The sequence below is a fragment of the Primulina tabacum genome, chromosome 5 (assembly GCF_025594145.1).
Source record: "Primulina tabacum isolate GXHZ01 chromosome 5, ASM2559414v2, whole genome shotgun sequence".
NCBI classification, from domain to species: domain Eukaryota; kingdom Viridiplantae; phylum Streptophyta; class Magnoliopsida; order Lamiales; family Gesneriaceae; genus Primulina; species Primulina tabacum.
In genome coordinates this window covers 19171862-19243134 of record NC_134554.1, presented here as the reverse complement: position 1 = coordinate 19243134, position 71273 = coordinate 19171862, and the positions used below count along the sequence as shown (strand labels likewise).

General features: G+C 37.5%; 7 protein-coding genes, 2 non-coding genes and 1 pseudogene across 12 annotated transcripts; 4 read left to right on the top strand and 6 right to left on the bottom strand.

Annotated features, from left to right (window-relative positions):
* Positions 1–3198: 3198 nt before the first annotated feature.
* On the top strand, positions 3199–4021 carry LOC142544914 (cysteine proteinase-like). The gene is made up of 2 exons (XM_075651935.1): positions 3199–3506; positions 3751–4021. Exons 1-2 carry the CDS (start codon positions 3236–3238, stop codon positions 4017–4019), a joined length of 540 nt encoding a protein of 179 aa, XP_075508050.1. The 5' UTR covers positions 3199–3235; the 3' UTR covers positions 4020–4021.
* A 15901-nt stretch (positions 4022–19922) lies between these two features.
* On the top strand, positions 19923–26495 carry LOC142547229 (BEL1-like homeodomain protein 4). 3 transcript variants are annotated; one of them, XM_075655403.1, is made up of 6 exons: positions 19923–20106; positions 20339–20788; positions 20885–21520; positions 22634–23019; positions 24803–24863; positions 25952–26495. In XM_075655403.1, the coding sequence occupies exons 2-6, from the start codon at positions 20621–20623 to the stop codon at positions 26321–26323; spliced, it is 1623 nt and encodes a 540-aa protein (XP_075511518.1). In that variant the 5' UTR covers positions 19923–20106; positions 20339–20620; the 3' UTR covers positions 26324–26495. The 3 variants fall into 3 exon arrangements, with proteins under 3 accessions (XP_075511518.1, XP_075511517.1, XP_075511516.1); XM_075655402.1 differs by having other exon boundaries at positions 19923–20171; XM_075655401.1 differs by lacking the exon at positions 19923–20106 and having other exon boundaries at positions 20181–20788.
* Positions 26496–31613: 5118 nt separating this feature from the next.
* Positions 31614–34332, top strand: LOC142547227 (F-box/FBD/LRR-repeat protein At1g13570-like). The gene is made up of 4 exons (XM_075655400.1): positions 31614–31755; positions 32450–33295; positions 33571–33726; positions 33871–34332. Exons 1-4 carry the CDS (start codon positions 31744–31746, stop codon positions 34150–34152), a joined length of 1296 nt encoding a protein of 431 aa, XP_075511515.1. The 5' UTR covers positions 31614–31743; the 3' UTR covers positions 34153–34332.
* A 1475-nt stretch (positions 34333–35807) lies between these two features.
* Positions 35808–36443, bottom strand: LOC142544228 (uncharacterized). Its single transcript, XM_075651286.1, has one exon. The coding sequence runs from the start codon at positions 36441–36443 to the stop codon at positions 35808–35810; it is 636 nt and encodes a 211-aa protein (XP_075507401.1).
* Positions 36444–39515: 3072 nt separating this feature from the next.
* Positions 39516–39635, bottom strand: LOC142547856 (5S ribosomal RNA). Its single transcript, XR_012820747.1, has one exon. It is a non-coding gene; the product is annotated as a 5S ribosomal RNA (ribosomal RNA).
* Positions 39636–40289: 654 nt separating this feature from the next.
* On the bottom strand, positions 40290–40406 carry LOC142547922 (5S ribosomal RNA). The gene has a single exon (XR_012820817.1). It is a non-coding gene; the product is annotated as a 5S ribosomal RNA (ribosomal RNA).
* A 1456-nt stretch (positions 40407–41862) lies between these two features.
* LOC142544227 (uncharacterized) lies at positions 41863–42498 on the bottom strand. Its single transcript, XM_075651285.1, has one exon. The coding sequence runs from the start codon at positions 42496–42498 to the stop codon at positions 41863–41865; it is 636 nt and encodes a 211-aa protein (XP_075507400.1).
* A 6277-nt stretch (positions 42499–48775) lies between these two features.
* Positions 48776–50626, bottom strand: LOC142544226 (uncharacterized). Its single transcript, XM_075651284.1, has one exon. It carries the CDS (start codon positions 50624–50626, stop codon positions 48776–48778), a length of 1851 nt encoding a protein of 616 aa, XP_075507399.1.
* Positions 50627–62589: 11963 nt separating this feature from the next.
* Positions 62590–66789, top strand: LOC142547226 (protein DETOXIFICATION 33-like). Of its 2 annotated transcripts, none has more exons than XM_075655398.1 (10): positions 62590–62689; positions 62810–63087; positions 64220–64415; positions 64497–64842; positions 64935–65021; positions 65146–65202; positions 65301–65539; positions 66093–66211; positions 66365–66451; positions 66601–66789. In XM_075655398.1, the coding sequence occupies exons 2-10, from the start codon at positions 62833–62835 to the stop codon at positions 66655–66657; spliced, it is 1443 nt and encodes a 480-aa protein (XP_075511513.1). In that variant the 5' UTR covers positions 62590–62689; positions 62810–62832; the 3' UTR covers positions 66658–66789. The 2 variants fall into 2 exon arrangements, with proteins under 2 accessions (XP_075511513.1, XP_075511514.1); XM_075655399.1 differs by having other exon boundaries at positions 62604–62717.
* Positions 66790–66931: 142 nt separating this feature from the next.
* Positions 66932–68508, bottom strand: LOC142544225 (chaperone protein dnaJ C76, chloroplastic-like; annotated as a pseudogene).
* Positions 68509–71273: the final 2765 nt, after the last annotated feature.

The window sequence follows — 71273 nt, the reverse complement described above, 5'->3', positions numbered from 1 at the left end:
AAATGATGCAAGTGTCCGGGATGCCAAGGGCTTCCATGTCTGTATCATTCAACCCTATCTTGTCCGACCAAATATAGAGCTCGGGCTTGTATTAGTCCATAGTGATCTGATATGCTTCCCATGTTACTACATGCCCATAGTTGTTTAAACATGTTACTCTTTCTTTACCCGGGATGGCTTCCACCCTATCTTCTCTTAGCTTCTCGGGACCAACTGTGGACTGGTACTGCTTTGATCCTCCCTTTCTGCCTGAATCCAAGTAATAATTTCATTGGGTCTGATATATGATTTTTTGTTCCAGTGTTGGAGTTGAGAAATTTAGCTGCAATTTGGGCGAATCAAGTTATGTGCTGAAATTAGTTCTTATTCAACTTGTGGGATGAGAAACGTTTTTGCCGACGAGCTTATTCTATTTGATTTATCTTACATCAGTTTGAATGATTTGATGTGCGACCGGGAAACTTGTGAGTCCCAGTGAGCAACAGGTTGTGGACTGTAACCACGAGGTTCGGCTTTTTGACTTGTCCCTCTTATTTCAGCCTCTTAAACGTCTGGTTTTAGTGAAACCTAGAGCAATCATGAAATTGAACCATCCGAGGATTTTTACAAGATGTGTGCTATCCTTGGAAACTATGTTATTTTCTGAGGTTTGTCCTCAATCTCATTTAAAGAGATGATACAGTTATGCGTCCAGTGCGGACAGCAGTGGAAGGTGGAAATTATAGTCGAGAGAAGTACAAAACTAGAAATAATGAATGTGAAACACAATGAGCCCATAGATGGTGTAGGACAAAACTAGAAATAATGAATGTGAAACACAATGAGCCCATAGATGGTGTAGGGTGTTGAGTTCGAGTCTCATCAGATGCAATTGTTAGAGTAGATGTCCTGCAAGTCAACGGTTGACTAGGGAATTTATTGATTCAACTGTAATAAACAATCTTTATTTTAATATAATTTACTTTTTAATGGCTTCGTTATACTTTATCTGTATACCCATGCAATCAGCATAGATAAAGCCCTTGATTATGCTTTAATACAAATGAATCGTAATTCGATGTTGAAACTCATTTGTAAACACTGCATATTCTAAATTCGTTCCTAGTCGATTCAGCCGCCTAAAACTTGGATAAAGGTCGCTTGAGCTCGAGACTAGCATCTGTGATGTTTTGTACTGCGTTTCTTGGTAAGGGCATAGAGATGTCCAAACATGCAGATGGGTAGTCATATGATGATTATACCGAACAATCCTCCCTCGGACTTTCCAAGTGGTTATCATTCATCGAGAGGATAAGTCCGTGGTTATGATTGGACACCATTAGTCCTTACGACCCGGGACAACACTGAGGCTCTATATGCTAGGGCTGTGCTTTGACTCGTTTACCGGCTCCAGGAGAGTCATCAGGTGGCGAGGTTGGGTATAGTTGCGACACATATAGGAGCCAGTGCATTGTAGTCGGGGATTCACCGCTCACCTACGGGTGTGGATATCCTATGTGATCTGATGTAATAATAGTGCATGGAATCTCTGGCCAGAGTATGAGATGTACGTTGGAGAAGGAGTTCTCCAATAGTACACGCGATGCCACTATTATAGTTATCACATAGTTATCGAATTAATATGCAACCCTCGATGAACCAATGGTTGCAGATTCGATCGGGATATATGAGATGAAGGGACCGTACTGTACGTTAATCATAATCGACTGGTTCTTGCAGGCACTATCAGTGATACCTAGGGGATCATGGGGCGATGCTACTAGACGCTCTTACCATGATCCGATGAGTGCAATCAGAAATGAGTTCTGACATTCTTGATCAAGATGTTGATGAAAAGAATGGGGCTAACTAGGGTAAGCCCGAATAAAGGATTATGTCCTGAATCACAAAGAGTTGTGAACCCACGGCTAGCTGTATCCCTGAACCATTGAGGGTCACACAAGTACTAGATTGTTTGTTCCCGTTGAGAGAATAAATTCAAGAAGTTGAATTTATTTTATATAGTAAATTCAAGGAGTTGAATTTATGATAATTAAATTTTGAGAGAATAAATTTAAGGAGTTGAATTTATAAAATTTGATAATTTAATTTATTAAACTCAACAGTTGGGTTTATTAAATATTAAATTTTGGAGGTGATAAAATTCAAGGAGTTGAATTTATAATTTAAATATTAAATTCAAATGTTGAATTTATAATGTATTTAATTTATTAAAGCTCAAAGGTTGAGTTTATTAAATATTAAATTAAATATAATGGGAAGTATGTTTAATGGGCTTGTAGGAGTACAAGTCCAACATACTAAATAATTAAAGTTTAATGAACTTTGATTAATTAATTAAACTAGTTGGACTAGTCCAATTAATTAATCAAGCTCATTAATGTTAATTAAATGGGTCCAATTATTATATTATGGTAATTAGGCCATAGATGTTTTATTTAAATGAGAGACCTAAAAACCTAGCCTCCATAATATATGCATCGAGATTCACCATGGGAGGGGATGCAATTTTGGAATCTTTAATTGACTTAATTAAGTAATTAATTAAGTAAATAAAAGATTAGAAAATATAAAAGAATTTTGATTCTTAATTGAAAAGATCTCATCCGAAAGTTAAGGGGCAACAGAGATCATTATTTGGGATCCTCCCAATTTTATGGTGCTCTCTCGAAATTTCTTTCTTGGTGACAAAAAGAAACTTTTGGCTCTTTGAATGAATTTTCGGTTCTTCCAAAAGAATTAAAAAGCTGCTCTTGAAATTTCTTTCATTTTGCAAGAAAAAATTCGGCTTATTGTATTGAGTCGATTTCTTCTGTGTGTTCATCTCTACGCAAAAGTTCTTCTAAATTTCTAGTGCAATTTAGAAGAGGAACAAATATTTCAGTCGTGGACCGGATTAGGAGATCGAAGAATGTTCGTAGGGATTTATAACAAGAGCTACGTCCGCTAATACCGGAGTAGTTGGAGTCAAGTGATTTATTCACCAAAGGTATAAATTTTCTAACGCCCTATGAATATTTATGAAAAAATCATACGAGCGTCCAAACATATTTTGATTGTCAAAATAAATAAAAATTTTAAAACTTCCGCTGCGTTTGGGCGTGTAGAAAACCGGGATCCAACAGCAATTCTGAGATAAAATGCTTTTTCTAATCAGCCGTTAATTCTACTGTTCAGATTTTTTTAACTGGTGAGAACAACGTCTCTGCTATCGCATTACTTGCTCTCCTCTTAAATGTGTCAATCTGACCACTGTCTGCAGTGCGATTCAGGAGAAACAGACTGTGACTCGGGTTGTGATGGTGGTTTGATGAATAGTGCCTTCGAATATACTTTAAAATCCGGTGGACTTATGCGAGAAGAGGACTATCCATACACCGGTACAGACCGTGGAGGCTGCAAGTTTGACAAGACCAAAATCGCTGCAAAGGTCGCCAACTTCAGCGTTGTGCCCCTTGATGAAGAACAGATTGCTTCCAATCTAGTCAAGAATGGACCTCTTGTTGGTATTTTTCTACGCATTTATCAATCTCATTAGGTTCATCATACGGATTAAATTGGAATTATTTTAACAACAATTGCACATCATTCACCAACTTCATAATTTCCCATGGTTTGTGAGATCTATTCTTATCTAAATTCTCTCAAAATTCAAAAATTTCATCGTTTAAGTCAAGCACCAGATGCTATCTAGTCAAAAGATGTTTACCACGGGACAGCTCTGACTATAATTTTACTCTCAGAGTGTAGCGACTATCAATGCGGTCTTCATGCAGACTTACGTTGGAGGAGTATCGTGTCCGTTCATATGCTCCAAGAGGTTGGATCATGGTGTGTTGTTGGTTGGCTACGGTGCGGGTGCATATTCTCATATTCGCTTGAAGGACAAGCCATACTGGATTATCAAGAATTCATGGGGTGAAAACTGGGTAGAGAAGGGCTACTATAAAATATGTCGTGGCACCAACATCTGTGATGTGGACTCCATGGTTTCTACTGTTGCAGCTGTAAGCACTTAACCAAATGTCGAAGCAGTTAATCACAACTGGTCGATTTACAGTATAACTTTAGAATCCCAAAAATTTACATCGGCTCTCAAAGGCGAATAACATCACGAGGAAATAAATATCAACAGTAAAGGGATAAACACACCATTAACTTTAAACGTCATCCAATGCAGGCCTCACGAGACTTGCTTATTAATCTCAGTGACACAAATGAATACAAGACCAAGAGAAAGCTCAACGTGAAAAGATTCACGCATAATCCCAGGCAACAATTTAAAGAATCATTACTTCAATAGACTCCTGTCCATGCACATACAACGCATTGAATATTATTTGAACAGTAATTTGTCTTGAAGTATCATTCCTCTTCGTAATCGATTAAGGCAAATGAGAATGGATAAAACTTGTATCCATCTCCTTCATAGAACTTATTTGGTATTGCAAATAACTTTGATGTAAGATAAATCAAAGAGATATTGCAATTGATATTAGATAATTCATTCATACGTTTCACTTGGGAAAGAGAGTGAATATTTGAGAATTCTTATGTAGTAAACGGGTTGAATTTATGGATAGAAGTCGATGATAATTTAATATAGTAAAGACCAAGTAAAATTGCACATCTAAATTCATATTCTCATTTATTCTTAATTGTCCGTGTGCTTGATTTAATTTCAATTTATAGTTGATAATCAAAAAATTTCTTAAATAATTATGGTAATTTGTCACGCCCCGAGACCGGGGTTAGTTGACACCGGCGTTGTTTTACAACCACACAATTGAAAACAACAAGCTTCGTAGTATAGTATAAACCACAAACCAGTTTTTATTACTCATAATCAATCAAAAGATTGTTTTTACAATGTAGATTCTTAAAATGATAAAAATAATATGCGGAAGCTTTTACAACTTACTAAGCTAAAACTAAAATAAATTTCTTGAATCATCTTATTATCAGCCCCAAAACTGGTCTTGCTCATCCTCTTCGATTTTTTTTTCTGATTTATCTGGGGAGAGTAGAGTAAGGGGTGAGTATTTTGGGAAATACTCAGCAAGTGGGGGCCGTTCGAGCACAATATAACAGCATGCATAATTTCGAAAATCACATGACTTGCACTTACATAACATCATTCATATCACATGCATAACATTTACCAGCACTGAGATTCATCCATTTTTTCTGGTTTACTGATATCAGTCCCTAATTTTTACTCCTCTAAGGGGGCGAGGCCGTATAGCGGTTATGTCCCCCACCGCGTAAGGGTACGTCATGGTTGGGATTCCCACCCATATACAGTCGAATCCTCACAGTGCCCAAAAGCGTATGACAACCAACACAAGAACGGAGTAGAAGAAGAATTGTACTCGATCGCATTTTCGAAAACGAAATAAATATATTCATAAACAAAATTTTATCTTTAAAACACGACCACTTACCTTAGACTGGAAGAAAACGTGAAGAACTCTGAAACTATAGAAGAATCATGCATGCAACCAATCCCTCGAAAACGCAGCAGCACATCTACCGAAAAATCAACCGTCTTGAAAAATTCACTGCGCCTTATTTCACCGTTGGATCGGACTCAAAATTTTACAGTACGTTCACAATTACGTTAAATATATTATGAACGATGGAGATCGGGTTTGGAAGTCGTTTAGGCCTGTTCATACAGAAAAACCGTAGGTATGCTGAATTCCCGCCTAAAATCTGAGCAGTTTTCTTTCAAAGGCTATAAACGAAAAAATTACCGTTGGATTTTTCTGAAATTTGGATATGTTATGCGAAACATACCGAAGCATATTATGAACGGTGGAGATCGGATTCCGATTAATCGAGCAAGAGAAACGAATTTCTGAACTTCGAAAGAATTTTGACGACTCGTGCAGAATTTTTGGGAGGAATTTCGAAAATTGAAGAGCAAAATTTCGAAATTTGCTTGCTAGAATGAGGGGTGAATTTTGAATGAGAGTGTCTTCTTATTTATAGGGGTGAGATGAAATCTTACCATAATTCGATTGATACTCTTTCCAAAATTTGGAGATGCTCCTTTCATAAATATTGATATGCTCCCTTGTTGAGAAAAGATGTCTTGTACGTAATATTTCCTTCCAATTTCATTGATGTCCAGCCTTATTTGGAAATTAATACATGATTTGCATTGGAATTTGAATTTCATGTATTTATTGGCTTGGAATCTCCAATACCATGTATTATTTAATATTTTCGAATTTATTATAAATCGAAAATAAAGTCTTATACATGTCTATATTTAATTAATTGCATGTTCAAAAATTTGGGTTCTCACATCCCTCCCTCCTTATTAAAAGTTTCGTTCTCGAAACTTGAGTCGGCTTGACTTTCTAAATGGTAGGGATATTGCTTGCACATTTTCTCTTCAAACTCCGAAGTAGTTTTCTCATTCTGTGTGTTTGACCATTGCACCTTGACATAGGGAATGATACATTATCTCGGTACTTGGTCTTTTTGTCCACAATATAATAGAGACATCTTCATATTTCAGCTCTTTCCCGATGTTACCTTTGATCATGAGCGGTTCAATTTTCATAACATGGCCTGGGCTCGAGGTGTATTTCTTTAGTTTGGACTTCTGAAATACATTATGGATTCTAGACATATCTGATGGCAATGCTATTCTGTAAGCCAACGTGTCAATCTATCCAGAATTTTGAATGGTCCTACGTATCGAGGATTCACTTTTACAGCTTTACTAAATCTAAGGATTCCTTGCATTGATGAGACCTTTATATAAGTCTTTTCACTCACTGTGAATTCCACTTGTCTTCTTTTAAGATCAGACTAACTCTTTTGCTGGTCCTATGCAGCCTTGAGTATGTCTTTGATAATGGCCAATTTTTCCATTGTCGCTTGGAATAGTTCTGGCCTGTTATGGATGTCTCCCTTATTTTGTCCCAGTACAGTGGTGATCGACGCTTCCGTCCGTAAAGGCTTCAACTGGAGTCATTCCAATATTGACGTGACAACTGTTATTGTAGGCGAATTCTATCAGGGGTATATGTTCACTTTAATTACTACTGAAGTCTATGACACATGCCCTTATCAAACCCTCTAGGATTTGAATCATTCTCTCTGTTTGACCATCATTTTAAGGGCGATAAGCCGCATTAAGAGTGACTTTTGTTCTCATGGCTTCTTGAAAGCTCTACCACAAATGTGACACAAATCTTGGATATCTATCCGACATTATGATTGTTGGCACTCCATGTAGCCGCATAATGTTATCCAAGTATAGAGTAGTCAACTTGTCAATATTATAATTCCTTCGAACAAGTGGAAAATACGTAGATTTTGTGAGTCTATCTACGATTATCCATATCACGTATTGACTATGTATTGACTTTGGAAATTCTACTACGAAATCCATGGAAATATGTTCTCATTTCCATTATGGAATTCTCACTGTTGCAGTAATTCTCCATGTCGCTGATGATCGACTTTCACTTGTTGGCATACTTGTCACTTAAATATAAACTCAGCGACATCTATTTTTATTCTGTTTTGCCAGAAACTTTTTTTTTAAATCTCTATACATCTTTGTACTGATGGTATAGATCTGGAATGTTGACTTATGCGCCTCTAACATCACTTCTTATCGAAGATTGTCGATGTCTGGCTCACACAATCGTCCTCTCATCCCCAAGATTATGTCTGGGCCCACTTGAAAATCTGACGACTTTATTTCCTTGGCATGTTCTTTGAACTTCTCTAGTGTCATGTCTCGATTCTGATTTAGCTTGACTGCTTCTAGAAGACATGATTGCACAGAGAGTGATGCTAGGGTTATCTTACCCATGTTTGACTCAAAGTATTGGCTACCTTATTTGCCTTGCTGGCGTGGTAGCTTATTGTTAAGTCACATTCTTTTAGTAACTCTATCCACTGTCTTTGTCCCATTTTTAATTCTTTTTGAATGAACAAATATTCGAGACTTTGTGGCCAATGAGTGAATACTTCACACTTGGCATCGTAGAGATAGTGTCTCCAAATTTTCAAAGCAAAATCACTGCTGCCAACTAGAGATCGTGAGTATGGTAGTTTTGCTCATGCGGCTTTAGTTGACTAGCCTGTCTTTCATGAGTACGCCTCTGAGATCTTCCTTTGATACTTCGCTGTAGATGGTAAAATCCTTGTCCTCGGTAGATAATACCAACATTGGTGTAGATGCTAGCTTCTTCTTTAATGTTTGAAAGCTCTTTCACATCTTTATCTTCAGTTGAATTCATAGTTCTTTTGTGCGAGTCTCATTGGTGATACGACTACTGAAGAGAAGCCCTCGACAAATTTCAGCTAATAGCCTAGTAATCCAAAGAAGCTTCTAATTTTGGTTGCATTCTTATGTTTCGGATAATCTAGAATTGCCTCTACTTTCTTAGTTCCACTGATGACCTTATTTTGAATGCTGACATTGGGGTGTCTTCTGCTCTGACCTTTAGCTGATTATAGCTTGACCTCAGGTCGAGTTTGGAGAAGACTGTAGCTCATTTAAGTTGATCGAAAAGAGCGTCTATTATTGAAATAATATATTTATCTTGATTGTGATCTTATAGAGTTCTCTATAATCTATACACAATCTCATACTTTAATAATGCTTCTTTACAAATAGGACCGGGGCTCCCCAAAGAGATGCATTTGGCCTAATCCATTTTTTTTTGTCTAACAACTATTGGAGTTATTATTTTAGCTCCTTGAGTTCATCTGGAGCCATTCGGTACATTTTATTGGAGATTAATGCATCACTGGTACCAAATTTATCTCGAACTCTACTTCTTAGTCCGAGAACATTCCAAAAAGCCTTTCTGGAAAAACGTCTGAAAATTTTCGTATTACTTGAATATCTTCCAATTTCAGCTTATCTCCTTCTTGCACTTTGTTCATCACTGCTAGGTAAATTCTTCTCCCGATATTATGGCTTTCCAATTCTGGGTAACAGAAAAAATGCATTTCTGTTCCTTGGCCTTGCCATGGTATCTGATTTCTTCTTGGTTTGGGGTTCAGAGTTTGACATTTTTACTCTGGCCATCTACTATCGCACGGCTCTTAGCTAATCAGTTCATCCTTAGGATGGCGTCGAAATCTACCGAAGTGAGTTGAATTAAGTCGGCACTGAATATATGCGAATTGATACTAATTTTATCTTATCTTGAAATTACCCCAATTATTATCTCAAAACTTAAAACCCATATAGAATATTGAAACTTATCATCCTCGAGTCAATTTTTTTTCCTTAAATCAGAAGCTTAAGTCAACTTATTTCTGATAGATATATTCCCAAAATAAATACAAATACTAATTGTCCTCATAATAAAATTTCAAAAAAATCGACAAGTAGTTCAAGAAACACGTTGAACGAGATTTTCGAGAAAGTTTCCAAAAGTAGAAAGTTTGGACATTGACCTATGGATAGAAAGAATACGTCGAGAGGATTCTAGAATAGTCGACGTAATTAAATTCTGAGTTTCCTATGAAAAGTTAGGAATTCTACGAAACTTTCCTAAAATAACAAAACGCGATTTCGGAGGTCTAAACGAAAGATTTTCTTGTTTTCGGACCACGCCTCACATCAATGTTGTGAATAATACTTGTTGGGAGTTCCGAAAGGGACTGCATCAGCCTTTTGCCATAGCCTGACAAATTTTTCTTCCCAACTGGATTATGAACCTGGCGGCTCTGATACCACTTAAATGTCACGCCCCGAGACCGGGGTTAGTTGACACCGGCGTTGTTTTACAACCACACAATTGAAAACAACAAGCCTCGTAGTACAGTATAAACCAAAAACCAGTTTATTACTCATAATCAATCAAAAGATTGTTTTTACAACGTAGATTCTTAAAATGATAAAAATAATATCCGGAAGCTTTTACAACTTACTAAGCCAAAACTAAAATAAACTTCTTGAACCATCTTATTATAAGCCCCAAAACTGGTCTTGCTCATCCTCTTCGATTTTTTTTTCTGATTTATCTGGGAATAGTAGAGTAAGGGGTGAGTATTTTGGGAAATACTCAGCAAGTGGGGGCCGTTCGAGCACAATATAACAGCATGCATAATTTTGAAAATCACATGACTTGCACTTACATAACATCATTCATATCACATGCATAACATTTACCAGCACTGAGATTCATCCACTTTTTATGGTTTACTGATATCAGTCCCTAATTTTTACTCCTCTAAGGGGGCGAGGCCGTATAGCGGTTATGTCCCCCACCGCGTAAGGGTACGTCATGGTTGAGATTCCCACCCATATACAGTCGAATCCTCACAGTGCCCAAAACCGTATGACAACCAACACAAGAACGGAGTAGAAGAAGAATTGTACTCGATCGTATTTTCGAAAACGAAATAAATATTCAAAAACAGAATTTTATCTTTAAAACACGCCCACTTACCTTAGACTGGAAGAAAACGTGAAGAACTCTAAACCTATAGAAGAATCATGCATGCAACCAATCCCTCGAAAACGCAGCAGCACATCTATCGAAAAATCAACCGCCTTGAAAAATTCACTGCGCCTTATTTCACCGTTGGATCGGACTCAAAATTTTACAGTACGTTCAGAATTACGTTAAATATATTATGAACGGTGGAGATCGGGTTTGGAAGTCGTTTAGACCTGTTCATACAGAAAAACCGTAGGTATGCTGAATTCCCGCCTAAAATCTGAGCAGTTTTCTTTCAAAGACTATAAACAAAAAAACTAACCGTTGGATTTTTCTGAAATTTGATATGTTATGCGAAACATACCGAATCATATTCTGAACGGTGGAGATCGGATTCCGATTACTCAAGCAAGAGAAACGAATTTCTGAACTTCGAAAGAATTTTGACGACTCGTGCAGAATTTTTGGGAGGAATTTCGAAAATTGAAGAGCAAAATTTCGAAATTTGCTTGCTAGAATGAGGGGTGAATTTTGAATGAGAGTATCTTCTTATTTATAGGGGTGAGATGAAAATCTTACCATAATTCGATTGATACTCTTTCCAAAATTTGGAGATGCTCCTTCCATAAATATTGATATGCTCCCTTGTTGAGAAAAGCTGTCTTGTACGTAATATTTCCTTCCAATTTGATTGATGTCCAGCCTTATTTCGAAATTAATACATGATTTGCACTGTAATTTGAATTTCATGTATTTATTGGCTTGGAATCTCCAATACCATGTATTATTTAATATTTTCGAATTTATTATAAATCGAAAATAAAGTCTTATACATGTCTATATTTAATTAATTGCATGTCCAAAAATTTGGGTTCTCACATAATTAATATATTATTAAATTATACTCCCTGTTGTTTGGTAATTATTTCTTATATGATTTTAATTATCTCGAAGTGTAGGCAATTACTCTCCTCTCTGGCATGAGAACACGTCTCAATCTTCATTTTGACGCATCACTACAAATGGCGAATCTTTTCCTTCTTCAGGGAGTATTAATATTGATATAGAAGCGAGTTTCTTTTTGAAGATCTCAAAATTTTTCTTGCTCGGACTCCAATTGAATTTGGAGTTCTTCTATTTGAGCTTGATAAGAAGAATAACTATGGAAGAAAATCTTTCAATAAATTTTCTATAATAGCCAGCAAATCCTAGAAAGATGCGAACTTCTGTTACATTTTTCGATTAGGGCCAGTCATTTATTGCGTCTTGTTTCTCGAGGTCCATTGATACGCCCATCTAAGATATTATATGCCCCAAAAAGGTGATAGTCTTTAGCCAGAATTCACACTTTTTTTATTTGACGTGTAGTTCTTTTTTTCCGAGCATCTGTAGAGTGAGGTAAAGATGTTTTTTGGTCTTCCTCACTCGTGATTACACATGAATGTCATCTATAAATACTACCAGAAACTTGTCGACGAATGTTATGAATACCCTATTAATGAGATCCATAAATGCCGCTAGAGCATTGGTCATGCAAAACAGTATTACCGTGAACTCATAATGTCTATATCTTGTCTTGAAAGTTTTTTAGGAATATCCTTTGCCTTGAGTTTCAGTTGATGATAGTCTGTCCTTGGCTCTTTTACGTTAATCGAAAAGGTCATATATTCTTGAGAGATGATATTTGTTCTTGACTCTTTCTTATTCCACAACCTGTAGTCGATAGAAAATCTCATATTATCGTCTTTCTTTTCACAAATAATATTGGGACTCCGCACGGAGATTCCCTAGTTCGGATTTGTTTTTTTCTAACAATTCTTGAATTTGATTTTTAACTTTTTTAGCTCTGTTGGATCCTTTCGATATGGTGTCTTTGAGATTTGTGCAACACCAGATACCAAATTAATTTTTAAACTCCACTTGTCGGGCAGTTCTTCGAGGAAAACATTTAGGAATTATTGAATTACGGGAATATCTTCTAATCTTGGTGCATTTCCTTATTTTACCTCGCTTATCATTATCAGATAAATTTCTTCATGACGTTCCAGGTCTGAGATACGAATAGAAGATATTTTTGTTCCTTGGGTTTGCCACAATAAATTATCTATTCTTGTTTTGGAGCCCGACCTTTGACACTATTTCTTTGACAGACCACCAAGGAATGGTTCTTGGCTAACCAATTCATATGTCTGATAGCATTGAACTCCATCATATTTAGCTAAATCAGTTCTTCCTTGAAGATCGTTTAATGATTCAAAGTTTGTAGCTTCGGTGCATCTTATGTGTTTCAATTATCTTGCTAGCAGGTGTTGCTACTCTTAAAGGTTCACTAAGAGTTTCACAATAAAGTTTTAATTTCTTAGTTAATCTTTTAGATACAAAAGATTGAGTAGCGCCGCAGTCAAACAACACATAGACATGCATTTTATTGATTAGAATAGTACATGTGACAACATCATTATTATTGTCCCTCATTTTGGGTCATTACAAACACTCGAGCTTTGGGCTTGTCCTCATTTGGCTTTCCCACACTTGAAACAAGAATCTTACTTCTTAGGACATTCTTCAAGGTGTCGCAGGTTGCAAGGAGGACACGGCTTTGCCTCTTTGTAAGTCATGGCGGAGAGAGTTCCTCTTGCTAGGCCACTTGAGTGGTTTGGCTGCTTTAATTTTTCCACACTTTGGGAAGACTAACCAACGGAGAGCCGTTTGTGTTATTTTCTTCCTCACGACATTGGATGTCAGTTTCAAGTCTAATGACCTCTCCCATTAGATAAGAAAAAATGGCAGCCTTATATACTGGTAAGGCGTTTGGATTCTACTTGTCAAGCCTTTCTTAAAGTGGTGCTTCTTCATGGTTTCGTCCACCATAATGGTTTGAACATAGGTTCCGAGATCATTGAATTTTGATGTATACTCCATCACCGTCATGTTTGGAGTTTGAGTAAAACTTTTGAATTCACTTAACTTTTGCAAATGGAATTTTGCTAGATAATATTGCTTCAAAAAATCTCTTCGGAACAATTGCCATTTGATTTTTCCGGAATCAACCATGGCTGGTGAGACTGTTTCCTACCATTTACATGCTCTTTCATTCTAAAAACGACGTTACCACATCTACTCTAAGTTCTTCTTGAACCTCTAGCAGATGGATTTGAATTTCCACGTTCTTGAGACAGTTATGGCCAACTTTACGGGTCAAGGTTCCCATAAAAAATTAGGACTCGGTTTCTTCACAAGGACTCTTAGTGGTACTTAATACCACGTGGTTGGGGTTCGGGTTGTGGCAGATTATCGTTCACATTTGGGTTTATAAACCCTTGTAGTGTTGCGTCCATAATGGCCGCGATAGCCATATGTCTTCCTGACTAAAGTTAACCCTTTGTGGTTCTTCATCTGGTAAGTGTGTGTCTATAATATGAGTTATGCATAACAGTTTGACGAGTATACTAATATAGTTGTTAGCAACTTATCTTACATGATCATAGACTCAACGGTGCACAATATATACAGCCAGATGCAATCTCAATCTATGAACTTTAAATTTTGTCCTCAACTAAAGTTATCAGGGACAACGCTTAAATAATCAAGATATCACGCAAGTTTGTACCAAATGTTATTATTTATTGCTGATAGTGTATGCCTTGACTCGACAATTATTTTGGCATTAATTGTAGGCCCAGGCAAAAATGTGGACAGTTCAATTTGCATAGAAGGGGTCTCGATAGACTTGAGTGTCATTTCATTCGAAAAAATTGACCTAAAATCTTGTCAATATGCACATGTCTATCAATCATAAGTAGGTTGCTCCACCAATAAACAGCAAGACGTTCCCTTTGTTAGTCTTCTTGGTTGCCCGTTTTAGAGAATTAACATCTATATTCAATTTTTTTATGACCAGATATTGTATTTGATGATTTTTTGTATTGAATTTAACGAAATTTCTTCATTTAAAATGAACACAAACTACCTCTAGTACGAGTTTTTTTATAAAAAAAAATTCTTGATGTTGTAAATACACTGATGTCAAGTCAATTTCAAAAGGCCCAGCTGAATCAATGCCAAAATTAATAAAATTATTTTATTAAAAAGTAAGATTATTTTAAAAATTAAAATAATGATTTAAATAATGTAAAATATATTTAAAACATATTTATTTTATATGAAGAAAATTCAAGATGATCGAGTGGACTGTGAGACCCACAAATAATGAGTTTTAATATTAAAAAGAACGTGGGTAAAAGATATATGTGGTTATAACGAGTATGTGATAGTGGACCACACGAATTTTGATGAGTTGGTGAGTGTTATAACATCCACCCATTGCGTATGCTCTAAGTAGCATTTATAAGATCAAGCTTTGCAATTCTTGAGCTAAGAGTTCCAATTTGAGCTTGCATATATACCTTTCAAAAATAAGTATTCATATTTATTTAATTTTTCCTATTAAGCCGCTAAACGATCTTATCATCATATAAAATGGAACGTGATATATATTAAAAAGGGGATAATAAAATTTTATATATTGTAATTTGCACTTTTTAAATGTTTGGTCATGTTATCATCCAATTCATAATCTTAGTACATTAACTTGCTTTTTTCACATGAAACCAGGAATTGCTGACACTGAAAAATACTAAACATATGATATTACTAAGTGACACTTCAATGAAAAATTAAAATTGAAAAGAAAAGAAAAGTGTAAATTTGTGAAATGAACTCGTGAGTTGACTGATAAAATAAACAAAAATTAAAAAATGTGCAAAGTTACGAGATCAAAAACTTTATTCTCGACCAAAAAAGAGTGAAAAAAGAATAAAATGGGCTGATAAATTTACAACTCGATAGCTACAAAATGGTGGAACATTTTTTCGAGAAAATTTTAAAAAATGAATATAGTTTGACTAATATTTTGAAATATAAGAAAAATAATAATTCTGGAGCTTCATCAAATATTAAATTTTTTGTATAATCTATACTCTTAAAATTCCTTTTTTAAGGGTATAATTAATTTATTTGGTGATTAACAAACAAAAGAAGACCTCCCTGTGAATAAAAGCGACGTCACATTTTCGAGAAAGTGAGAGGTCGTGCTCTAATCTAATCCAGCACTCGTAGCTTGTCATATTCATTGTTTTAAAAAAATACCCACCAAAATAAACTACTTGAATGCATCGAAATAATTGCAAGGAGCTTAGTCTCCCCACTGGCACATTATTATTTGAACATATCAAACCCGCACAAATTTTAGGAAAAAAATAGTTTCTTTTTATCATATATATACCTAAATAAATAAATGAGATAAAAATACTCACACTGTAAAACTGGAGTATTTATATGCTGACATTTTCGTCAATTTTTAATGGTTATTTATTGCTGTTGACTGAAGTCTATATATGTATATTTTTACATAGATAAATAGAGATAAAATAGTCCACCGTCGAGGACACCAACATGTTGTTCCTAATTTGTCCTTACATCAAGAATATTTACCAAAATTCTTATTGTAATTTATTTTCAAGATTACTTCTCTCCAATTGAATTATGATTCATCACGAATTTATACAACTATGATATGATTTGTTAGGATCAACCGATTACGACTAGATCGAAAGCTATAGCTGCTAGTCAAGGTGAAATTTTATTTTCTTATACTTGTGACAGCGCATAATGTATTTATTTGGGGGCTAATGGATCGTGTTGTTAGGCTCATGAGTCCGGGGAGGTGCATGTTTATCTCTTGTTGATGTTTCATGTTCCTTAGACATCAGTCTTATCTTTTTTCTTACTGTCAATCATGTCCCCGTCAGAGACAGTATTATACATTAAGATTTAGCATCACTCTTTTACTGCCCACTAGCCAACTAGATCAAACGGAGCACGTCAGCAACTTGACACACGAGAACTTCCTACAAGGAAATATATCACATTATTACTCTTATTCATACACGTTTAACATAACATTCCTTCCAATAAGTATATAAATATGCTTTTTGGGAGTCTTGAACCCATGATTTCTCTATGATACCAATTGTCAGGATCAAGCACTTACCACTAGGCCAAAATCTATAGCTATTACCTAAGACGCAATTTAATTCCTTATATTTTGTGACAGCACAGTATTCACCTACTTGGGTGCTAATGGTCATGCCGTTAGGCCCTTGAGTCCATGGAGATGCATGTTTATCTGCTGGTACTGTCTCATATCCTTTAGATATCAGTCTTATCATTTATTTACCTCGGTCAAGTCCAGAGTAGAGACAATATTACTCGTTAAAATCTAGCGTCACTCTTTTACGACCCACCTAGCCAACTAGATCACGCGGCGTAACGTCAGCAGATTGACGCACGAAAACCTCCCAGGAGGTCACCCATCTCAGTATTATTCTCCATCATACATGCTTAACCCAACATTCTCCTTCCCCCAAGAAATATATAAATTTTCTTCTTGGGAGATTTGAACTTGTGACCTCTTTGTGATATCAATTATTAGACTTAAACTATTATCATTAGGCTAAAAACTATAGATATTAGCCAATGAGCAATTTTGTTTCTGTATACTTGTCACAACGCAGTGTGTACTTACTTGGGTGCTAATGGGTCGGGCTGTTAGGAACATGAGTCCGGGGAAGTCTGTGCTTATCTGTTAATGTTGTCTCATATCCTTTAGAGATCAGAGTTACCCTTTCCGTACCGTTGGTCCTATGCTCAGCATACACAGTATAATCCGTTAAGATCTAATGTCACTCTTTTACAGAGTTTATCACTAGGTCAAAAATTATAGCTGTTAGTCAAGACGTAACTTTATTTCTTTATACTTGTCGCAGCGCAAAATACACCTACTTGGGTGCTAATGGCTCGGGATGTTAGGCCCAAGAGTTTGGAGAGTTGTGTTTATCTGCTGGTATTGTCCCATCTCCCTTAAAGATTAGTCTTACTCTTTCCTTATCGTTGGTTAGGTCCCCAACAGTGATAGAATTATCTGTTAAGATCTAACGTCACTCTTTTACAGTCACCTAGCCAACCAGATCAAGCGGCGCAATGTCAGCAACTTGATGCATGAGAACTTCTCAAGACGTCACTCATCTCAGTATTACTTTCAATCGTGCACGCTTAACCCAACATGATTTTTATTTTAACATAAATCAAATAAATTAGAAAAAAATTGTACATGCAGACATTACGTGTGCAAATACACTAGTATATGTAAACTATGCTTCTCGACATTCTATTTTTCATGTATCATTTATTGATTAATTATTTTCAATTTATAAACTTAATTTTTAACAACTGCTGTTTTCTTTTGGTAGTCCCCTAGCAGCAATAGGTAAACCTTTTTGCGCGATTCTTCTAAATAAGAGAATTAAATTAAAATTTATCAAAAAAGAACCTAAATTATAGTCTTTCTAATCTATATGTAAATATAAAAATCAAAGTTCCTTGCAACATTATTAGCTATGGGAATAATTCCAAACACTGTTCAGATATATTACATCGATATCGATGTAATAGTTTTTTATACATTTATATTTTTAATGTTAACATGATACTGAATATGTTTATATATCTGACTGAAATTGATAATTTCAGCTAAAATAAGATAAAATATGGAAAAAAATCGAATTTATCAACTTATACTAAATTTTAACTAATTAGAAAACCAAAATTTTGTAAAAATAAATTTTCGGAATAAATTGTAAACATTTTCCTCCTATGTTAGGCACATATATCAACAAATTTTTAATGCCCGACAGCAAAAACTTGGTCCCTTAAATTCTCTTCATTGCGTCATGTTACTAAATTTACTGTGAAACAGCTTGTTTGACTCGTTTGAGGGGAAAAAAATACGGATCCTTGTTTTATTTTTCCCTTTCAAGAAATTTAGTAATACAGAAAGTTAACTTAAAATACTTGGTGATCATCAATCATCAACCCTAAAAGTTTGGCTTTAAGAGCTTTAGTGGGAAAAGGGTTTTTTGTTGAATTGATTTCTAAAACTCTGGATTCGAAATCCTTCAATATTTATATTTGATTATTATTTATTATTTTTCACCACAACGATGAATTTCAAAATCTTTATTTAACTGAGTCCTTTTAAATCAAATCTTCCTATCCAAATCGAGTGTAATTAAAGTTAAAATTTGTCATATCAAAAAACTCATTTAATCAATAAAAAATTGTAATACTAACTTGGAATTTAGATAGATCTATCATTTCAATAGATAAGGTATGATTATATTGGGTCACTCTGGCATGAAAATGAAGATCCGTGGCTTGAATTTAACTTTTTACCGCATTAAGATATCTAAGGTTGGAAAGGGGGAAAAAACAAGAAGAAAGCATTATGATATCTATTAATTAATTCCTTCAGACAAAGTCCTTGTCATCAGTGAAATTGTCAGTGTGTAGTGAATCTATGTATATTCTGTCTTAAAGGACACAGATAATCTTGAGCAATTCTACACTCTGGGTATTATTATTACAGGGGCTTATCTTATCATATTAATATTTCGTTGGTTTCCAATCCAATATGCATTTGTTTCACTCTATTAAAAAAAAATTAATTTAATTAGTAAAAATGAAAGAATTGTTTATTTACAAACCCTCTATATGTTCATGAATCTAGTGCATTGTAACTTAGTCGCGGAAGGGGGGGGGGGGGGGGGGGGGGGGTGGTTGGTTTTAAAATACCATACATTTGAAAAATGACAAGTTAAATATGTAATGTTTGGAGTGAGATACATGGTCTCATCAAAATAAATTTATATATGTTCGTATGTTTTGCATATTAAACATATGGGAAGAGAATATATTACATTTTGGTCTTGTTGTTGGTTGTTTCACAATTTTAGTTTACTAATTTGAATTTTTTTCAAGTTTAGTCATTTTTCAACGGAACGTGGACATGACATTGAACATGTTAATAAATTTCAGTATTATGTCATTATTTTCCGGTGTCACATCATGATGTTCGACAATATGACAAAAAATAAAAAAATGTACAAGCTAAGTTAAATGACAAATAATGTAATTTATATCGATGTTTGTAGCCTCAAATTCTTCATTATCTTTACTTGATTGGTAAAAATAAGAAGAATGTGTAGGTGATGTAAACTCAAAAATCCGAAGTTATACATAATTAATTTCTTGATAATTTATTTTATTTTATATTATTTAGTGTTTATTCGCTTATATTATTTATTGATATGCTAATTATTTATTTTACATCAATCAAATCATTGAATTTAAATTATAATATTATCTTTAATAAATAATATTAAAATATTTTATTAATTATTAAAAAGATACATTTATCATTTTATCTCAAATTTAATCCATCAAATCAAATAATTTATTATTTATCAATCAAATTATATTATATTATTACCTTCAGCCGGTTTCTAATTGTGTCGAATTTCACGAATTCTCATGATCTTTCCTGTTCAGCATAAATAAAAGCTATCACAGGTCAGAAATGGTAAACTTGTATTTATAATACGTGGAAAGTTTGGTGAAAGTGAAGTGAGGGAGTGAGACCTTCTTTTTCTCCTCTCCTTTCATTATCCCTTCTCTCTGGCTTTTCTATAGTACAATACGAGCAACTGTTTCCTCAAGATTTGTAAACCAACATCGATCCATTAAGGATCAAACACATCCCAGTTAACTTCTCTATCACGTTTATCAAGGAAAAAGATGCCTCCTCCATTCGATTCGATTCGATTCGTTCATAGTCATACATAGGTTACTCCTATATCTTACAGATTCATAAGTAGTTTTCGATAAATTAAGCAGAAATATTTGACTGAAGGAGAGAAAAGAATCGACCCACTTGACTTAGTTTTCAAGAAAATTAGTTTCTTTTAACTTTGTGAAAATACTGATCTTTGATTTCTTTTGTAACTGATCAGGTTGAAGACTAGATTTATAAGCGGCCCCACATAGGCAGGTTATGCTGTTGAATCAGAAGCTTATGTTCAATTACCTACATTAATACTTGCCTTCAAATCTGAAAAGAAAAGAAATCCCCCCAAAAGTTATAAGAAAATTAGGTTTTAAGCCTCGAATTTTTTTTTTTTCAAGGACTTCATGAGTAACTTCTCGAATGCATTGAAAGATCTATTTATAGCAGCTAAGCAGCAAGGAGATTGATTGGATTATACAAGCGCAGAGAATTCGAGCCTTCATCCCAAATGGATAATTTAAGCGGCCGACTGCAGCCACCGGCCATTTACGGCGGCACTGGAGGGTTGATGCAGTGGCAAATAACTACCTCCGACTTGTTGGATGATCAGATCCAGGCTAGTTTCTATTGTCCTCAAAAACAGGAACTTGCGGCAATAAATGCGGCTGCAGATGTGGTAATTTTCATAAAAGAAGCCACCAATTATTGTTGTAACCTTGCATATGCAATCATCAAAATTCAGACCACTAGAATCAATAATTTCTTTGTGCAGTTGTCTCTTCAAAAGTTTATTCCCAGTTCATCAGACGACTTTCAACTTCAAGGGTTTCCATTCACTAGTTCTGCTACAGCATCCGAAACTCCTCCGTCTCAGTTTACTTGGATCCCGAGCAGCAATAGGGCCGAAACCGGAACCTTGAGATCGGGAAGAATCTTAGAAGGGCATGGACTTTCTTTGTCTTTATCTTCATCTTTAAAAAACATGGACGATACCGAATTCAAGAAATTAAGAATAGGACATGGGGAGCTCTACTGCCATAATCGTGGAATTTTAGGACCTTCAAGTCATACATATGGATTCCACAATCTTGGGACCAACCAAATTCTCTTCCATTCTCCCAGAATGTTACTATCAGATCTTCATCATGATCAGAATCAAATATATTTCGGCTACAAAGAATCTGCTAGAATTACTACCGGCCTAAGGAATTCGAGATACTTGAGGGCTGCACAAGAGTTGCTGGAAGAATTCTGCTGTGTTGGAAGAGAGCAGTTCAAGAAAGTAGGGAGAAACCCTAATTCGATCTTGGATCAACCATCCTCGTCCAAGGATCGACATCCTTTATCCCCTGCTGAGAGGACTGGACACCATAGAAAGAAAATTAAGCTACTTTCAATGCTTGATGAGGTATCTATCTATCTATCTATCTATCTATCTATCTAATCTATACATATGTGTGTGTCTATATATATATATATATATATATATATATATATATACACACATGGTACATGCTAATATCTCACCAAAAGTAACACTTACTATAAAACTCAAATAAAATTATTAGGGACGCTCTCATTATATACAAATGAAATCATTTTAATGCTGAATAATCTTTTGATGAAGTATCAATTCGATCTAGTATTTTTGGCATGACAGACTACAGTTTGGAGTACATGTTGAGCAAATAGTCGGCATGCCTCCATTATAGTAGCTGGGAATCCAATCAAGATTATAGAATTGTTTACATATATTTCTGGTCAAGCAAAATATAATGTCTGTGCTTCATTGGGGACCATATTTTCACTTGATTCTTTCTGAATAATGATTGAATCAGAGGTTTTAAATAATGTATGGTGGTGAATTGTTGTCAGGCTTTGATTAAAAAGAGAAAAAAAAAGGTCATTAAACAATTAGAACTTCATCATTTAACAGCTAACTCATCAGTCAATTTTCTTTAAGATCAAAAAATTGAACTATATTCAAGAATCGCGTGATAAAACCAACTCTCCTACATCCCATCTTGCTAGATTCTGTGGATTGTCTATACGATACGATACGAATATTGAAAGTTATGTTAAACTTAGTGTTGAGTGATGTATAGCAAAAAAAAAACTTATAGCTTTTGATGCAATCGCTGTAGCTTGATCAAATAAACATAATATGTATTATCTAAATATAGATGTTGATATGATAGGAGATAGAGCACAATAGCGTAGGAAGATCCATATAGCCGAGCACACTTAGTGAGATAATGGCTTGTGTGTTGTCATTGTAGAGAGCTAGACTTATGTATTTGATTGTCATAATAAATTGCAAGTTGGAATAATTGTTGACAAGGGGAATTGTTAAAAAGTAACCATTGATCTTGCTTCTTTTTATATATGTGTGTGTGCGTGTGTGCCGCTGCATAAATTTTGAAAAATATAACTGCATTATTTTTACCAATTATAGTTTTTTGGTGCAAGAACAAATAGTCCAGGATTGTAAAACTCGATATTGCATTATAATATATGTCAGGTGGATGCCAGATACACTGAATACTTTGAACAAATGCAAGCAATCGTGAACTCATTCGACAATATAATCGGGCAAGGGGCGGCATATGCATACACGGGGCTCGCTCAGAAGGCGATGTCGCGGCATTTCCGATGCTTAAAGGATGCCATAATAGGGGAACTGAGGCTGATTTGTGAAGCTTTAGGGGAGAAACATGTAAAAGGAGGGAGTGGGTTCACTAAAGGGGAAACACCAAGACTGAAAATTCTTGAACAAAAACATAGGCAACAAAAGGCAATTGAGCATATGGGAATGCTGGATCCTGAATCTTGGAGACCCCAAAGAGGATTGCCTGAGAGATCTGTCAACATTCTGAGATCATGGCTTTTTGAGCATTTCCTACATCCGTATATACTCTTCATCTCTCTCTCTGTCTTTTTTCCTTTCCGTTTCTATTTGATTTGATCGCATATACATACAAACAAACAAACAAACAAATGCCAGCAGACATTTTATATAAGTTGGGAATGGTGTCTGTCTGATAGGATGTTTTCCACAAATTAAAGATCTCTCTGTTAGGAACCTTGATTTGTTTGCTATATGATAAACAACACTTTGTTTATCCATATACAAGACAAGGGGTGCTATTTATGACATATCCAACCTGAAAATTTAGGTGAGAAGTGTACAAATTCATTTTCAAAACATAGTTTCCAATTTTTATTATGTTTTTAATTATGATTTTAGTTTCCTAATATGATCAAATTAGTTACTAAGATATATTTAATGACACATACTTCTTAAATTTTAATGTTTTTATTATATATTATTGATGTTTCATTATATTAGCGATCATCATACACACATTGCGTGTTTATATAATTTTTTTTTATGTTAAACATTTTTTAGTTGTGGAATTTGGGAATTTGACATTATATTTTTTTCTTTTGTATTTTATTTTTATTGTTCCTTGTTTTACAGGGTCTCCCGACTTCTTTATTTTTTTCTTAATTTTTTTTATCATGTTATTGGGATAGTTAGCCAAAAATATTTATTTAATTAATTAAAAAAATGTTGTCTACTTTTGTGAGTAATTTTCATTTTTGTTAGATAAGTTATCAAATAAATAATTAGTAAATAATTAAAAATAAAAGTTGTAATTGTAATTTTGAAGTGATCATATCAAAGTAATTATTCTATTTAGGTATTTTCTTCTTATAATATAGTATAGACACACACACATGCACATATGCCTTGATTGTTTTTGTAAAAATATTATTTAGAAATTGATTTCGCGATCGTTTCTGTTTCTATATATCTGTTATCTGTCCTGTTAGAGCTTGTGACCTGAATTCTTTTTAATTTTCTTAGTTTTGTACTCATTTTAATTTTGATATAACGAATTCTCTTCTTTGCTCTTGGGTATTTTTCTTTTCACCCATCAAGAGTTTTCCAAATAAAGCAGTGTGTTTTCTTACCTTGTGTAATGGTTGCATGTTGTTGTTTTTATCTAACGTTACATGTCCAGTTAGCTCCTATCTAGATCATGGATATTCTGAAAGCTGCATTTCTTTTAAAATTTTTGGTCTTATCAATTCATGATCTTAATCTACTAATTTATTTTATTTCAGTTTTAGTTTTTTCATTGGAATGTTGATGTGGAACCAGAAACATAAGAGCAATATTCGACGACAAATCAGCAATTTTGGATGACATATCATCATTTTCCCGTACCACATCAGCGCTTTGGTGAAAAAGGCTGAAACTGAAAAAAAAAATCAGATTAGTGGATTAAGATCGTAAATTGACTGACAATAACATCAAAAATGAAAAACGTGCAAATTATTGACAAAAAAATTAAAATTTTCCAGCTTAAAAAGGTATAAAATATTTCATAAAAAAAAAAGATATCGTTAGGGGGTGAGTTAGAAACTAGCAATCAGTGAAGTGATACGATGCTAACTTAAAATTTGAAGACTTCTGTAAAGAATTAAGTAAAAATTTTCTAACCGAGAAGTATTTATCCACTCTGAAGTGAACATAAGTCCGATACTGAATACATTTATTAGAAATAACTTTGAAGATTTTCCCATTAGATCCCTTCAATTATTATATATATATATATATATATATATATATATATATATACCTGCATAACATCCATGAAACATTATATTTTTGTCTGATCAGGTACCCAAGTGAAGCAGACAAACATTTGTTGTCCCGACAGACCGGTTTATCTAAAAATCAGGTACTCATTACGTATTTTGGTGTCAAAATCGATGTGCCGTATATCTGCGAAAGCGATGTTTCATTTTCACATTGGTTTTTGAATCCATACTCTGCCTACATAGAATGATACCACATTTGTTTATTAGTATATGTATGTATGCCTTTGTATGTAGTGTGCATCCAAAAAAGCATTTTGGAGAATGGAGTTAAAAGCTATACTTAACAGAGAAACCATGGATATAAGCCTAATCTCGTGGCCCTTTATTTTGAGCTTGCATGGGCTCGCACTGTTGAAATTTCACGATCAATTCTGATTTACTTCCATATATATAGTTCTGGGCTTCAACTGAGTTTAAAAAGTTCTAAGGAGAAATTAGATTTTTTGTCCAGTAACTTGTATGTTTCATTTTCGGCTCATGTTATCAGTGGTTAGATTCATGATTTTAGTCAACTAATCTGCAATTTTTTTCATTTTTCATCAGAGTGATGATTCAGCAATTAAAAATAAATTAGAAAACATAAAATCATTTAAGTTTGTCATTGAGTTAATTAATGAAAATAATTTTTTTTATAAATATTTAATTTATATTAGATTTTCATTTATATTAATTTTAAAAAATTATTTTAAAATTTTTAATAAAATAATGTTTCAACAATATTGATGATTTTTTTTTAATTGAAAATGACAATTAATATTAATGCTTTGCTAAGTTCATATTCAAAAATTGTAAAATAGTGAGAGAAAAATGGTGGAGGTATGTATATAAGGGTATATGAGGAAATTGTTGGAAGAAGATGAACTCTCACATCAACGAGGCAAGATAAATAATCAGACAAGTGGAATAATCATGGATCTTAAAAATCAAACAAAACAAGGATGAGTTAAGATAATTTTAGTGTATTAAATTGGACTAGAAAATATTGGCAGGCAGAAAAATTAAATTCCTTCACTGTAAATTTAAGATTCAACATTCTTACATATAGAGACAAAGTGCCTGTAATTATCTGTATGGTGCACTAATTACTGAATGAAGTGAATCCAATATATATATACTGCAACAAAATAATTTATTACAAATCACAGAACTGAATTTATGCATTTTCCAGGTTTCCAACTGGTTCATAAATGCGAGGGTTCGTCTATGGAAGCCCATGGTTGAAGATATGTACAAAAAAGAGTTTGAGGAAGAGGTACAAGACACAGCACAGACTCCAATATCCTCATCGGGGAGCACAAGATTGGAAATCAATGCAGCAGAAAAGGACCCTTCGAGAAAAACCATTAATCTGCATGGGCATGGTTCAAATTCGACTGGAAAACACGTGGTGGCGCCAGGCGACTGCGTGGTGGGAATGGGTGAGTTCGGCGGCCGCGGAGGGAATTCGTCGCGGGATGTGTCGCTTACGTTGGGGCTTAGGCATGGAGAAAATGTTCCAAGAATGAGCCAACTTTCAATCAGAGACTTCGAAGCCTACTAGAATATTGAGCCACACATTAACCACTTTAAGCAAAGTGTGAAGTTATTGGTTTTCGTTATATTTTGAGTGCATATTGTGAATAGATCAGGAGAGAATATAATGAGTTAACTGTGGTGATGGTCTGATGGAATGATGAAGGATTTTTCAAGTGTAAATTTATGGTTTGTGAACATTATATATAAATTTGTGAACATTATATTGTCAATTGTAGAAATGTTTATTCATATTTATCAAGGCAAAAACTTATGTGAGACGGTCTCACAGGTCGTATTTTGTGAGATGGATTTCTTATTTGGGTCATCCATGAAAAACATTACTTTTTATTGTGAATATCGGTAGGGTTGACACGTCTCACATATAAAGATTCGTGAGACCGTCTCACAAGAGACATACTCTCTGTATAAACCTGGTTTATTGGGGCTGTCATTCAATGCAATGTGCACACGACGATAAGAAAGGATATTTTTCTTGTTTTTTTTAATCAAATCTTTTGTGTGTTTATTGATAAAACAAAGGAAACAATGTACTTATTTGAGAAATTAAAAGATTTTTAGTTAGAAATAAGAATAAACATCTGATGGGAGAATATATATTATTTTATAAATATATGTACAAATTGATCTTTTAAAGGGTCATTAAAACATATATGACTCGACCAATGTATTTTAATTGGAGTATGACTTTTTAAAATTTGGTCAAACGGAGAAAGATGGTTTTTATATATGCTCGTTAAAATAAAATAAAAAAATAACATCATATTTTGGCTCAAACCAAATTTGAACCATGTGTTTTTTTACAACACAATATCTTATCGTTACGCTATGTCATGTTTTATTGAATATTTACGTAAATAATTATATATGTATTATATCTGAGGTCGATTATTTTCATATTTGAGTCGATTTTTTCACATTTAAGTCGAGTTTTTTGCAATTGGGTCGAGCATGAGTCAAGTTTTTCATAAATGGATCAAATTTTTATATTTGAGTAAAGTTTTTCACATTTGTGTCTACTTTGAGTAGATTTTTTCATATTTGAGTCGAGTTGTTCATATTTAGGTCGAGTTTTTCACATTTGAGTCGAGTTTTCACATTTGGGTCATTGTTTTCATATTTGGGTCGAGTTTTACGCATTTGAAGTTGTGGAGTTTTATGTCTCAGTGGAGTTGAGATTTAGTTTTTATTTTAATTAATTTAAGTTTTTATTTTTATGGGCAAAATAGTAAAATTAGGATGACTTTTTTTTTTCAATTTAAAACTTAGCTGACTCCCATTTATCTCATTTCCCCTCGTATATATCTAAATAATAATAATTTATTAATTGTAATGACATAAAAATAATTTTGAAATTACTGATTATTAATTTAAAAGAGATAATAATGTTTATAAATAATCTTGGTACATTCATTGTGAAAATCAACGCGTTGTTTTGTTTCGTGGTATATATGACTAGTTTCTCTATAATATAAAGTCATTATGAAAATGTTAGAATACATCACACAGATAAAGAAGACAAAATCAAAGACGATATATTTTTTCAAATTTTTCTGCAGAATTTTCAGCCCTTTTAGTTCCTTATCCCTCCATATCTCTTTTCTTTTGAATTCCAGCATGCAAGTTTTTCGATGAGTCTTTCACCGATTTAATTATATGCCAGCTAATTAATTTACATAATAGTTCATCACGATACACAATACTTCATTGATTCGTTTTAATCAAATACTTGTCTAGAATCTCTTATTTGAGATAGATCTATTTGGTTGATGCAATATGTCTCTTTCTCTTAATTTGAACCAAACTTTCAGTGTAACTAACAATTTCAGCAGATAACAAATTCAGCATTATGTCATTTTTCAGCAGAAAAAGTTCAAAAGTAGCTTACAATTTCAACAGCTGACCATTTCCAGCAGCTAAAAATTCAGTAGCTGAACTCAAACAGACCATGTCACATTTTCAACAGCCGAAAATTCAATATCCAAAATCCAGCAGACCATCTCAACAGTCAGCTGTTGATTCTGATCCAAACTCGTAACTGAAGTATTAAACTCAAAATCATGTCAGATAACGGCAGACAATTACATTAATTGAGAGGCTAATATTCAGGTTTTTGCCTATAAATAACATACAAATTTTTGAGTTGTTGTTACACAAATTCTTAGCAAATCACCAAAACTTAGAAGAAATATTTTGAGCTAAGAGAGGGAATCTTCGAGCAGCAGTCCAGTGAAATTTTCAAGCAGCAGTACAATAGCAAGAAAATATACTCTATCCAAATGTTAATCAAAATTATTTTAGCAAATTACTATAAGTGGGTTTTCTGCTATAACTCATGATAATCGTTTTAAAACCAACCAGTACATATGTATGCATGTATGAGTTTTGAAATCTGTATTTCTGAAGCACTGAAAATTGTGAACTAACGGTAGGAATATATATTCTAAACATTCCTGATTTTTTCCTCACCTTTAAGAGGATTAAAATATAAGTGACTGATATCAGTTAGCCATGAAATTTATAATATGTTCAGTACATAAAATAATACTTGTTATTCCAAATATACATTGTTTATGTTTTGAATTTATACAAGATTTCGGTTGAAAATGATCTAAAAAGCTGGGATGATTTCCTCCATTGAGTGAATGACAACCGATGACATAAATATATATTTTGAACATGCCTAATTCAAATTCTGGGGATGGTGAAGAAGATTCAATAGCTGTTGCTTCTTAGTTTTTTATTTTGTTTATCCGATGTGTTTGTTAAGCATTAGGTTAGTTTGATGTATATCTTGTTTTATATTTCCGCCCATGTAAAACAATATTTGAAGTTGTATAAGATAATGAAATGTTCAGTATTATGAATATATATAATGGTTTTGAAGTTATGAAATTTGTACTTTTGAGACTTGTTGTTCTCAAATATATGTTTGAGAGTAATGCAGTGTCTGTAGCACCCTCAGTTCCAAGGCGTGACAAAGATGACCTTTCACTAGTTTGTGATCAGAACTAAAAATGTTATTAATAGACTCATAAAAATATTGTAGATATTTTTTTTTAAGAATAAGTTTCGTGCCAGCCAATAGTATGCTTGAACTTTATTGATTTTTATGTTACAAAAACATTTATTTTAAAAATATTTTATGTTTTATTCATTCTAACATTTACTTTTATTTATATATTCATGTAAGCAGCATAGATAAAAATATTTAATGTAATATCATAAATGAGGTTGTACATATGATGGCGATCATGAAACACAATTCAGAGTTACTGTATATTATAAACATGTTCCTAGTCGATTCAGCTCTTTAGAAAAAGGGTAAAATTCGCTTGATCTCGATACAAGCAGTCGCGATGTTGTGTAACACGTTTTATCGATAAGCATATAGATATGTTCGATCATACAGATGAGTGCACATGTGATGAATTCACTGAACAACTCTCTCTCGGACTTTTCAAGTGGTTGTCCTTCATGAATTTATAAGTCTGCATTAAGGTTATACATCATTAGTCCTTACGACTCAAGACAACAATACTATTGCTATACTTTGACTCGCTTACCGACTCAGCTATCCGTTGTCGTAGGTCATTTGAAACTGTTGTAATTGAGCGTGTTGTTGAAAGTGTGTTCAACGACAACAGATAAAATCCGTTGTCGTAGCTATGATATGATTTCTGTCGCTCATTAGCGACGGTTTAAGACAAACCGTCGCTAAAATTAGCGACGGCTTTTGACTAACTAACCGTCGCTAGTTAGCGACGGTTCTGACTAAATCCGTCGCTATGTTTTTACGTAAAATAAAAAAATACTTTTATAATGTAATAAATCTACCAAAAAAAACTTACAATCTGACTAAATTAATAATATTCATGATCTTAACTAACATTTAAAAATTTACCAAGAATTGAAGCGATAAAAGCTTATCCTATTTCGAAATTAAATTGTCTAAGAGAGAAAAATTTTTCGTGTGACAAAATGGACCAAAAACACGGATATTTATAGACAATTTACGACTATTTTTATTTAAACCGTCACTAGTTAACGACAGTGATTTAATAAATCGTCGCTACGACGAGTGTTGATTCCGTCGGATAAATTAAAACTGCGGGCCACAGTTGATAGGCCCGACCAATTGAATGGGTCCCGTCCAACCCTGACTGATGCAGAGGATAATATAACCAATTAATATTATTTGTCGCGTTTGCTACCCAACAACTTCAATACAAATTTGAGGGAATAAGAGGGATCAAAACCGGAGAGAAAAGGTTTCCATATTTCCCTATTTATGTTATTTATATTATATTATTTTTTTCAGAAAATAATTATACAGATATAGAAGAATAAAGTGGCAAAGAGTGGAAATTCGCTTCGCTCGTCACTGTATCCCACAGGCTACAATAATTTTTCCATTTTAAAGTTTCTGCAATTCGAAACGTTGTAAGAATTCAAGGTTCTTTCGCTTCAATGCCTTGTTCTGGTTTCGTTAAGATTATTTTCCAATTTTATTTTGTATCATCCATTTTTTGTTTGAGTATCCAATTTTGTCTGGATGCTGTCTCAGCTTTTTTAGGTCAAAGTAGATAAAGTTACATATTTTAGTGTGAATTTTTTAATTCTTACGTTTTATTTTGTGTTGTATCGCCTGCATTTGTTTTGGTGCTGCTTTTTTATGGATCAGTTTGCTGACGAATAATTATGCCTAAGACTTGTGTTCTTGGGTGTTTACGTTAATGAGCAAAGTTGTGTCGCTTAATCTTTGTCAAAGTTGCACGAATGTCATATAACTTTTGAAAAGAAAAGAAGAAAACCAGAGAAATTGGAAGAGCGGTAAGAAATGATAAAGTATGAGTTGACCTGCACCAAATCTCTTCTGATTGACGGGACTAGAGTCTAGAGGAAAATTTTGATGTTAATCTTTTGATTGGTGCTATTTATTTGCATTTATGGGTTTTTTTTATGGTGTCCAAGAAGTAATTTGAGGTGCTTTGTCCTCCCTTTCTGTCTCAAATTTTACAAGATTTTGTGATATGTGAGATATCATTAAACATGAAATTATAAAATAGTTTCTTTATTACTTGTCCAAAGAAGTACCTTTATCTCAAAGCAAGGAACGAAAATTTGTACGTGTGCCGGTTTATTTAGTAATAGTTGTGAAGGGTATAGAACCTGCAAAGACACATTATCACAGTAAACTGAAACTGATTTTGCAAACTTTTACGAATACTTAACTTAGAAACGGAGAGGAATGATCTTTTATATTGACTTTAGTTATGTTTGGACAGGAAGATTTGTGTCTTGCTGTGAGGTGGCAGCCTGGCAGTCTGTTGTTTTCTTCAAACTTTCCTATGGGAATTAAGTCTTGATGGAAGAACTACGTACTTTGAACTCTGAAGTATTTGCTGAACATCTTTGTTGTCCTCCATGAGCAATATGGTAATTTAATTTCCAAAATCTCACTTTCTATAAGTTTATTGGATTTGTTTTTTGTTTAAAATAATTGACGTGTGTGCTGCGCTTATACCTGGATGCTTGAACCTCTGTGCAGGCATATATTTGTTTCTTTAAGCTGAAGTGTCATTTTGTTTCTAAACATTTCAATGCAATGACAGAGTGGCTAAAATGGCATGAACTGCTTGGTTATCTTTGAAAGCATTATCCAAACTAGGCAACATCTGAAGGCAAATGGTTTCCATTCTTAGTTTTGACCTTCTGTAAAGTGTGAAGAAAATTTTATCCCCGTCCATGTTGCACTTATCTTCTAGTTCTGCAAAAGCATATATTAACTTAACCGAAAATTAGTGCAAATGGAATTATTTTGAAAAATGTGATCGTATTGATAGACTCTCTATATCAGTAGGCTTTAGTCTACAAATTGGCCAATCACAAATTGCTAGAATAGTTGGCTTTAGATATTAATCCAGATATTTTGAGGATTTATTAGTTGCGGTTTATATTTTGATAATTGTGTTGGCCCATTTATGAAGTTTATAATTTATAATTTTTTTCTTTCTGTAGCCCTGGATTCTTGTCTATCTTGATCTTTATTTGTTGCCAACTTTTCATTCCGTAACATGCATGCTTAGTTGTTTAGCATCCTAATTTGGTTTGCAAATATTTTGATTTACAGAAGCAAAGAGAACCACCGAACGTACCCAACAAAGTGAAAACAGAGGTGGACAAAATTGGCCACTTACCAGGGCATATTATAGACAAAATTTTGTCATATTTACCCCTAAGGGATGCTGTGCGAACGAGTGTTTTGTCAACCAGGTGGAGATACAAATGGGTTACACTTCCATATCTTGTATTTGATAATCAATCAGTTTTAGTGTCTACCCAAGATCAAACCCTCATAAAAAACAAGCTTGTTAGTATTGTTGACCACGTCCTATTGCTTCACAATGGCCCTATTCATAAATTTAAACTTTCTCATCGAGATCTTCAAGGTGTAAGTGATATTGATAAGTGGATTCTTTTCCTGTCTCGAGGCTCTGTCAAGGAATTTATACTTGAGATATGGAAGGGCCATCGTTACAAGCTCCCTTCTTCCATATACACTTTCCAAAATTTGGTCCATTTGGAACTTTTTAACTGCCTTTTATTGCCTCCATTTTCATTTATTGGTTTTAAAAGCTTGAAAAGCCTTGATCTTCAACATATTACCATGGACCAAAGTGCATTTGAATACATGATATCCAGCTGCCCTTTACTTGAGCGGCTGACTTTGATGAACTTTGATGGTTTTGCCCTTCTTAATATACATGCTCCAAATCTTCTTTTCTTTGACATTGGAGGCGTTTTTGAAGATGTTAGTTTCCAAGACACATCCCAGTTGGCTGTCGTCTCTATTGGTCTGTATGTTAACACTGAAAGTGACCGAAACCTAGCTTTTGGAAGCACCGGCAATTTGATCAATTTTTTTGCTTGTCTACCGCGTATTCAAAGGCTTGAAGTTCAGAGCTATTTCTTGAAGGTGCCATCAGTTCTCATCATAACTTAAATTCCAAGATTTTAAAATGTTACACCCATGAGTGCTTTGATTGAAAAAACTATATTAATTAGAAAGCAGAGTTATTTGCTCTTATATTGGAATTGTCATGTAATTTGCTAGCCAGCTTTATTTAATACGCTTTATTAAATTCCTCCTTGTGTATAGGTAGCCAAGCGCTTAGTTATGAATCAATTACTTATGTTTTTATCTCAACTTTCTAGTCAGTTATCTCCCTTCTTTCTGATTTGTCTCTCCAGTATTTGGCTGCTGGAACCATACCAGGAAAGCTACCAAAACCTTGTGTTGATCTTGGTTTTCTTTCAATACGAATCAATTTCAATGATGTGGAAGAGAATCTAGCAGCGCTTTGCCTTCTGGGAAGTTCTCCTCATCTTCAGGAGCTTGAGATGTTGGTTAGTTTTTTTTACGCTTGTTAATTTTACCATATCTCATTCAACCTTATATTAAACGTCTTGTTTTTCAATTTGTTTTTTGTAATTTCCCTTTCCTGAGTATACTCTCCATTGAATCTCAATCATCTCCCCAACTATACACAGGCTCGTGCAGAGGAGCAACAGGCGAATGTAAGGACCACTTCTAATATTCCGGAAAACATTGAAAGCTTTGCATTTAAGCATCTGAAGTTTATTAAGATTGTTGGGATATCTGGGATCAAACAAGAACTGAATTTCATCGACTTTTTGCTGGCAAATTCGCCTGTTCTTGAAAGGATGACTGTCAAACCTGCCTCTGTCGATGGCGGGTGGGATTTACTAAAGGAGTTGCTTCGCTTCCGACGAGCTTCTGTCCATGCAGAAATTATCTACATTGATCCATAATCTGGTTAATGTAAATCATATCTCCTTTAGTTTTTTGGAATTTTATCTGGGATCATGTTTGTTTCTAAGTGCTGGAACATGGGGAAGGAAAGTAAAAACGATGGACTTATCTCTATGTTATAGTTTATTTTATCCTACTGAAATGGAAATACGTTGTAACATTTGTTTATTTCCTCATCAGTATTTTCTAAACCATCGACACATTGGTCAATATTACTGAATTAAGTATAAAAAAGTAGCGGTTGCGGGTTTTATTATCATAAAAACAAATGTAACGGAATTGCCTTTTCAAGTGTATTAACAAGAACCATCAAAACATTGGTCAATGTTTACCAAAGTTGGACATCAAGCAAAACTATCGTAAAATAATCTATGTCACCATTTTGATACGTTATTGCTTCGTACATATACCTCTCACCAGTCAATTAAACAAGAATGAGTTGGGGTTTAACTGGTTTCTGTATACATATTGTAGAAAATCTAACTTTTATTGAAAATATTATGTATATGCTACACTTGAAAAGAATTTCCTTTGGATCGTATGTAATTGGATTTTGATGCGTGAATCTCATGTGTGTTTCGTATAGGAGTCTTATATACAACTGATTACAACGTTGAGGTGGGATGGAAAAAATTTTCGTTTTTACGTTGGTTCAAATCCGAACATCTCTTTCAAAGAAGAGAAGTTTATGTCAGTTCACACGAGTGATGATAACATATTTTTTTCTATATGCCCATTCATGTACTTGATTGAAATATTTTAAATAAAACATAGAAATGATGAATTAATACGACCTGGAAACATTTTTTGAAAAATACCAATAATTAATTTATGATAATCAGAACTTGTTCAAGTGTTATTAATATTTTGTATTAAATGGGGCCAATCGAGCGTCCGCTCAATAAATTGGGAATGTTTGAAAGTTAGGTGGTGGACACTCCCAAAATTCTTGTGCATTTATTTTTATTTTTTGACAGATAAAACTTGTAATTATATTGATTCAAAGTAAAGTATTTTGTTACACAATATTCCAACCAAAAAGGAAAATTCACTTGTTCCCATGTGATAAAAGAGAGTGTAAGAAAAAACAAAATGTGCGATAATATGTGCAATCACATTTGTCGATCTACACAGTGGAACAACTTAACTTCTCGAAAGTGCCTTAATAAATATAGAAATTGCCCTCATTATAACGACGATCTTACACCGGACAAGTCAGTGCTAGCACCTCCAAGAGTGATTCAGTAGAGATTTGTTGAATCGTTAATCCTCGTTCTTGCACCAATTTGATGCCCTCCCATATCGCGACTAATTTTGCATAATTAACCGTAGGAGGCTTGTCGATTTTCATACCAAAAGCAATAAAAACATGTCCCGCACGGTTGCGAACCAACCCACCGATCACGTAGTGTTTAGTGTAATTATTGTACGCCGCATCAACGTTCATTTTTTAAAAGGTTGGGTGGAGGAGCAGACCACCTTGTCGGTGAGCAAATGATATTGTCTCGAGGGCCTATGAGCATATATTCGCGAGCTATCTGGAATTCCTGGAGCAGCGAGACACTCCAATCTACTGAAATGCATATCCCCTTGCTCTCCTCATGCAAAAATATATATCCACAATATCAAGATGTCTTGCCTTCTTGAGAATCTGTCAATACAGTGTCGCGTTCCAACAGTTCCTGATCCCTGAACACCAAAACAGCACATGCTCGGTTGAATCATTGTCAGAGCTACATAGTGGGCAAGCGTCAACCTCTGGAACATGGTGAGAGCTTATTTCTTGTTGTTGGGATAATTTTTTGTAGAACTCATCGCCAAAAAATTCTGACTTTAGGGAGAATAGTAAACTCCAAATGTAGCTCCACCACTGTTTAGATTGAACCAACGAATAGTGGCTTGGAGATTCATAGGATCCAATCTCTACTTTATATCCATCTCTAACCGAGTATTTCCCCTTGGAGTCAAATGGCCAAAGTCTCGAATCCTTTGGTGGTATCGTGGGCAGTGGGATGGCTAAGATCTCCTGTGCAATATGTGGAGCAAAGATTGTTTGCACCAAAGGTTTGTTCCATGCCCCATTTACCATAAGCTCACTGACGGTGACAAAATTTCCCTGTCCTCTAGGGGCCTGAATCTGTGAACGAAAACCAGGGATCCAATGATCTAGATATATCCGAACACTCTCGCCCTTACCAGTTCGCCAACTTATTCTTTTCTTTAGTAGCTGTCGACTCCACATCAATGATCTCCATATGTATGATGGGTTGCTATCTAAAGGTGCAACCATGATATCTAGTGATACTCACGGGAAATTTAAGGTCCGGTTTCAGCAAGTGTCACTAGTCCAGACGCAGGTTTTGAAATTACCCTGAGCCTGAAATCACAAATAAGGTCGTTAGGAGGGGGCCAGGAGGGTGTCCTGGCGTAGCCCCTCCGACGCTCAAGTCAGAGATTGAGGATATATGGGGGGAGCAACTAAGGATGTTGCTGAAAACAATATAGTGAATAATCTAACTGAACAGTCAAACCTGGTATTTATAGGAGGATACCTGGGCCCTTGATGGGCTTGTCTTCCATTTGGGCTAGGGATGGGCCAAGGGTAGTGGGCCCATCCATGGGGTATCACAAGTTTCCCCCTCCTGAATCGAACTGAATCGTAGGTTCAAAGTTCGATTAGTTGTGTTGTCCTTGGTTTATCGGCGACGAGGACGTACCGTATTAGAAAAATTTATTTTGTTTGCCGTTAACGAACGATGTCCACCGCTGCGAAAATTACAAGGATCGACCTGCCCGGTCACGTCAAATCATAATCCTGCTCTGAAAGGAATCGCACTCTTGGTAAGATTTGGGCTCCCCTATAAATAGAGGTTCTACCCTACTTCAATTTCACTTCTCCCCTACATAATTTTTTCCCTGCAATTCATTCATTGATTAACTCTCCCACACTCCACCCTAGCTTCCCCCTGCCGTGCGCACCCACTCGCCCAGATGAACCGTCGTCGTGCGCACCTACTCGCCCAGCCGAGCACTTGCCGCGCGCACCTACTCGCCCAGCCGAGCCCTCGCCGCGCGCACCTACTCGCCCAGCCGAGCCCCCACCTCGCCATCTCGTGCTCGCCTCGCCCCGTAGCCTCTCCATCTCCTGCTCGCCTCGCACCGAAGCCTCGCCCCTGCACGCCTGCAAGACGCTCGCCCGGCGCGCCCTCGCCCCGCACGATCATTCGCCCCGGAGCGCCTCGCCCCCGACCGTGCGCGCCTCACCCCCGTACGCCTGCCAGACACCGAGCGCCCACGCTCGCCCAGCGCCCGCTCGACCGAGCGCCACTCCACGCTCGCCCGACGCCGAGCGCCCACGCTCGCCCGGCGCGGAGCGCCCACGCTCACCCAACGCCGAGCGCCCACGCTCGCCCAACCACTCCACGCTCGCCTGACGCAGAGCACCCACGCTCGCCCGAACGCCACTCCACGCTCACCCGATGCCGTGCGCCCACGCTCGCCCGAGCGCCACTCCACGCTCACCCGACGCCGAGCGCCCACGCTCGCCCAGCCCCACTCCACGCTCACCCGGCGCGCACGCCGACTCGCCCCTGCATGCTCGCCCAGCCCCAGCTCGCCCAGCGCCGCGCGCACGAGCGTGCACCACACTTGTGCTCGTCACCAGCTCATCCTTGCGGTTTTTTGAGTATTCTGTCACGTCTCCTCCGGGTCAGTTATCTCCTTTTGCTGTTTGATTATCCGTAACACTTATGTCTTCTTCCGGATCCGATTCCGAGTCTAGTTCCTCGAGTCGTTCCGAGAGGTTTAGCGAGTCTAGCAGGTCTAGCGAGTCTAGCCAGAGTAGGACTTCCCTAGTTGATCCTGACTTCACTCTTGATTCCCATGAGGAGGAAGTTGTCACCCACAATCGTCCGGGTAAGGAAATTCGTCACGTGACCCAACAAATGAACATATCTGAGGCAGATAATTTATGATATGGTCATTTGTCATCCCACATCCCTCCTGGTAGCGAGTCAAAACTTAGGACTTTGTGGCACATTCCTCCCTCCCATCAGATCATCATTCCTACCGCTAAGGACCGAACCTACCTAGCCCCCAAGGGCTTCTACACCTTCTTTCAGCACCACCTTGATACCGGTCTTCGTTTTCCCTTATGTGATTTCTTCCAAGAATTGAGCAAGTACTATCAGGTGCATCTAGGTCTGCTCACTCCCAATGCTCTCCGCTTGATAAGCTGTTTTGTTGTGTTATTTCGGGCCCTAGACCTCCCTTTGAACTGCACCACTTTCTCCTACTTCTTTGTTCTGTTCAGATCAAAAGAAGGAACCTTTCTATGTGACTTGTCGGTCTAGCCATAAGCTTTTCGAGGGGGCTCCTAGTCATGTTAAGGACTGGAAAAAATACTTCTTCTTTATCCAGCCACCCAAAGAATTGACTTGTTATACCGATTGGAACCCCACTTTTTCCAAGCCTGAACTTTCTAAGGGTTATAAGAAGGATAAGGAGTATCTGGAGATAATGAGTGTTCTAGGAGATCGATGCTTTAGCATTCCCCAACTTCTATCAGAAGATCTCTTGTGTCATGCCGGGTTAAGTCCCGCGAAAATTAAACTGAAGGAGGACGCCAGTAGATACTCTTCTCTCTTTACTCTTTCTATTTCTCTTTTGCTTATTGTGTTTTTTGACGATATTCTCATTCGGTTCACTGTTTTTATTTGCAGGTGCTAGAATCATGAATGCCGCACTGCAACGTTAGATTGCGAAAAAGAAAGTTGGGAGTTCATCCTCTGCCCCACAGAAATCAGTCGTTCCAGCAGTCACGACGGGCACAAATGGAGATTGCAATGCTGCTGAAAAGAAGAAAACAGGTTCTTGCTCCACTACTGCGAAGAGGCCTGCTAGCTCCCCTACTGCTGCAAAGAAGAAGGCAGGCCCATCCTCCTCCGCCCCAAAGCGAGCCTCCTCTCCACCTCCTCCGTCTGGTAAGAAGAAGGCGTCCATTGATCCTAGCCCGTCAGTCCCGCATTCTGGTAAGCGCAAGATTTCTGAGATCTCAGTCGTGTCTGTCTCTTCTCCAGAAGGGTCAGGGTCGGATGAGGGGCCTCCCCCTGAATCGGGGGTACATCCTCTATACACATCGGATACGGCCATCGTGGGGCGGGGTCCTACTCAGCTGGCTCAGAAGTAATGAGTCTCGTTTGTTTGCCGGTTTACAATCAAATTAGCCTACTATTTTGTCCAAATCCGGCAGTGCCCGAGCTACGTTGATTTCACATGTCTTCTCTGGTCCTTATCGAGAGTCAGATGATTTGAGCCAAAAATTCCCTGTCAACAAGTAATCAAAAATAGAAAAACACGAAAAAGAGTGCAACACGAGGACTTCCCAGGGGGTCAACCATCCAAGTACTGATCTCGCCCAAACACGCTTAACTTCGGAGTTCTTATGGGATCTAGGTGTATTAGTGCTGGTATGATCGTACCCGACATTGAGTGGGATGTTTATAATTATATCCATAGAGTACGTGTGGAGCGGGCGGCGATGGACAACACGCGGCACAGCTCTCGCCCAATCAGAACAATGAAGTTAAGCGTTCTGGCGCGATGAGTTAACCGTGTCGCGACCGTTTACGTAAATTATGGCTAAAACAGTTGAAATAATTGTTTTTAATGAGTTAACCGTCTCCAGGAGTAATCTGCGTTATACCCTTCCGCACAGCACCGGCTCACGACAACAAAAATCGCTAAATGTTCCCACAAAATAGAAAAAAATTAGAAGAAAAAAATAGCGAATGTAAAGCTTTTATTATGCCTGGGATACGATAAAATGGAACCGGAATCGAATTTCGGACTTCCTAAGCGGATTTCTCGAGCAATTGGAAGCTTAACAGAAGCGGAAAATCGCAAATTAGAGGGTCTTAGAGAAGGAATTCGGCTAAAATCTCGCCAGCTCATTGCGGAGGAATGAGTCTCGTTCGTTTGCCCGTTTACAATCAAATTAGCCTACAATTTTGTCAAAATCCGGCAGTGCCCGAGCTACGTTGATTTCACATGTCTTCTCTGGTCCTGATCGAGAGTCAGATGATTTGAACCGAAAATCGTCTGTCAACAAGTAATCAAAAATAGAAAAACCCGAAAAGGGGTGCAAACGAGGACTTACCAGGGGGTCACCATCCAAGTACTGCTCTCGCCCAAGCACGCTTAACTTCGGAGTTCTGATGGGATCCGGTGCATTAGTGCTGGTATGATCTCACCCGACATTGAGTGGGATGTTTATTCTTATATCCCTCGAGTAAGTGTGGAGCGGGCGGCGATGGACAACATGCGGCACTGCTCTCGCCCAATCAGAACAATGAAGTTAAGCGTTCTGGACGCGATGGCAGTGCTAGGATTGGTGACCTCCTTGGAAAGTGCTCGTGTCGCGATCCATGTCACCATTTTGATACGTTATTGCTTAGTACATATACCTCTTCACCAGTCAATTAAACAAGAATGAGTTGGGGTTTAACTGGTTTCTGTATACATATTGTAGAAAATCTAACTTCTATTGAAAATATTATGTATCTGCTATACTTGAAAAGAATTTCCTTTGGATCGTATGTAATTGGATTTTGATGCGTGAATCTCATGTGTGTTTCGTATAGGAGTCTTATATACAACTGATTACAACGTTGAGGTGGGATGGAAAAAATTTTCGTTTTTACGTTGGTTCAAATCCGAACATCTCTTTCAAAGAAGAGAAGTTTATGTCAGTTCACACGAGTGATGATAACATATTTTTTTCTATATGCCCATTCATGTACTTGATTGAAATATTTTAAATAAAACATAGAAATGATGAATTAATACGACCTGGAAACATTTTTTGAAAAATACCAATAATTAATTTATGATAATCAGAACTTGTTCAAGTGTTATTAATATTTTGTATTAAATGGGGCCAATCGAGCGTCCGCTCAATAAATTGGGAATGTTTGAAAGTTAGGTGGTGGACACTCCCAAAATTCTTGTGCATTTATTTTTATTTTTTGACAGGTAAAACTTGTAATTATATTGATTCAAAGTAAAGTATTTTGTTACACAATATTCCAACCAAAAAGGAAAATTCACTTGTTCCCATGTGATAAAAGAGAGTGTAAGGAAAAACAAAATGTGCGATAATATGTGCAATCACATTTGTCGATCTACACAGTGGAACAACTTAACTTCTCGAAAGTGCCTTAATAAATATAGAAATTGCCCTCATTATAACGACGATCTTACACCGGACAAGTCAGTGCTAGCACCTCCAAGAGTGATTCAGTAGAGATTTGTTGAATCGTTAATCCTCGTTCTTGCACCAATTTGATGCCCTCCCATATCGCGACTAATTTTGCATAAACAACCGTAGGAGGCTTGTCGATTTTCATACCAAAAGCAATAAAAACATGTCCCGCACGGTTGCAAACCAACCCACCGATCACGTAGTGTTTAGTGTAATTATTGTACGCCGCATCAACGTTCATTTTTTAAAAGGTTGGGTGGAGGAGCAGACCACCTTGTCGGTGAGCAAATGATATTGTCTCGAGGGCCTATGAGCATATATTCGCGAGCTATCTGGAATTCCTGGAGCAGCGAGACACTCCAATCTACTGAAATGCATATCCCCTTGCTCTCCTCATGCAAAAATATATATCCACAATATCAAGATGTCTTGCCTTCTTGAGAATCTGTCAATACAGTGTCGCGTTCCAACAGTTCCTGATCCCTGAACACCAAAACAGCACATGCTCGGTTGAATCATTGTCAGAGCTACATAGTGGGCAAGCGTCAACCTCTGGAACATGGTGAGAGCTTATTTCTTGTTGTTGGGATAATTTTTTGTAGAACTCATCGCCAAAAAATTCTGACTTTAGGGAGAATAGTAAACTCCAAATGTAGCTCCACCACTGTTTAGATTGAACCAACGAATAGTGGCTTGGAGATTCATAGGATCCAATCTCTACTTTATATCCATCTCTAACCGAGTATTTCCCCTTGGAGTCAAATGGCCAAAGTCTCGAATCCTTTGGTGGTATCGTGGGCAGTGGGATGGCTAAGATCTCCTGTGCAATATGTGGAGCAAAGATTGTTTGCACCAAAGGTTTGTTCCATGCCCCATTTACCATAAGCTCACTGACGGTGACAAAATTTCCCTGTCCTCTAGGGGCCTGAATCTGTGAACGAAAACCAGGGATCCAATGATCTAGATATATCCGAACACTCTCGCCCTTACCAGTTCGCCAACTTATTCTTTTCTTTAGTAGCTGTCGACTCCACATCAATGATCTCCATATGTATGATGGGTTGCTATCTAAAGGTGCAACCATGATATCTAGTGATACTCACGGGAAATTTAAGGTCCGGTTTCAGCAAGTGTCACTAGTCCAGACGCAGGTTTTGAAATTACCCTGAGCCTGAAATCACAAATAAGGTCGTTAGGAGGGGGCCAGGAGGGTGTCCTGGCGTAGCCCCTCCGACGCTCAAGTCAGAGATTGAGGATATATGGGGGGAGCAACTAAGGATGTTGCTGAAAACAATATAGTGAATAATCTAACTGAACAGTCAAACCTGGTATTTATAGGAGGATACCTGGGCCCTTGATGGGCTTGTCTTCCATTTGGGCTAGGGATGGGCCAAGGGTAGTGGGCCCATCCATGGGGTATCACCAGTTTCCCCCTCCTGAATCGAACTGAATCGTAGGTTCAAAGTTCGATTAGTTGTGTTGTCCTTGGTTTATCGGCGATGAGGACGTACCGTATTAGAAAAAATTATTTTGTTTGCCGTTAACGAACGATGTCCACCGCTGCGAAAATTACAAGGATCGACCTGCCCGGTCACGTCAAATCATAATCCTGCTCTTAAAGGAATCGCACTCTTGGTAAGATTTGGGCTCCCCCTATAAATAGAGGTTCTCCCCTACTTCAATTTCACTTCTTCCCTACATAATTTTTTCCCTGCAATTCATTCATTGATTAACTCTCCCACACTCCACCCTAGCTTCCCCCTGCCGTGCGCACCCACTCGCCCAGATGAACCGTCGTCGTGCGCGCCTACTCGCCCAGCCGAGCCCTTGCCGCGCGCACCTACTCGCCCAGCCGAGCCCTCGCCAGCGCGCACCTACTCGCCCAGCCGAGCCCCCACCTCGCCATCTCATGCTCGCCTCGCCCCGTAGCCTCTCCATCTCCTGCTCGCCTCGCACCGAAGCCTCGCCCCTGCACGCCTGCCAGACGCTCGCCCGGCGCGCCCTCGCCCCGCACGATCATTCGCCCCGGAGCGCCTCGCCCCCGACCGTGCGCGCCTCACCCCCGTACGCCTGCCAGACACCGAGCGCCCACGCTCGCCCAGCGCCCGCTCGACCGAGCGCCACTCCACGCTCGCCCGACGCCGAGCGCCCACGCTCGCCCGGCGCGGAGCGCCCACGCTCACCCAACGCCGAGCGCCCACGCTCGCCCAACCACTCCACGCTCGCCTGACGCAGAGCACCCACGCTCGCCCGAGCGCCACTCCACGCTCACCCGATGCCGTGCGCCCACGCTCGCCCGAGCGCCACTCCACGCTCACCCGACGCCGAGCGCCCACGCTCGCCCAGCCCCACTCCACGCTCACCCGACGCCGAGCGCCCACGCTCGCCCAGCCCCACTCCACGCTCACCCGGCGCGCACGCAGACTCGCCCCTGCATGCTCGCCCAGCCCCAGCTCGCCCAGCGCCGCGCGCACGAGCGTGCACCACACTTGTGCTCGTCACCAGCTCATCCTTGCGGTTTTTTGAGTATTCTGTCACGTCTCCTCCGGGTCAGTTATCTCCTTTTGCTGTTTGATTATCCGTAACACTTATGTCTTCTTCCGGATCCGATTCCGAGTCTAGTTCCTCGAGTCGTTCCGAGAGGTTTAGCGAGTCTAGCAGGTCTAGCGAGTCTAGCCAGAGTAGGACTTCCCTAGTTGATCCTGACTTCACTCTTGATTCCCATGAGGAGGAAGTTGTCACCCACAATCGTCCGGGTAAGGAAATTCGTCACGTGACCCAACAAATGAACATATCTGAGGCAGATAATTTATGGTATGGTCATTTGTCATCCCACATCCCTCCTGGTAGCGAGTCAAAACTTAGGACTTTGTGGCACATTCCTCCCTCCCATCAGATCATCATTCCTACCGCTAAGGACCGAACCTACCTAGCCCCCAAGGTCTTCTACACCTTCTTTCAGCACCACCTTGATACCGGTCTTCGTTTTCCCTTATGTGATTTCTTCCAAGAATTGAGCAAGTACTATCAGGTGCATCTAGGTCTGCTCACTCCCAATGCTCTCCGCTTGATAAGCTGTTTTGTTGTGTTATTTCGGGCCCTAGACCTCCCTTTGAACTGCACCACTTTCTCATACTTCTTTGTTCTGTTCAGATCAAAAGAAGGACCTTTCTATGTGACTTTTCGGTCTAGCCATAAGCTTTTCGAGGGGGCTCCTAGTCATGTTAAGGACTGGAAAAAATACTTCTTCTTTATCCAGCCACCCAAAGAATTGACTTGTTATACCGATTGGAACCCCACTTTTTCCAAGCCTGAACTTTCTAAGGGTTATAAGAAGGATAAGGAGTATCTGGAGATAATGAGTGTTCTAGGAGATCGATGCTTTAGCATTCCCCAACTTCTATCAGAAGATCTCTTGTGTCATGCTGGGTTAAGTCCCGCGAAAATTAAACTGAAGGAGGACGCCAGTAGATACTCTTCTCTCTTTACTCTTTCTATTTCTCTTTTGCTTATTGTGTTTTTTGACGATATTCTCATTCGGTTCACTGTTTTTATTTGCAGGTGCTAGAATCATGAATGCCGCACTGCAACGTTAGATTGCGAAAAAGAAAATTGGGAGTTCATCCTCTGCCCCACAGAAATCAGTCGTTCCAGCAGTCACGACGGGCACAAATGGAGATTGCAATGCTGCTGAAAAGAAGAAAACAGGTTCTTGCTCCACTACTGCGAAGAGGCCTGCTAGCTCCCCTACTGCTGCAAAGAAGAAGGCAGGCCCATCCTCCTCCGCCCCAAAGCGAGCCTCCTCTCCACCTCCTCCGCCTGGTAAGAAGAAGGCATCCATTGATCCTAGCCCGTCAGTCCCGCATTCTGGTAAGCGCAAGATTTCTGAGATCTCAGTCTTGTCGGTCTCTTCTCCAGAAGGGTCAGGGTCGGATGAGGGGCCTCCCCCTGAATCGGGGGTACATCCTCTATACACATCGGATACGGCCATCGTGGGGCGGGGTCCTACTCAGCTGGCTCAGAAGATAATGTATCAGCTTCCTTCCTACGCGGATGCAGCGTTCATGAATTCACTGGGGTGGTCAGACCTCACTCGCCGGACATGCAGCAGCATCACAGAGGTATATTTCTCCTTCTTGTCTCTAGATTGATGTCCAATACATGTATGATTTTCTTGTCATCCTTTCACTCTTGTCTACTTATCCAGGGCATGATGTACATAGGGGAGTTGGTGGAGCGTGCCAACGCCACTCGATCTACTGCCTGCCAAGACTTGCGCGAGGGCATGGCTCTTCGTGAACAGCTCCAGGCTACTATCGATGAGATGAAAGCGACACATGCTAAGGAGCTTTCGGAGTCCCAAGCTCGAGGTGACAAGCTTCTGAGGGAAAAACAAGAGCTTCTGAAAGAGAAACACGAGCTTCAGCGACTGACAGAGGACAGTGTGAGGGAGAACCAAAGGCTGAAGGAAGAGTTAAAGACTGCTCAAGCTGAGGCAGCACAAATCCATAGGGACCTCAAGGACGCCAAGGCGCAACACGCTTCCTAAGCCTCTTCATTCAAGGAAGAATTCCTCAAGTCTGAGGAGTTCAACGATATCTGCGCTCCTAAAGCTTATCATTTCCTGGAGGTGGGTTCAAGGGTGCGGTCGGCCTCTTCAAGGCTCAGGGCTATCCTCCGCCAGGCGCCCCTACTGACTTCATCGACATTGAGGCTTTCGTAGCAAGTCTCCCCCCCCCGATTCTTAGACCGTTACTTTTGTTATTTTTTTTATTTCTGCAGACATTGTATGCCTTCGGGTCATATTCTGTTATTTTCTGCACTGGTTTACTTTCCATAGTACTATGCGACTTTTGCGATGTTTACATTTGGTTACTTTATTTTGCACGCTTTTGGCATGTACGAACTCGCTTTACGCAACATTGAGTATTCTGCATTTGAATTTATGGCTTCTTCGGAGTTTGTATATGATATTTTTAACATGCTAGGGCAAATCAAATCCCCACCCTCTAACTCCTCTGCTAGGTGATACCTTAACAGGAAAATAAAAACTCAACATCTCCACCCTCTAACTCCTCTGCTAGGTGATACCTTAGCAGGAAAATAAAAATTCCACATCTCCACCCTCTAACTCCTCTACTAGTTGATATCTTAGCAGGAAAATAAAAATTCCACACTCCCACCTTCTAACTCCTCTACTAGGTGATACCTTAGCAGGAAAATTTAATTTTTCACGCTGCTCCTCTACTAGGTGATGCCTTAGTAGGAAAATAAAAATTCCACACTCCAACCCTCTAACTCCTCTGCTAGGTGATACCTTAGCAGGAAAATTTAATTTTTCACGCTGCTCCTCTACTAGGCGATGTCTTAGTAGGAAAATAATTTTTTTTCTCTTCTTCCAAACTCTGCTCCTCTACTAGGCACAGCCTAAGTAGGAAAATAAAATTCTTCTCCACCCCAACTCTGATCCTCTACTAGGCACAGCCTAAGTAGGAAAATAAAATTTTTTTCCCGCCCCAACTCTGCTCCTCTACTAGGCGATGCCTTAGTAGGAAAATAAAATTTCTCCCCGCTCCAACTCTGCTCCTCTACTAGGCACAGCCTAAGTAGGAAAATAAAATTCTTCTCCACCTCAACTCTGCTCCTCTACTAGGCACAGCCTAAGTAGGAAAATAAAAATTTTTCCCGCCCCAACTCTGCTCCTCTACTAGGCGATGCCTTAGTAGGAAAATAAAATTTTTTCTCTTCTTCCAAACTCTGCTCCTCTACTAGGCGATGCCTTAGTAGGAAAATAAAATTTCTTCTTGCCCCAACTCTGCTCCTCTACTAGGCACAACCTAAGTGGGAAAATAAAATTCTTCTCCGCCCCAACTCTGCTCCTCTACTAGGCACAGCCTAAGTAGGAAAATAAAAATTTTTTCCCGCCCCAACTCTGCTCCTCTACTAGGCGATGCCTTAGTAGGAAAATAAAATTTTTTCTCTTCTTCCAAACTCTGCTCCTCTACTAGGCGATGCCTTAGTAGGAAAATAAAATTTCTCCTTGCCCCAACTCTGCTCCTCTACTAGGCACAACCTAAGTAGGAAAATAAATTTTTTTCTCTTTTTCCAAACTCTGCTCCTCTACTAGGGGATGCCTTAGTAGGAAAATAAAATTTTTTCTCTTCTTCCAAACTCTGCTCCTCTACTAGGCGATGCCTTAGTAGGAAAATAAAATTTCTCCTTGCCCCAACTCTGCTCCTCTACTAGGCACAACCTAAGTAGGAAAATAAATTTTTTCTCCTGCCCTCTGCTCCTCTACTAGGCGATACCTTAGTAGGAAAATAAAATTTCTCCTTGCCTCAACTCTGCTCCTCTACTAGGCACAACCTAAGTAGGAAAATATTTTTTTTCTCTTTTTCCAAACTCTGCTCCTCTACTAGGCGATGCCTTAGTAGAAAATAAAATTTCTCCTTGCCCCAACTCTGCTCCTCTACTAGGCACAACCTAAATAGAAAAATAAATTTTTTTCTCTTTTTACAATACAACAACATTCAGGAATTAAAAAGAAGAACAGAATTTTATTGAATTTCAAATGATTACATAGGAAAATTCGAAATGAAATACATCAGCAATCAAATCAAGGATAATATTTTCTAAGATGATAAGCGTTGCAGGGCCTCTTCAATGCCTTGCCTTGCGCATTCTCCAAATAATAGGCTCCAGAGCTCAGCCTTTCAATAACTTTGAAGGGACCCTCCCACTTTGGGTCCAATTTTCCTCTCTGCTCTTCTTGCACCTTCCTCAGGACCAAGTCACCTACCTGGAAGTTCCTCTGAATGACTCTCCGATTATAAGACTTGTGCAATACGGTTTTTATAAGCTTCCATGTGAATGCTGGCAGACTCTCTCTTTTCTTCCAAAAGATCAAGGTCAGTAGCGCGTCTCGCATCATTGTCTTCGTCATAAAACACTACCCTTGCCGATTCCAAACCAATCTCAGCCGGGAGCACTGCCTCATTACCTTAGACCAAACTGAAAGGAGTTTATTTGGTTCCTTCCCTCAGAGTGATTCGGTATGCCCATAAGACACTTGGTAGCTCATCCACCCAATTGCCCTTAGCTTTGCCAAGTCGAACCTTTAGACCCTGCACCAGTGTCCGATTAGTCACATCTACCTGACCATTACTTTGTGGGTAAGCTACAGAGGTCAAGACTTGTTGGATATTCATCTCTTTACACAAAGCTTGGATCTTGGCCCCTTGGAACTGTCTCCCATTATCGGATATCAGTTTCCTAGGTACTCCGTATCTGCATACTATACTCTTCCACAAGAACTTCAGGACGTCATTCTCAGTGATTCTGGCTAGAGGCTCTGCTTCCACCTATTTTGAAAAATAGTCAACTGCTACCAATATGAACTTCTTTTGAGCAGGAGCTATAGGAAAAGGCCCCACAATATCTATTCTCCACTGGTCAAAAGGACAGGCGGCCGTGACAGCTTTCATTGCCGCGGCCGGTCGGTGATGTAACCGGGCATGGCGTTGACAACTATCACAAGACATCACTAACTCTTGAGCATCACGCAACACGGAGGGCCAAGAATAACCGGCGAGCAGCACCTTCCATGCCAACGCATAAGCCCCTAAATGATTTCCACAACATCCCTCGTGAACTTCTCGGAGCACATAATCAGCCTTTTGATAACTCAAGCACCGAAGAAGCGGCCTTGCAAAAGACGTTCTATGTAAAACTTCTCCGATCATCACATAACGCGAACACTGGGTCTTCAACTTACGAGCTTCGCGATGGTTATTAGGAAGCTTTCCCTCTTTCAAGTAATCAACTATGCCAGTCCTCCAATCCTCCTCCTCCTGTTCAACTGCGGGTGAACTCGTGTGAGGTGTGAGTTCAACTTGAAATACCACATCTCTAGTCTTCCAACTTCCCATTGTTCCAGCCATTTTGGCTAGAGTGTCTGCCTTTTCATTTTCTTTCCGGGGAATCTGTTCAAATGTAATCTCTGCGAATTTCTCTCTGACTCTGTCCACTTCTCGAGCATACTCAATAAGCTTCTCATCTTTCACATCATACATCACCTTCATCTGGTGTGCTACCAACTGTGAGTCAGAAAAAATAAGTACCCGGGTAGCTCCCACATTTCTGGCTGCTCGCAGTCCTGCCAACACAGCCTCATACTCTGCCTCATTGTTGGATGCTCGAAAATCCAATCTCACAGCCAACTTCACTTCCTCTCCAGCCGGTGAAATCAATACTACTCCCACCCCACTTCCATCCTTCGACGAGAAACCATCCACATACACCTTCCAAGGGTCTTCATTCTTCTGATGCACGGTCTCAGCCAGAAAATCGGCTAAGGCTTGTGCTTTGATAGCTATTCTAGGCTCATATTGGATGTCATACTCTCCCAGCTCAGTAGTCCATTTTACCAAACGGCCAGACATATCGGAATGAGTGAGGATTCTGCCCAATGGACTGTTAGTTAGCATCACAATTGGATGAGATAGGAAGTAGGGCCTCAAGCGTCTCGCTGTCATCACCAAAGCCAAAGCCAATTTTTCCAACCCTGAATACCTGATTTCTGCCCCTTTGAGTGCATGCGAAACGTAGTAAATCGGCTGCTGAACTGATCCTTCTGACTTGACTAGGACCGAACTCACAGCTCCTTCAGTGGCAGATAAATATACCCACAAAGGCTCACCTGCTGCCGGTTTGGCCAGGACAAGAAGCTCAGCAAGATACTCCTTCAACTCGGTGAAAGCCTTCTCGCAATCCGGACCCCATTCAAATTTTTTCGCCTTGCGCAAGGTCCGGAAGAATGGTAAGCTTCTGTAGGCGGACCTCGAGATAAAAAGTGCTAGAGCAGCAATCCTCCCTGTCAACTGTTGAACATCTTTGGGTCCCTGAGGAGAGACCATATCTTGGATAGCTTGGACTTTCTCGAGGTTGGCCTCGATCCCTCTTTCTGTCACCATATAACCCAAAAACTTTCCACTCCTCACCCCGAAGATACACTTCTGAGGATTCAACTTCAGCCCGTAGGATTTGAGGGTCGCAAAGGTTTCCACCAAATCAGGTACAAGCTGGGATGAGTCTTTTGATTTTACCATGATGTCGTCCACATACACTTCGACATTCCTTCCCATCTGCTCAGAAAATACCCTATCCATCAGTCTCTGATACGTGGCTCCGGCATTTTTGAGTCCGAAGGGCATGACCACGTAGCAGAAAGTTCCTTCAGAGGTAATGAAACTCACTTTATTTTGGTCCTCCACGGCCAAAGGGATTTGGTGGTATCCCTGATAAGCATCCAATATACACAAATATTGATGTCCCGCTGTGGAGTCCACCAACTGATCTATCCGAGGCAGAGGATAACAATCTTTAGGGCATGCCTTATTGAGGTCTCTGAAATCCACACGCATCCTCCATTTCCCTGAACTTTTCGGAACAAGAACGACATTCGAGAGCCAAGTAGGAAACTGCACCTCTCGAATGTGCCCAGCATTGAGCAACTCCCTCACTTTTTTTTTTTATAACTATATCTTTCTCAGGCCCGAAATGTCTCTTCTTCTGCTTTACGGGACGAGAATTCGGTAAGATGTTCAATCGGTGCTCTGCTACATCTGGGCTCGTCCCTGTGAGCTCTTGGGCTGACCAAGCGAATCCGCTGAGATTAGCTTGTAAACAAATAATGAGTTCCTCCCTGACTTTTGGGTCAAGGTCAGGGACTATTCTGAGGGTCTTCTCATCGGGTCCCAATGTCACAATCTCCGACTTTTCATCCATCACCTCATGAACCTCCCTCACTACCACGGGCAACCCGCTTCGCCCCCTTCTAATCATATTGACCTCCACACGAGCACTTTTCCCCTCTTCTTTCACTATTCCTTCATAACATCGTCGTGCAACTTTCTGGTCTCCACATAAGACTCCCACCTCCTTTCCCACAGGAAATTTCAACTTCTGATGATACGTGGAAGCTACAACCTTGAAATCCTTTAAGGCTGGCCGCCCCAGGATTACATTATACGATGAGGGGGTATCCACCACGGTAAATGTTATCATCTTTGTTACCCGTTGAGAGTCACGTCCCAAAGATGGGGGAAGAGTAATCTGACCCAGCGGCGGAATGACATGGCCCGCAAACCCATATAGAGGAGTGGAGACTGGATCAAACTCGAATCCTTCCACCTTCATCTGATCCAACGTGCTCTTAAACAATATATTTACAGAGCTCTCATTATCAATGAAGATCCTTGCCACATCGTAGTTGGCAATGGTGGCCGTCACCACCAAGGCATCGTTGTGAGGAGCCACGATGCCTCGAAGGTCTTCCGGCCCGAAGCTGATGACAGGATCTTGTGGTAAGTCTGCACCCCTTGATATCTCAAAATTCTCCAACCTCCTTCCGTGCGCTTTCCGGGCTCGCCCAAAGTCTCCATCAGTAGCACCCCCCGAGATCATGTGAATCATTCCTCTCGTGGGGTGGTTATATTCATCTGCTCTCCTCCTTGGTTCGACAGGTTCCCGAGGAGCATCCTGACCCCGCCCTTCTCTTCTCGGCTCTCCGACCCTCTGGTTGATCCAAGGAGGACCTCGACCCCACCTAGGAGACGGGCGAGGTTTTGGTCGATCCCCGGATGAGTATCCCTCTCGTCTGTCCATCGGAGGCATCCTAACTCCGCCCTCCGCTCTCTGCGACTTCTCCCACCTTCCCTCTGGCTCCCTTACCTCCATCACTTTATCACGATTCCTATTGAGAGGAACATGTGACGAGAATTGTCCTCTACTTCTAGTTCTGTCCTGCTCTCTTTCCCCCGCACCCCTCTTTCTTCCCCCTTTCTCCACTCCATCAACTCTACTTCCTCCGGGCCGGTTCTCCATCCTTCTGTACCGTTAGGCATCCTCCAAGTTTACGTACTTCTCAGCTCGAGCTAACAGATCATCGTAGCTCGACGGAGGCTTCTTGACCAGCGACTTAAAAAACTCCCCTCCTCTCAGGCCTTGGGTGAAAGCACTTATCATGATGTCCGGGGTAGCTGCTGATATCTCCAGCGCTGCATTGTTAAAACGCTGGACAAATTCTCGCAAAGTCTCGGACTCTTGCTGTTTCATCACGAACAGGCTCAAATAATTTTTCTGATGTCTCTTGCTACTGGCGAACCAGTGCAAGAAAGCGACTGAAAAGTCCTCAAAAGAACATATGGAGTTAGGCTGCAAGGTGTTAAACCACTGCTGGGCTGACCTCACCAACGTGCCCAAGAACACCCGGCATTTCACTCCATCTGTATACTGATGCAACAAAGCCGCATTCTCAAATCTCCCCAAATGCTCTTCGGGGTCGGAATGTCCATCATATTCTCTAACATTCGGTTGTCGGAAACTCGGGGGAAGTCCTTCTTCCAGAATGGCAAGCGAAAAAGGACTTCCTTTCTTGGGGGTCGGCGCTCTGCTTCCCATCTGTTGTCTCAACATCCGTATTTCCTTCCACATATCTCCAATCTCTGCATTTTCTTCGCTTGGGAGGGGCTGGGTCTCTTCAATTCTGCTCTGCTGGCCCTCAACATTTTCCTCTCGCTCCTGGCGAGTGGCCTGCTCTTCAATGAACAGATATTCTTGGTTCCTCTTCATAGCCTCATCCACTATCCGAGTGATAAATTGACCCAACTGCTCCAGGGTCAAGTTCCCCACATTTTCATTAGGACGGGGTTGCTCGACCCTGGTCTCTTGACGAGGTTGTTCAGTTCTTGTCTCCTGATGGGGTTGTTCCTGCCTCGCCTCAGCATGAGACTGTTCGGGTCCCCTCTGAGGACGCGATGACGCTGAGTTAACTCTTCTACTCCCTCTCCTCCCTACCATCTCTACGTCTCAACTCAAATATTCCCACAGACGGCGCCAAGTGATACTCACGGGAAATTTAGGGTCCGGTTCCAGCAAGTGTCACTAGTCCAGACGCAGGTTTTGAAATTACCCTGAGCCTGAAATCACAAATAAGGTCGTTATGAGGGGCCCAGGAGGGTGTCCTGGCGTAGCCCCTTCGACGCTCAAGTCAGAGACTGAGGATATATGGGGGGAGCAGCTAAGGGTGCTGCTGAAAACAATATAGTGAATAATCTAACTGAACACTCAAACCTGATATTTATAGGAGGATACAATGGGCCCTTGATGGGCTTGTCTTCTATTTGGGCTAGGGATGGGCCCATCCATGGGGTATCATCTAGATATCTAAAATACCTACCTTTGAGTACATGAGGGACGAGAGAATGCGGGTCATCAATGATCCTACATATTTGCTTTGCCAAGAGGGTTTTATCAAAAGATTCAAGTTTGCGGAATCCCATGCCTCCAATGCATTTCGGCTTACATAGATCCCTCCAATACTTCCAATGCATTTTATTTTCTCAACTGCCGATACCCCACAATTCGCACATTCTCATTCTATTGCATCAGATACAGAATTCAGAAACAAAACATAGCATACATAGGGATAGATTGTAACACAATCTTGATTAGAGTCTCTTTACCGCCAATGGAGTATGCTCTACTCCTCCACCATTCACTGCAACAAATTTGTCATTCAACAACACACATACAACAATGGTCAATGGTTTTTTTGAAAACCGTTGTCGTATGGTATTTTTTAAAGCAAAAGACAACAGTTTTTAGAAAACCGCTGTCTTTTTGGGGGTCAAAGACAACGGTTTTCTAAAAACCATTGTCTTTGAGCGTTTTTTATGGTCAACGACAACGGTTCTATAAACTGTTGTCTATTAGCGTGGTTTTTTGGACAATCGACAATGGTTTTCTAAAAACCGTTGTCTTTGAGCGATTTTTTAGGGTCAACAACAACGGTTTTATAAACTATTGTTTATTAGCGTGTTTTTTTGGACAATCGACAACGGTTTTAGCGTGGGTTTCTTAAAACCGTCGCATTGCTTAAATTTAGAGACGGTTTTAAGCTAAACCGTCGCATATTTTAAACCATTGCATATTTTAAATTAGCGACGGTTTATCCAAAACTGTCGCTAAAAATTTTAAATTAGAGACGGTTTATTAATAACTGTCGCTAAAAGACGTTTTATAAACAGTCGCTATAAAACGTCGCTATTAGCGACAGTTATTCAAAAAACGTCGCAAATTCTCTATAAATACCATGGTTCCCACTCCATTTCTTCACACCACTTCACAACACTTAAAATTTTTCTCTTACACGATTTTAGTTTCGATTTAGGGTAAAAAAATTTCCTTCACTTTATTGTAAATTTTTAAGTGTTAGTTAAGATCATGAATGCTGTTAGATAAATTATATTATTAAAAGTAATTTTTTTATTTTACTAAAACAATTAGCGACGGACATCATCACAAACCGTCGCTAAATTAACGACGGACTTTATGGAAAATCCGCTGCTAAATTAGCGACAGTTAGCGACGGTTTCATTTTATTCGTCGCTAATTAGCGACGGTTAAATCTGTCGCTAATGTAAAAAATCCGTCGCAAATGTTAGCAACGACAACGGATAAAAACCGTTGTCGTTGAACGCACTTTCAACAACACCCTCAGTTACAACATTTTTTAAATGACATACGACAACGGATAAAATCCATTGTCGTTTTGCGTTTTTGTAGTAGTGCTTGCTTCTACCACCTTCTCTACCAGATATCTGAATTGGAGTTTCTTGTTACGCGCTGAGAAATTCGGGAGCCCTAGGTATCCGTATACCTCGTGTCCTTGTGCAATCAGAATAGATAATATTGACTTGATCTGCTTTACAATCCTTACCTCCATGTTAATGCTAAAGGAGAGGGAGGTCTTTCCAAAGTTAACAAGTTGTCCTGAAGCTCTTTCGCATAGAGAAAGGAAATTGTGAATTCCCAAACACCCTTCCACTGTTGCCTTGAAGAATATGATAATATTAACTACAAAAAAGAGATGAGATATTGAAGGACAAGATGGGGCAATACGCAAGCCTGAGAATGTCTTGGTAGCTTCGTGTTTGAGAAAGAGATAAGAGAGTCCCTCAGCACACATCATGAACAGATAAGGGGAAAGAGGGTCACCATGACGGAGGTCTCTCCCCATGATCAAGCTGCCGACTAGTTCACCGTTAAGAGAGAAAGAGTATTTTCCTTATCTCACACACAATAAGAGGGTCACCCTGATGAATGCCTCACACTTGTGCATTTATGTTACTCTATATGCATTATAATTTTTCATTTCTTTAGAACAAATCAGAATAAATTTCAATGAAGATTCAAGTATTGTCTGGTCATGTTACTCCCCAAATGCTTAAACTATATGCGGTATATACATTCGTCGAGTTTGCTTCCATTTGTATCTGCCCACAGTACTCTAGTACTTGTAAATTGAAATTTTTGTTAGATCAAGTGTCCAGCTACCCAACTTATGGTTTGAGCTTTATTGTCTCTGACGTAACAACGATCCTTATTTTAAAAATGTTTTACAGTTTTATCTAATTATGACATTTACTTTATCTGTATACTCATGCAAACAACATATATAAAGACATGATTGAATATATAATAGGTACCATGAGGTTTTGATCTTAACGTAAGACCATGAAACTTATTAGAAAGTGTACCATATATTCTAAACAGGTTCTTGAATCAGCCACCTAAAACAAGGATAAAGGTCGTTTGAGCTTGAGATTAGCATCTATGATATAAATGTCATGTTTCATTGGTAAGTGTATGAAAATGTTCATTCATGCATATGTGTGATCATTTGATGATTCACTGGACAACTCTCCCTCAGATTGTCCAAGTGGTTATTACTTATCGAGCGGAACAGTCCGCGGTTATGGTTGTATATCATTAGTCCATTGACCCAGGACAATGTAGAGGCTCTAAGTACTAGCATGTACTTTGATCTGTTAACCGACTCCATTAAGAATCATCGGGTGGCGAGGTTGGGTGTAATTTCGAAAAAGGTAAGAGAAAATGCATTGTACTCGGTGATTCACCAGTTTGCCTACGGGTAAATATATCATATGTGATCTTATGAGTTAATAGTGCAAGGAGTCTTTGGCCAGAGGAAGAAATGTATTTTAGGGAAAGGTGTTTTCCTAGTTACACGTACGATGTAACTATTAGTACTCAAAGATATATCATATCGTTATCGAATTCATGTGCAACTCTCGATATACCAATGATTGCATATTCGATTAGGACATATGAGTTGAAGGGACCGTACTGTACGATAAAAATAACTTAAGGTTCTTGCTGACAGTATCAATAATACCTAGAGGAACATGAGGCGATGCTACCAGACGTTCTTACTATGATTCGATGGGTGCAATCATAAATGAGTTCTGGCATTCTTGATCAAGGTGTTGATGAAAAGAATGAGGGTAAATAGGGTAAGCCCAAATAAGAATAAATGTTATTCTGAATCACATAGAAATATGAACTCACAACTAACTGTATCCCTGAATCATTGAAGGTCACACAAGTATCGAATTTTGTGTTCCTGTTGAGTAAGTCAAAGTTCAAGGAGTTGAATTTGACGACTGTAGTTTGATGGAGATCAAACAGATTGCTTATAAATGAGTTTATAAGTTGATTCCATTAGATGGAAAAATGGAAGCTAACTTAACTGATAATTGAGGAAGAATATTGGAACTGCATGTTCAGGTGAAGTAGTTCACAAAACTGACAGATATCAAATATGAACAGTGAGAATTTTGATTTTCCAAATTTTCAATTTTCATTGATATTGTCGAATCGTCGATCGGGATTATAATGAATTCACAATTATTTATTTAGTGAATTTTGAATTTATTATTTCAATAACAGTATTAGTAGTAATGACTACTAATATGTACAAAATTATCAAAAAATATTCCAGATGGGTCTGGAATTAATTAACTTATAAGTTAATTAGAAAAATTAAATAATAATTATTTAATTTTTAATTAATATGTATGTGCATATGATAAATGTACACGTGTAGATGTATAATATTATATATATACTTTATATGGAGATATAAATATGTGTATATATGTAAATATATAATGTATTATCAAAAATTGATAAATACATGATATAATACTAATATGAAAATTTTTTCAATGAAAATTAAGAATCTTAATGAGACTAAGATTAGGAATCCTAGCTAGTAGCATACAACATGTGTAATTTTTAAATAAATATTTTATCAAAGGTAGATACTTATCATAATTATAACACCTAAAATTACAGAAAACTTCGTTCTCTCCTCCAAAAAGTTTTATGCCATCAAAAAATATTTGAAGAAAAATTTCGGCCAAAACCGCTTCCGTCTTCCGCACGGCCGCTTGTTGCCACCGCACCGACTCCGAATTTCTTAAATTCAAGTGTCCTAGTCTCAATATTCAAATTGTTTGTGATTTCTATTGCAATCCAAACAAGGAAGATAGTTTCCCATCATGGACTTGATTTGACGATCAAAGCCGGAAGATTCGTTCGAAAGAATATACAAGAAGGGTCAACTCCGTTAATCCTGGATTAATTTGGTATCTATCGTATTTTACTCAAATGTAAAAATACTAAACATCATATGAATATTTAAATACATACGACACCCAAAGAAAGTTTCGAGCGTCGAAAATAAAATTTAAAACTTCTGATGCGTCCTTGGGTACGAAAAAACGGTGCCCCCAAAAATTGTCACGTCTTCTCAATGACGAAATATTCGGAACTGGAACCACGGGCTTACGATTCAATTTCGGTTCTTAAAACTAAAATAATGTAGAGTTGTTGCTAAAATTGTAAATTGATATTAAATTTTTAAGATCCTATAGTATTGTGAGTAAACATCCTAGGTAACGTTTTGACTCATAATATGAAAAGACAAGGATGTGCATGAACAATATAAAATTGATAGGTATAAGAATCGTTTATGTAATGTAATTATTACTATTATATGATGATTGGTGTGAGCTAATCATTGGTTGAACAATCTATATTTATTTAATTAACCATATCAAACAACACCTTGATAGATAAATTAAATCCAAAAAATGCTCTGTGGAATTTTTTTTTATCCAGTACTTGGATTTTTTTGTTTAGGCTTTTTTGGGTGCCTGAAAACACTAAATTTAACTAATATTGTTTATTTGATATCGATATTCTCTTACGTGGTTCGTATGACAAAAATAACTCTTATATTATACACATTAAATACACATAAACATAAATAAAGGAAAATGATAAATATTTTCCCTCTCATTTTAAAGTATTTAGAGTCATTTTGCTTTATTTTTCTTTTTTGATAGGATGAATTTTAATTTAAGTAATATAAGTTTAATTATCGCCACATGTGACACGTATGAGAGAATCAGTACTAAATAAATTATATTCGATGTATTTAATGGTTTCATGCAAAAACAAAAGAAAACCCAAAAAAAATTCAATTTATTTTATGAAAACTAAACTTTCACAAATTGTAAAAGTAAAACTCAAAACTAATAATTTACATGACTAAAATATAATTTTTCCCGAAATTATCAATAAACATACCCAAATTCATATAAAAACAGTTCGATTCCAATTCCACGTTTAATTAAAATTAAAATCATCAATCCCAGAACCTTAATCATCAGTTTTTAAACTATACATGGACCATGGTTAGGGCCGGACATTTTATGCGGCCAAGAAGGCCATCGTCTCGGGGTCGGTCCTTGTGAGGTCCAACACATCTATTTTGAGTTGATAACCTAATGAAATAATTTTTTTTTGCCCAATATTAAATAAAAAGAAGAGTAATTTGATTTTTTTGTTTATAATTGATCAAACTCAATATTTTCTTCAAATTCGGTTTGAACACTTTAAACAATATAAAAGACTTTGGGCCAGTTGTTGAGTTTGGAAAAGTTAACGAGCTAGTCTTTAACTAGTCTGATTAAATAATGTATAGAACTTCAACAATTTTTTAAGATGCTATAGTGTTTGACAAAACTGAATGATTTATTCTCAAATACTTATATTACCTATAACATTTTGTTAACTATCCTAGTAATAGTTGCATAAGCTGAAAGAAGCTTATTGAAGTTGAAGTTAATAAACACATATCTTCCATCAATAATGTCACAAAATAGACTAAATGAGCTCACTATGTTGTTATTTGACAAAGAAATGATCTGAAAATTGGATTATACAAATTTGATATATATTTTTGCCTCTAAAATAGCCAGACAATTATTATTTATATAATTATTTCAAATATTTATTGACTTGTTTTTTATGTAATATATTGTTTTTTGTGTATTTATTGTATTTATTATTTTCTAACTGAATTTTAGCATTATTTATAGCAATAATATAACCAATTTTTAAAATTTCGTTTCAGGTCCTAACGAACACAGATACGACTTCATATATGGTAAGAGCTGCATGATATATGTACACCGTAATAAACAATCCTTTATATGCTTTTTTACATACGATGATGAAAAGCTATGCTATAATACTATAATACTTTCATAGAACAAAGTCAAATTAAGATTACTTTTTTCAAAAAGTACTCTTTATTACTGAATTTATATAAAATTAAATTTTGATACACTATTTTAATTGGATAACAAGTCTTAGTATAATTATATTAGCAAAACTGTTTACAAAAGCATTTTGCATATTAATATAATTTATTCATCATAAAAAGTAGTAAGTAGGAATATATAATAGTGGGAGAAATTTGTAAAATAATTAAGGTAGGCTATTTTTCTAAGAAAATGACATTCTATTCAATTTATTCAGAAATTGTGTGTAACCGGAAATGTCAATAGTAATATATATGGCAGCCTTGCTCCTCGTGAATTTTCTTTTGGCGTCACTTTTTCCACATAAACATTATGCATTCTTCGCAATTAGCCCACTTAATGATTCGCCATTTCGCCCTTGCCAATGTGTCTATTTATTTTTATTTTTTTATTACAATACATGCGGGGGATTCGAACTCGGGGAACCAGCTAATCTGGCAAGGGGTGAGACCACTTGGCTAACAAGTCCGGTTTTGTGTCTAATTTTTAAAACACTAGATTCTAAAATACCTTTTATTTTAAGCCTATTCGAAATCGCACATGTGTTAAATAAAATTTAATCAGTTGAGATTCAATTGTTTGATTTTTAGTAATATGTTTAAATATTTCGATTTTAGTCATATATATTTATTTTTTTAATGTTTTTTTAATCATCTACGTTATCAAATTTCAGTTTTAATCATATATATTTTTAATTTTTTTTTTAAAATTTTAGACTTTTTTCACTGGAGACCGTCAATTTTAACGTCATTTCGACATCTCATCAGCTTCATATTAATGTTATATTATTGTCACATCGAAAAAGTACTATTTTTTTTATTTTTGATTAAAATTAACATTTGATAATATGAAGTATAAAATCATACATAATCAAATATATATGTACAAAAATGAAATTTTCCCTTTTAGTTGAAGTATATTTTAATACATTTAATAAGTTTTCCGAAAAGAATGCAGCACACTTGGTGAAGTTGAAGATATTCCGATTTATAATTTTCGAGAAACAATGTGGTATATTTGGTGAAAATTTCTCGTTGGATACGAAAGATATAACTTAAAAACACTTGAATAATTTTAATTTTTTTTTACTAAAAAAAAAGAAGAAGTGATTTTGGTGTTTGGACAAATTTTGAAAAGGGTTTTGTTTTTATTTTTCAATGGAAGTAGAAAAAGAAAGATAGAGCTTCAAAAAATAATGTTTTTTAAAAACTCTTTTTTAATAACTAAACAATATACTTGTAAGAAAATCACTCTTAAACCTAATCATCAATTTGAATTATGACAAAATTTTATGTGAGACGGTAACACATGTCGTATTTTGTGAGACATATATCTTATTTGAGTCATCCATGAAAAAATATTATTTTTTATGCTAAAAATTTTACTTTTTATTGTCAATATCAGTAGGATTGATCCGTCTCACAGATAAAAATTCGTGAGACCGTCTCACAAGAGATTTACTATTTGATTATTGTTTAGTGCTGCACTTTACCATATTCCAATTCAAATTAAAGTTAAATTCATTAGACTAGCAAATTTTTAGTATATTGGTTAAACTTTTTTTATAATTTTTTTTTTTTAAAAAAAAGCATTTCACCTCCCAACTTCATATTTCATATTAATTTTTATATATTTTCTATTACAATTTCAATATAAAAAGTGGACAATTTTCATTTTATAACAATTTTTACGATTTTTGTTTTAATTTGTCTTTTTTTAAGTAAAATATATTTACGTCCAAAAAAGATATCGTCTCACCTAACCAGAATCCACAAGCGACGGTGGTAGATTTTCATTTACGATTTCGGGCTGCCAAAAAGGATATCGTCTCACCTAACCTGAAACCACAAGCGAGAGTGGTAGATTTGCATGATATTTATCCATCACTCTGTCCACACACGCATAAATATATTATATTAAATAATAATAATAATTGATTAATAGTGAATGTCCATCTGTCTTTTCGTCAACATCAAATGAAAACAGCTGATTAAATCTTTATTGGATTATTCCATAAAATTAAATACCTTTATTTTGCTCATCAGGAATGGATAAAATTAAAATTAATATATATATATATATATATATATATATATATATACATTTGCATAAAAGACATGGATATTCCACTAGACAATATTTGCAAAACAAAGTGAAAAAAATTTGGTTGGGATTTTATTGAACTTTCAAAAGTAGGCATGAAGTGACACACAAATGACAAAAATTTGTGTGAGACGATCTCACGGGTCGTATTTTGTGAGACGAATATCTTATTGAGTTATTCATGAAAAAGTGTTACTTTTTATGCTAAGAGTATAACTTTTTATTTGTGAATATTGGTGAAGTTGATCCGTCTAACAAATAAAGATCCATAAAACTATATCACAAGAGAACTACTCAACATAAATTTACTCAACTGGCAAGTAAAAATAATATACATAAATTTGAATATATAAAGAAACTTTTAAAAGCAAACGTGATGAGTATTATTATTCTTGTGGTCTGTAATAAAGATTGAATTTTTCATTTTCCGCACGTGGCTTTATCAGTAATCAATTTTGTTTCCAACAGCCACAGCATTTATACACTTGTCTATATTGGTTTGATCACACCTACTTACATCAATTCTGGTTTGTTCTTTTAAGTTCCTTTGGTTATTTGGGCAAAAAGAAAAAAATCTACTTATTTCTATTTATTGGTTCAACCACTGGATTCATATTCTTTGTATAATCGGCCGTAAGCAACTGAGCTGCATCAGCCCGGAGTTGATAAATAAATAAATGTTCTTTTTTCCAGCTTTTTAGGTGAAGTTGGTTTGTTTCTTTCTGGCCCTTTTTTGATTTTTATTGCATACAGGTGTAGCTTTTGCGTCGTGGGTCATGACCAGCGGCGGCGTGGAGGAATATCTTCTTGTAAAGCGGCCGGGCGGAGGAAAAGTTAAGAGCTTTGCGAAGGAGTTTGGTGGGGAATCGAAGAGACTATGGAAACTCGCGGGGCCTGCGATTGTCACATATATATTTCAGTATTCACTGGGTGCATTGACTCAAACTTTTTCTGGTCAGTTGAATGAGCTGGATTTGGCTGCGGTTTCTGTGGAGAATTCCGTGATTGCTGGCCTTGCTTATGGGTTCATGGTATGATCTTTTTCTACCTTCATTTCCAAGTCTTTTTGTGGGGATTTGCGTCAAATAAGTTGTATGTTAATCAAGGCTCCTACCTCTTTTGTGGTGTGTTTTGCCTGTGAGACTCATATTTGTTTGAAAGATGATATAATATGTGGGCTATTTATTTGGTGCATACATGTGGTGATTGTGGTGGCTATTATCTGAAAACATAATGGATTAGGGAGATTTCACATTAAATTTTGTTCTTCGTTGAAGAGGATACAACACACGGATCTAACAGCCACGTGGCTTGTTTGCTTATTTATACATTTTGTTGCATAATATATCGAATGGTAAATGTTTTGATCAATAAAACCAGCGCAATATAGTGAAGAGAATACAATAGAGAAACGCTATAACTGAAGTAAACCAAACCGAGGGTTGCACGAAGTACGGTGTCCTTAAAACAGATTCGTCCCTTCTTGTATGTGCTTCGAGGATCAGTCTTGGACGTCCGTTTCTCAAGATACAATGGAACAACCGGCAGTGAATTGGCACAAGATACTCCTACGACGAACTGAAAACGTACATTTACTTTATCACCGAGATTTTAACGGAGGTCAAATGAAAGATAACAATATGAAATGAGAGATAGTGCTTGAAAGAGATTAGATTTTCATATATTTGAAATGATAAAATGAACTCACTATTTATAACCCCCAGAATGCATACAAAGACTCATGCAAGATTAATTAACTCTCATTAACTCAAGAATACGAAGAACCAAAACTTTTCAACTAATGTGGACATAATTTTTATTCAAACTTTAGATTTGATTAAAGTTCCAACACATTTATCAAGCAAACACAAACAAGTTAGTTCCCTGTCGTCTACTAGTTGAATCTTAGTTAAAGGAAGTGGCAGGTTTATACACTTAGATTAGATTGGATAAGTATGGGTTAGTGTATTTTGGGTGGTTAAAATATATCTTTATCTTAAAAAAATACCAATGAAAACTGAAGATCTTTCACTTAAGGGGTTGTCCACTTTAGTCAGACCTTGAAGTGTTGGACATGTAACATTTCTCTTTTATTTATATCTTGCACCAAGATTCTAGTTCATTTGTAGCAAAATGTATTCAATTGGTGATTAAAATTTGCAGCTTGGAATGGGAAGTGCATTGGAAACATTATGTGGGCAAGCATATGGTGCGGGGCAGATCGGAATGTTGGGCGTATACATGCAAAGATCATGGGTGATTTTGATAACTACATCTTTTGTATTGCTTCCCATCTACCTCTTTGCTCCCCCAATCCTCACTCTCTTCGGAGAATCTCCTGAAATTTCTAGAGCTGCAGGTCCCTATTTCATCTTCTTTCTTGTTGATTCTTCTCACGTGGTCATTTTTTTTATCCTTAAGCCTGATATTTGTGTTGCAGGTAAATTTGCCATCTGGATGATACCACAAATATTTGCATATGCTGTGAATTTCCCGATACAGAAATTCTTGCAATCACAAGGGAAGCTGATGGCAATGGCATGGATTTCCGCTCTAGTTTTGGTTCTGCATACTTTCTTCAGCTGGCTTCTGATCTTGAAGCTCGGATGGGGGTTAATTGGAGCAGCAGTTACTCTAAATGCATCATGGTGGATCATTTGTATTTTGCAGTTGGTTTACATTTTCGCAACCAAGTGTGATGGTGCATGGACAGGATTTTCATGGTTGGCATTCCATGATTTGTACGGCTTTGTTAAGCTTTCCTTTGCCTCTGCTGTAATGTTGTGGTGAGAGATCACTAATCAGTAGCTGATTTTTTTTCCATGGAAAGTTTGTTGAATTCTTGATTCTTCTTCCTTAATTTGATTCGATATTGCAGCTTGGAGTTTTGGTATCTGATGATATTAGTGGTAATAGTAGGCCGCCTGGACAACCCTGTGATACCCGTTGATGCTGTTTCTATTTGGTATTCTCCGAGTTTATTTTTAATTTATTATTTTCTTTTCGTGTTTGATCTAAGGATAACAAATAATCCTTGATACGATCACCTATGTTGCCCAGGTTCACTCAAATTAAAACATTTTTTGTAGCATGAACATTCAAGGATGGAATGCGATGATAGCAATCGGATTTAACGCTGCAATAAGGTAATATTTAACCATCATCTGTGTATACATTACGTATGATTTGGCATACACATGCAGATATATAAGCTAAAAGAACCGCAACCGTTTTGTCTATCCAGTGTAAGAGTATCAAATGAGCTTGGAGCTGGCAATGCTAAAGCCGCAAAATTTTCTGTGGTTGTGGTTTCAACCATGACTATGTTGATTGCAATAGTTTGTACTGCAATCGTTTTTGCGACTCGAGATTATTACCCATACCTTTTCACCAGTAGTGATGCTGTAGCTAAGGAGACTACGAGATTGTCAACTTTGCTTGCAGTTACGGTTCTAATAAGCGGCCTTCAACCTGTTTTATCCGGTAATGACGCAACATCACATTCGAGATTTTAAATCTGTGTGTTAATGTTTAAGCTCACAAACTCGCTTACTGGTTGGGCTTATTTGACTACGTGATAAGTTTCTTTTTCTTTTTTTGAAATTATTCTTAATAAGTTTCTGATGCAAAACGACGGTTGAAAATATGATGTCTAATTGCATACATCTTTGAGATTTAAAGCTCGATAGGTTTGTGAACCGTATCAGAGAATCTATCAACTGCAGTCTGAAATTTAACTACAACTGAAATATGTGTTACCGATGGTGACCATGAGCTCTTTAACCATAGCTTACATCAGAATTATGTCGTATTAAGCTCACGGGGCGACATGTGAAGGGAGAGGAGGCCAGAGGGGACGGTCTCCCCTCCCCTCGTAGATTTTCTAATCCAGACACAAAGATATGATTCCGTCACACTAACTGAAGATCGTGTTGTCTGCCTAAATATAAGTTATGGCTCCATTATTGGGGCGGCCAGCCAGCGACTATTTGTTGAGTTGCTCACTGATTCTCAGGTTCAAACCTATTTTGATTAGGGGTCGCGGTTGGAGCTGGATGGCAGGCCATTGTTGCATACATCAACATCGGTTGCTATTACATCATAGGACTTCCCATTGGCATAGGCTTGGGCTTCCCACTTCACTTAGGCGCAATGGTAAAACCCAACAAACTTTCCTTGGTATTTTTAATGATTTATGTTCTGAAATACCAATGTTATCCATTCTAAAAGTTGCTCATTTTACATAATTCTTGAACTAAGATACTGGTTTTGAGTCACCCATAAGACATTTTCTTACATGTTTTGCAGGGAATCTGGGGTGGTTTGATTGTTGGAGTTTGTTTGCAGACGGCTATCTTAATAGGGATCGTTGCAAGTAGAAACTGGGAGAAAGAAGTATGAACTTTATCTTTCTTCTTTTCTATACATATATACATATATATAAATATATGTGTGTGTGTGTATATTGTATGTGGATCCATTAAAATGATGGTATTTTGTAAGTAAGACCTCGATCACCACAGTTCAAATTTTGATTCTTGCAGGCAAATGAAGCAGAAAGTCGTGTTAAGAGATGGGGTGGATCCATTGCGCATCATTGATCTTGGTTCGGATCAAGAAAATTTTACCTTGCTTACCTTATTTATGACTTTCCTCAATGTTCTTCCGATTTATCATATATACTGGTAAATCATTGCGTGCAACCTAAATAAATTTTAAAAAACAAATTTTTTTTAACAAATGTTTCATATTGTCAGTGTACTTGCTTACTTAAAACTACACAAATATTTAATCAAATATAGGATATAACTACGTTATATAAACAATAACTTGTGAAAATGCTTATTATCTCAATGATCTTTGCTTATATTTTTTAAAAAAATTATTGAAGTATGAGAAATTAATGGAATTTGTCTGTTCAGTTAAAAATGTATTCTTTGGCAAATCGAGCTGAGGTCTTCTTCTTTGTGATCTTATTATCTTATAGATGACTACCATATCTTGCCCAGACTGTCGCGAATGTATGATGCATTTTACTGTTCAACGTCGTAGATAAAATACCGAAAAACATTGTAAAATTCGTTCAATCCTATGTTTTACAAATGGGCTGTGTAGTAAAGTAACAATATACATGCCATCCGAGTTCTAGAAATAACCTACTATAATTTCCTTATTTTCGGCTAATGGCTACCAAGTACATAGCAATGATATACCGAGGGGCACCTGCTAAAGAAACTTGAAACCAAGAACTATTAACAATGGCTAGAGCAAATGTACCACCGATGTGGTCTTTTAAGCCTCCCAACGGTTCTCCAATCCGTAACCCATACTGGATTTGCAGCACCGGTGGCATAAAGTGTTGCTCAAATCATCTTTGGGGCTCAATGATTCATTTGGTCTTGGTCTGACCTGTTTTCTGGGTTGGAGTTGGATTGAATACAGGTTTTGAGCCACAATCTGGGGTCATTGCCAAGCGTAGATGGCACCCAATGCTCAAGACGACCCTTTGGGTCGAGCAGCTGGTGGCATGGCGTCTGTAAGGGGAGATTGCCAGTAGAACCAATTGGATATCATTTGAATCGCTTGAATAGCTGAGGCCCTTGATGCTCTGTGGCACTCGGCTTCCTTCAACCAAAAGTTTTGCTCATTGGACATGTTTATTTACCGCAGCAATAAAATGCTACTGGATACTAGGACACACAGTTCACCTTGGAGTACGCTTTATGCTGGGCTGGCCTGGAATTTCTCCATCTCGTTAAAAATATCAGAAGTTCGGATTCCCACTGTATTGCCTTGACCTATTCTGACCCTGCCCCGGGGCTGCTTAGACATGATAAATTCTATGGCTGGCAGGTCGGACCTCTCCACAAACCTTTTGATTAGATATGGAAAAGAGTATTTACGAGGAAAAATAAGGCGATATTAGTTCTTTTTATTAGTTCTGATAGACCAAAAAATGTACCACGTCAAGAAAATCTGCTATTAAACAAAAGTAGATATGATCAAGTGGTATGGATTGTATTCTTATGAGATGCATGCAGTCAAGTGGGCAAGCGCCGATAGCTTCTTGAATTTTGTCTCCGGGATCAGCCCATTGAGCCACAGCTCGAGCTCTTCCGTATACTGATTCAATAGCAAAAGTTTTAGCAGCAAATAAGGCACATTTCAAGCAAACCACGGACTTGACTTCATCAACAAAAACAGCCACTTTGGGAATTCACAAATCCAAATCAAATTTGAAAATCCCACTAAGTCACTTCTTACTCCACAAATACATAAGCCCATGGAACTTTTTAGCACATCATTAACAATATAATTGAAATGATTATGGCTCCAAATAATAAAATTTGAATGAGTTACACTAACTATACAAATTAAATACAAGTATCTTCCATGAATGATGTTACATATAATAATTTATTTTTCAACTGCAAGTATCTTCCATTGACCATTAATATGATAATAAAAAACTATTTTTTTTTAAAAAAAATGCAATTATCTCCGTAAAGTGTTGCCTGCAATTATATATATGTCTTGTGATTCGATTTTTTATTTTTTTATTTTTTTGGAAGATAGACTATAAATAAAGGTTTAATATTATGAATATATCTTTTAAATTTTATTGTGTATCCTACACTCAGGCTTCTTTATTTTTTTGGAATTTTCATTCCCCTGGACGTACAACCTAAATTCTATACTCCTTCGTGGACATGCCGCGAAAACATTATTGACAGCACAGAGTGGTATGCTGCGAAAACATTGTTGATAACACACATGAACTCTGCGCAAAAGATATTGACAGCACACACTGGCATGCCACGAAAAAATTATTGACGACACAAATGTGCACACCGCGAAAAAAAAATCCGATTTACTAACCTCGTATATAAACCACATCTCAAACTATTATCAACATAGAAACAAACAATTATCACAAATATCACAGCTTATTCCAATATCATATTTATCATCATTAATATGTTTCAAAATCAAACTAACATCAACATGTTCCAAAATTAAATCACCGACATTATTTTTCAAAAACTTATGTCCACTGCTCGTTTTTCTTTAAAATGTACTAAATTTTTTTCCCTCCCATGCATTCGGCCGAAAATAAATATTTAAAATACTTCTGTACCATTTAAAATAAACAAACAAAACTATAATTTAAAAATCCAAAAGAACACAATTCAAAATATGAAATCGTAAACCGTCAAACCAAACCTAAGACTAGCGTTTTTTAAAATAAAGCATAAAATCTTAAATCTTTCAAAACCACTCAAAAGCATCAAACGTCATAAACGTCATAAAATCTATAAAGAAGTAATCTTAATGCGAAAAACTAGCAAAGGAACTCGGGTTATGTACACAATCAATTCAGCTAGTTCAACCTTCAACTCCTCCATCATCAACAACATCATGATCACCCGCATCGATCACACCTAGTGAGTCTATTGACTCAGCAAACCTTAATCATGATAGCAAGTAATACATATACATTCACAAGCAACAGTAAAAGATACTTTTAATAAAATAGATTTTCATGAACATGTTTAACTTTAAATCATTTTTCCTTTCATCATAAATATTTTTTTTCCTCATATACATATATGTTTTCTCTTTTTATTGAAGTCAAATCGTTAATTGTGACTTTCGTATTAGCTGTAATTCGATGGATCCATCTACGTATAACCATGATACCAGGTGACGGGGATATCAGCGACACTATCACCCATCAACTGAAGCTTGACCTTACATATCATCATATCATCGTATTAGTCACAATCAAGTCACCTCCTTAAACCTTTCACCACTTATAAAAATTCATGCATATATATATGTATATATCATTTTTCTTTTAAACCAAGCATGCAACACGTCTTTTAACATTAATGTTTCATCATAAAAGTCCATAAACATTTAAAACAAACATTTTAACATTCATTACCGCATTTAGGGAACTGTCAGGACGTCTAATATTTTTCAGGTGTAAAATGACCATTTTGCTCCTGGAACCCTAACTTTCCCAATTTATCCATAGATTTTAAAATGACGACCGAAATCCACCCAAACTTAATATAACACCTTAAAATACACCCATAAATATTTCTTAGACGTAAACTTACGCCCCTCGACTATTTCTCAATTTGTTTCACAACTAAAACGTGCATCTCGGTTTTAACCTGAATCAACTCGAAACTTAACTAAATTTTACCAAACTCGAACCATAACTTATTAACACATAACCGTACCCTATACAACTCAAATACAACCATTTAAGACCTTTGATCGAGCCTAGGAAACTACTGAAATATTCGAACTTATTTTGCGAAACCCTAGCTTGTTCGAACCCTAGCTTGCCTCGACACTAGCCCTTGGCCGACCCATCCAGACCTTATGTACCTTTCCTAGGACCATGACCGACCTCTAGAGAACCTTCTGGATAGAACTTAACTAGAAGCCACAGCCCCAAACCCTATCGTTACTAGCCATGCGGGCCCAAGCCTCACGCCACAGCCTTTTTCTTTCGAACCAGCCCTCATGCAACAACCCTAGGACCATCACACCGTACCCTTAGGTCTCCTAGACGTGACCCTAAAACAGCTAAGAACCGTGCGCTTCTAGACCCCAAGGCTGTAAAACCATAGCCCCCTTTAAACCAATTTTCGTTCCAGCCTTCTACCCTACATGTGCATCCCTTATCTACGAATCTATGGACCCTTAACATGTTGAGAAACATCCTCTTCCCATAACCCTACTATGGCAGCCCCTTTTGTGCAACATATTTATGAATTTGCAAGCATAAAACTCAAGTTTTGTTCATGTATAGCCATAAAAACGACAATAAAAGAAAGTATGATATGAATATAGCCGGGCATGACGTGCTAAGTCTTGCGATTCGAAGTCTCAAAGAGTTCGGCATGCATAGCGATGAAGGTAGAAGATATTTCAATGTTATTCAAGTGATACATTATGAAGAGGAGGCCAAATCAAGACCCCGGACCCGAGAGCCCCGCGCTAGGGCGGTCAAACATTACCTCCCCAGCGCCAAAGCCACTGTCTAGAAGGCTAGTCCAGAAACCTCCGCGCTAGGGCGGCCAAACTATACCGCCCCAACGCGCCCAGTCTAGAAGCCTTGGCGATTATTTGTAAACATACATGGACGAAATTTTACACACTTTTGAATAATTCTTGAGTTTCAATCATATTTTGTGAG

Excerpts from the sequence above, each read along its gene's own strand:
- LOC142544914 (XM_075651935.1), top strand. The coding sequence starts at position 3,236 with ATGTGTCAATCTGACCACTGTCTGCAGTGCGATTCAGGAGAAACAGAC. Across the intron at positions 3,507-3,750 it reads CAAGAATGGACCTCTTGTTG|CGACTATCAATGCGGTCTTC; the intron begins GTATTTTTCTAC and ends CTCAGAGTGTAG.
- LOC142547229 (XM_075655403.1), top strand. The coding sequence starts at position 20,621 with ATGGATAATTTAAGCGGCCGACTGCAGCCACCGGCCATTTACGGCGGC. Across the intron at positions 20,789-20,884 it reads TAAATGCGGCTGCAGATGTG|TTGTCTCTTCAAAAGTTTAT; the intron begins GTAATTTTCATA and ends TTCTTTGTGCAG. Across the intron at positions 24,864-25,951 it reads CCGGTTTATCTAAAAATCAG|GTTTCCAACTGGTTCATAAA; the intron begins GTACTCATTACG and ends TGCATTTTCCAG.
- LOC142547227 (XM_075655400.1), top strand. Across the intron at positions 33,296-33,570 it reads TTCAGAGCTATTTCTTGAAG|TATTTGGCTGCTGGAACCAT; the intron begins GTGCCATCAGTT and ends TTGTCTCTCCAG. Across the intron at positions 33,727-33,870 it reads TTCAGGAGCTTGAGATGTTG|GCTCGTGCAGAGGAGCAACA; the intron begins GTTAGTTTTTTT and ends AACTATACACAG.
- LOC142544228 (XM_075651286.1), bottom strand. The coding sequence starts at position 36,443 with ATGGTTGCACCTTTAGATAGCAACCCATCATACATATGGAGATCATTG.
- LOC142544227 (XM_075651285.1), bottom strand. The coding sequence starts at position 42,498 with ATGGTTGCACCTTTAGATAGCAACCCATCATACATATGGAGATCATTG.
- LOC142544226 (XM_075651284.1), bottom strand. The coding sequence starts at position 50,626 with ATGCCCTTCGGACTCAAAAATGCCGGAGCCACGTATCAGAGACTGATG.
- LOC142547226 (XM_075655398.1), top strand. The coding sequence starts at position 62,833 with ATGACCAGCGGCGGCGTGGAGGAATATCTTCTTGTAAAGCGGCCGGGC. Across the intron at positions 64,843-64,934 it reads GCCTCTGCTGTAATGTTGTG|CTTGGAGTTTTGGTATCTGA; the intron begins GTGAGAGATCAC and ends TCGATATTGCAG. Across the intron at positions 65,540-66,092 it reads CCTTCAACCTGTTTTATCCG|GGGTCGCGGTTGGAGCTGGA; the intron begins GTAATGACGCAA and ends TATTTTGATTAG.